Below are 71,833 nucleotides of genomic sequence, written 5' to 3'. Positions count from 1 at the left end.
GCCAAATGAGGAATGAATCGAACGGACAGGGCAAGTGTCTTCCTAAAGCGCGTAGGCAATTTGTTGTAGAGTGTGGACTAGAAAGCTGTCTTTTGATTGGCAGCTCTGAATTCTTCTTCTGCGGATCATTTGCTCTTGCCTGTGGCTCAGAGCTTGGGGGCTGTGAGAAATCACCAACAAAAGTGGGAGAGAGAATCTGGTAAAGGCCAAAGCACTCTCTCCAGCTCCTGTTTGTTCTGGTCAGAAACAGCTACATCTTGAGTCAGCCTAGGGAAGAGACCTCAGCTGAAAAGAGGTAGGCCACACCAGGGGATACCTGGCTTCTGTATCACTCAAACAGAATTTGATGCGTTTCACCTGGGGATTGCTAATCGCATGTATTCTCCATCTAGAAATCATTTGTTAATCAATGAATGCGCTTTTTTTTTGTATGTTGAATCACATCTGGAAATGATCTATCGCCATAAATTGATGTTCAGGAAGATGATTAAAAAATCCTGGGGCTTCCCTGGTGGCGCAGTGGTTGAGAGTACGCCTGCCGATGCAGGGGACACGGGTTCGTGCCCCGGTCCGGGAGGATACCACGTGCCGCGGGGCGGCTAGGCCCGTGAGCCATGGCCGCTGAGCCTGCGCGTCCGGAGCCTGTGCTCCGCAACGGGAGAGGCCACGACAGTGAGAGGCCCGCATACCGCAAAAAAAAAAAAAAAAAAAAAAAAAATTTGGTTGTGCTCAAATGAGTATGGAAATGTCTACTAAGGAGCTGGGGTCTGGGATCACTGTGAGGCACGTTCTTGAATCCTCATGGCCTGGATTTCACTCAAGGCAAAGGGACCAAAGCGAGGGTTAGGGAGGGGCTGGTTTCGTTGGTCTGCCCGTCTAGGGCGGGTGAGCACTCGCCTGCTGCCCTGCTCGCCCGTCACCCTTCTGGAGCCCAAGTTCCCATTGCTTGATTCTCAAACACATGGCCAGCCTTGTATCCCGGGGTGGAGGGAAGGCCAGGAAGAGTGTGGGGTTGTCACAGTGTTGGCCTCTCATGGACAGACCATGAGAATTCTGGGATGTGGGGATTACCATCCATTTTCACTCTCAAAGAGGCAGTGGTGGTCAAAAGTCTTTTTGAGCCTAAAATCCCATATGACTCTCTCAAGCATTAGAATGAGCTGCCTCAGGGCTGGTTGGCCGGCCCTCTGCCTGGTAGAAGCCTGCATTGTCAACCAGTGCCCCTTCCTAAGGAGCACAATGCCCGCGTGCAGCTTGGGTTGCCCTGGGAACTCCGCTGCATGCAGTGACTCGGGAAGCCCGCCGTGCACCCCGGAGTTGGGAGAGAGGGCCCTGAGTGGACCCTCCAACCTCACATCTCCCTGTATCTTCCGTATGAGTCTGAGATCCCGACTGCTTGCTTGGTTCCCGGGGCCCAGGAGAAGGGTTCTGGCCTCACCTGTCAGCCAGCACAGTAGCCTCAGCAATTAGCCCCTAATTGGGCTCCAGCTGCCTCAGCATCTTCTTCCAGGGAGGCAATTCTCCAGGCCCCTCAGGAATTTTCTGCCTTTTGGCCTCCCTCTGAAGAAACAAGGAAACTGAAGACTAGAAGGAGTTTCCCAAGATTTCATGGGAAGTTGGGGGCAGAGCTAGGACTGGAAGTAGAACTCCTGCCCATTTCCCAGTTCCATTATTTTCTGATACCCTTCTATTTGCCAGACAGGCATTTTTCTTAAGCTCCCCAGACATCTGATAAATTTGGTGATGCCGTGACTTTTTCATCCTCCTGAAAGTTATTGCCCAGACACTGAAAGGCATAATTGAATAAAAAGCTAGAAGCTGGCAGAACCTGATATATAGAGAGCCAAGGCCACAGAAATAGCCAGAGCCTACAGCCTCAGAAGAGAAAGGAAGCAACGCTCACGGCTCTTAGGAAATTGTGGAGCCCGGGGCCCTCAGCCCAGGTTTGCCTTTCGTCCTACAGATTTCCTATGGGTCCACGTTCTTACTGGCCCCATGATGCCTGTCTGCATGGCTAAGGCTTTCTTTGTGTGGCACGAACATAACATGGTGAGAGGCTTAAGAGACAAACAGACAAAAACCAAACCAAGCCAAACCGTAACAACGTGGCTCTTGTCACTCATTAGAGAATAAGGAGCCAATGACCACCTTGTTCTGGGCATTGAGATCACAGTACGAAGTTCAGGCCTCAATCTAGCTGTCATTTCAATGGGCACACATGTTTTGCAAACTCTTGATGTTACTGAGTGGGCTGACGTTTTTGATATGGGTTTTCTGGGGTTGGAAGGTCATCTAGGGAATGGGAAATATTATTACCGAGGTGAGTCAAAGCAACATTTTGTTCTTGTCTTTTCTATCCTTGTTCTGCTCCAGAAGCTTGCAGTGAGGCTTCCTCCTGTTGGTCGTGCCTGAGGCGCTCTCGGGCAAGGTTGGGTGGCGAGGCCAGGATAGAAGACCCCCACTCTGGGGAGGGTTTGGGGGGTCTGAGAGTAGTTCCAGGTCTGGTCCACTCCCTTCCTGCATCCAGTGAGGAATATGCACAGTCAGCTTAACACCCGTGGCCCGGGCAACTCTCTGTAAATCCTGATCCTGGGCTGAGCAGTTATGGCACATTTTGAGCTTTAAGTTAATTTTGAAAGTTGGTTTGGAGCCAACAGTGGGACTTACCCTGAACCTCGAGGCTGTGTGTAAAATATCAGTCTCCTTGGGTGAGGGACAGCCGGTGTGCTGCTGTGACCTCCTCTGTCCGGAGGGGCACAGGTACACGGGGAGGGTGGAGGCGAGCAGTGGGGATGATTCAAGTCAACTCCTTGGAGGCAGGAGCTGTGCAGAAACCTGGCCCCCCGACCCCTTCAGCTGGTGTTGACCTGGAGCAAGATGGCACAGGAGGTGACGGTGGTGGGGGAGGACCCATGGGCGTCCAGGAAAGGGTTTGAAACAGAGACCTTGCCTTCGTTGAGCTGATTCTGCGGAAGGCAAACACAAGCAGTGTGTTTAGGGGGTCATTACTCTGTGTCTGGTCTTGTGCTGGTGGTAAAGATGCTATGGGTGTGCTCCTTGCATGCAGGGAGGGGTGCAGGGCTCTTCCAGGCTATAGGCTGGGGGGTGGTCCCAGTGGAGAGTGGCTTGGTCCAGTGGCAGCAGCTCTGGTGAGCGACTCCTCAAGCACAGAAATTCGGCTGAAAGTCCCTTCAAACAGTCCCGTTGGTCTTGGCAGTCAGGCTGTGTGCGTTCTATTCATCAGTGTCACCTCTGAAATTCCCAGGGGCCCCTCTATGTGGAGTGAAACAGAGACAGCACGTGTGCAGCTGGAAGTGTGTTTCCACAGCAGTCAGGGCCCCAGGCGGCCCTCGGATGGCGTTCTTGAGGCAGGAGGGGGTTTATTTCTGGGACATCTTACTCAAATGAGAGACACTCCCCAGAGGAACGCGAGCCTGGGGCCGGTGCTGGGAGGGAGCGCTTTCTCCAGCAGAGATGCCTGCCTGCTCAGACACTCCAGGCCTTTCCTGGGAAGCTCAGATGCTCTCCTGGCCATGAGAGATTAGACGCCTCTGGGAGCTTCCCTGATAAAAGTCCGAGCTGGGAGGTTCTGAGACCCAAACAACTCATAGAACAGAAAGGGAGTTTGTGGCCCCAAGAGAAAGAGTCAGAGGCCAACAAATGACATGTTACCGCAGGATAGGGGACAGCTTTGCAGGCAGAGCTACTCAGGCAGAATGGAGAGATTTGCGTTTGTGTGCTCTCTCCTAGAAAAGCAGCAGGCACACGGCAGGTGCTCAGTAACTGTTGAATGAAAGGGCACAGCCCATCTCCACTTCTGGGCCCATCTCCCCACCCTGCGATACTGGCTGGAGTAGGAGGCAGGGAGGTGAGGGGTCCCAGACGTGTGCTCAGGCATGGGGTGTAGGCTGACCTGCACAGGAGCTCCTTTGAGAGCAAAGTGCTGCGACATGCTCTGGGGATTTCTACAGCTGCTCCAGGAACTGTACCCCATGGGGAGTAACAGCCCAAGCGAGGAACTCCCCTGCCCTGCCCCGAGGCCGGTGCCCCGCTGGGGCTCACCCAGAGCTGGCTGAACCGAAGCCTCTTCACCTACTTTGCGAAAAGAGGCTGAACGTGTGGACTTACCGGGAGCTCGGCGGCTGTGGGCCATCAGGCAATCAAACCTGCCTGCCTGGGATTGGGCTATTTCTCTCCTCGTTGAGCTGATATCTAACAAGCAGAGCACTGGTGTGTGCCGGGGACGCCAGGCTGGGTTGACAGAGACCTGGCTCTCAGCCCCCTTTCTCAAGGACCAGCCATCTGACCGTGGCTGTGGAGCCCCTCTCTGCTTCCAGGTACCAGATGGCATAGCCCTGGCTTTCAGGGGAGCAGCTGAACGTACCGTGGCACAGGAAAGGGAGAATTTCAGAAGCAGAGGTGGGCAGCGGACCTGGGATGGTGCGTCTCTAGCAGCTACAGGGAGGCGCCAAGAGGGAGGATGCACTGGGGGGTACGTAAGTGCGGGTGCATCTGTTCATTTGTGTGTGTAGGGGTACGTGTGTACGGGTACGTGTGTACGGTCATGCAGATGCGTGTAGCCACGTGTGTGTGTGCCTGGTGTCTATATACGGGTGTTAAAAGATAAATTGAGGCATACTAAACATTTTAAGAGTTTACGGGAGCAAAATCGATTGGAACTGGGCAGTGCAAGCGGAGATGGGGCAAGACGTTTGTGGAGGAGGGGCGGAAGCGAGGCGAGGCCATTACTCGATGGGCCACAGCTGAAGGGGTTGCCTCATTTGGGAGAGCCCAGTTGGCTGCTTGTGACGGGTGGTTCTTAGGTTTCGATTTTGGTTTGCTTACATAGGCTACTAAAGCATTAGAACCACCTCAGTATGTTTAATTTTTAACAGGTATTTCTATTTCTGCGTTCCTGTGTCCCACGTGCACAAATGCATACGGCCCTGGTCGACGTAACGTGTGTGCTTACATGCCTGTGTGTGTGCTTAGGTTACTGTCACCAAGGGCCCACACTCAGACTAGCACAGGCACTGACCAATCCGAATGACTCTATCAGTAACAGGGCAGCGGCTGGAGTGGGGGTAGGGTGGCCCAGCGGGTCCCGTAGGAGGGGCTAGGGTGACGGGGGCAGGGCAGGAGGCAGGCATGTGCAGAGGTACTGACTGGTTCAGATATATTTCCGTATTTTAATAGCTGGTATGGCCTTCCTAGTGCATCAGTTCTGCTGTCACCAAAAATAAACTTGGGTGAGTAATTAGGAAAATATATTTCAGCTGTTAGGTTTTCAACAAAGGGAGCCATAGGATCGGATTTACATGTTAGAAAGGGTACTCCGTTAATCCTCCTGTAAAACTGGGATGACCATACCCACCTTTATGGAAGGATGAGGTAAAGATGAAACGAGGGAAACCCATACAGTGTGCATGGGCGGGAAAGTTGTTAAAATTATTGGTGTTATCATTTGTATTACACAAATGGCACAGTATATGCTTCCAGGTGTGGTTTTGGAGATCACACAGGTCTGAATTTTAAGCCCAGTTTTCTGTGTATAAGTTGTAAAATTGAAGCTACTCAACCTCTGTGAGCCTCAGTTTCCCTGTCTGTAAAATAAGGCCACAGCTGCTGCAATGGGTTTGCTGTAATACTGTGAACGCTGTCTCACACACAGGAAGTAATCTATAGATGAGTCCATTAGTATTATTTCTGATGATGATGATGGTAAAAGAAGAGACACAGTCTATCAGAACCTGAAGGCCTTTAGAAATTACCTGGTTCTGCTGTGGTCTGGAGCAATGTGACATGGGACTGACCTCCTGAGGGGCCCACTGAGGCATGAGAAGGCCAATGGGCCTTCAGCTGTGGTGGCTTTCTTCACTTTGCTGAGTCCTGGGACTTAGTGACCTTGTGACCTGTGTGACCGCAGCTGACCTTGGGACTTTGCAAGACGTTGGTGCCACACACGTCTTTCATTACTTTTTTTGTGTGTGTGCGGTACGTGGGCCTCTCACTGTTGCGGCCTCTACCGTTGCGGAGCACAGGCTCCAGATGCGCAGGCTCAGTGGCCATGGCTCACGGGCCCAGCCGCTCCGCGGCACGTGGGATCTTCCTGGACCGGGGCACGAACCCGCATCCCCTGCATCGGCAGGCGGACTCCCAACCACTGCGCCACCAGGGAAGCCCTTTCATTACTTTTGATCAGCTTGTCAATTGTTGCTTATCGCTGATAACTCAGTCCCATTCTTCGTATGTGTGTTGTGTCCACAGCGTCCCTGGAACCTGGGCTCCTAGTAACTTTGGAGCAAGGGGAGGAGTGGGGAGGGCATCATGGAGTCTCTTCTCTGCTGGACACAGCAGTAGCCTGGCTGGCTTACCCAGGTCAGGGCTGCCCTGGCCCCATCACCTGAGAAACATCCTCTCCGTGTTGTGAGGTCTGTGTAGATGCTGCCTTTAAGTTAGAGGCAGAAACTCTGTCAAGACAAGGCCTCCTAGTTCCCCAGGTACCAAGGTTACAGGAACTTATTGCTCCTTTGGGGGCTGGTGAAGGAGGTGGAGGCTGATGGCCTGCAAGGTGTTCAGCTGGTTCTCAGGGAATAGTGGGCTTCAGAAGTCAGATCATCAGATACTAAAGACAGCAAGTGCTTCTATGGCCTTCACGTTGTGTCAGTCACCACTCTAAGCAACTGACACGTATTAATGCCTCTAATTTTCACAAGAACCCTCTGAGGTAGGTACTATTATAATCCCCATTTTACATTTGAGGAAATGCAGATACAGAATAGCCCAGGGATCTCAGAAGCCCACAGCCCGGGCACACGAGGGAACTGGAAGGAGATCCAGGTGGCCAGGCCCTGGAGTCTGCTCTGCGTCCTCTGTTTGAGGATCGGATCGAAGGACAAGCCTCTTTCCTTCCCCAGAGTGAGATCTGGGCCGAATGTTGGGAAACTGAAAGCATGGGCATTTCTTCGGCACAGGAAGCCCTGGAGCTCCGCGCGGGGCTGGGCGGCTTGGGAAGCGGCTTACTCTGCATTCCACGGCGGCCACGCGCGGTTGCCTGGAGAGCCTCTGGGGAGCATCATTAATCACGGTGTGGCCCCTCATGGGGACCCGCCCCACCCGCCCTGACCCTCCTCTCTCACTTGCCAAATTCTCACTGAGAAAGGGAGAGTGGCCTTCCCTTGAAGGGTGGGCTCCTGGCCTCCCACAGGCGTGTAGTTGGAACCAACTCTGCCCTAAAGTTGATCTTTAAGGTTTTTCTGTGTCCCTGCCAGGGGCTTGGGTCCACGAGGCCCAGTCGTGGGCTACGGATGGGATGAGATGTATGAAACCCAGGCCTGGCCCAGGGCACGCACAGGCCACACGGCCAGGAGCCGAGAGGGCAGAGGGCTCACAGGAGCATCGGGGGCCCCGAGGGTTGGGGCACTGGGTCAGAGAAGGCTTCCTAGAAGAGGGGGATTCTGGGAGCTTTGTGGCAAAGAGGTGAGCAGACAGGTGTGGCCTGCTACTGGGAAAAGGGTGGGAGTGACGGGCTGCTGGCAAAGCCCTTGAGGCCACGTTTGTTGAGTACTTTTCCTCCCGGGTCAGGAGGGCTGAGACCCCTCTTGGTGCTGGGCCGCAGGGCCCCACCATGCAGGCTCCGGTATTCACCCCTGTGTACTGGCCTCACGCCTCTGTGCGCCCCACGAGGCAGGGCCCAGAGCACATGGGCAGCACTTAGAGGAACAAAGGACCTAAGGACAAGTAACCGGGTGATTCCCCCCCAGACCTTGGCGCCCCAGCAGAGCCTGCCTGCAGCAGAAGCCCGGGCCAAGACTGGAGGACAGAAGTGTGGTCTTCCTTCACCTTAGCTGTGTGCCTCTCAGGCCCGCCTGAGCTCTGGATTCGTGTATGGGGCAGCTGACCCCGAGGGTGCTGCGTTCTCCTCCAGGGTCCCACCCTCAGCCCAGGCACCTGGTCGAGGGCCCTGGGGAGGCCTCAGCGCCCTTCCCCCTTATACCCTGTCACCAGGCAGGACTGGGGGAGATGCCGGGCAGTGTCAGCAGGGGGCTTCAGCCCTGATCAGTGCCCCTTACTCATTGGTTTCGAGGGGCAGGGAACACCCTTGGCCCTACCTTGGTTTAAACTGACCTCAAAGCAAACACAGGGGTGTTTCCTGGGAGCCAGGCCGCGGAAGTAAGAAGGCTTCTCCCTCATAGCCAAGGGAACACCACAGAAAATTCAGGGCCAGCCTCTCGCCGTCCTCTCTGCATCTCTAGCAGAGGGATCATCAGGACTTACATACCCTGAAGACCTTTAAGTTTGATTTTCTGTCTGTGGGCAGCTGGGAAAGCCTGTGGAGAGTGTGCCCACGGGCGATAGGCTCCTTCCTCCCGGCTCTGACTAGGTCTCAGTCAAGCCCAATGACCCCGCCCCTGCCAGGCTGGTGACATGGGGAGCGGTGGCTTGATTCTCAGGGGTCGGCGGGTCTTGAAACGTAACCTCTCCTGGGGCCGTTTTATATTCTCACCTCCAGCTTTATGTTTTGTTCAGAACTGTTCCCATTATGCTTTAGCACTTAATTCAACAGCCATAGAAACTATGCTCTTTTTACGTTTTTCATCTTTTTGACCTAAGATCATGTTGGTGCCAATTTCCTTTAAAATAATTCATTACCTGTAGGCCGCTAGTGTGAAATCCCAGCGGTAGCACCCACTGACCCTCTCTCCGTAATTCCGTGGCCTCCCCTCGCTCACCCTCTCCTCGGGGAGCCTTGGCCTCTGTGTTTAGACACTAATGTTTTTTCTCACACATTCATTGTGCGGCTTTCCTTAATTTGGTGGCCCGCCGGGCAGCAGCGGGAGGCCACTCAAACATTATGTCAGTGATCTCAGAACTGACCCCCAGGGCTTTCTTCTGCCAGCGGCCCGAGCAGATGTGTGGCACACTTTATTAACTCAAGTACCCACGAGTTGAAAATTTCATTAGTTTGAGGGGAGGGCTAAGTCCCATCCAGAGACCTGGTCTGGACAGATTCTTTGTGTCAACCTGACCCCTAGCAAAACGGATTATTGTTCTAAGTGAGACAAGTGACCTAATGTTCTGCCTGTTACGCACACATGGTCTGTAACCTTTTAAAATATGAGTGTGGGAAAACAGCGTATTCTGCCACATCCCTGACTGCAAATTCCTGACAGGTGGCAGCCGGGCTCTTAGCAACGCCACCAGGAGCCTGGAATTATCCAGGGGCCACGGTGCTTCCCTTAGGGCAGGTAGAGGCCGGATCCGGAGAAGGGAAGGGGGAACCTTGGCCTCCAGTGCTCCTGAGACAGACGAGGGTGCGGCCTTAGCCTGGGGCACAGGACGGACCCCTCCTACGCTCCCTCAGCCTGGGTCCTGCTTTCCAGAAGCACTGGGGGAGCTCTGCCAGGGAGCACGGGAGACTAGCAGGGGAGCGCTGGTTGGTTTGCTGTGTAAGAGAGTTTTCTAAGGCTCCGTGCTGGGCGTTGGGTGCAGCTACGTACCTGCACAAACCCATCTGCTCACCTGGGTCCCCCGCCCCCATCTAAGTGACCTCATGTTCTACCTGTTAGGTGTCCATGGTCTGTACCCTTCCAAAACCCGAGTGTGGGGGGCACAGCGCCTCCTGACTCCTCTCTGCCCACAGATTCCTGCCCAGTGGCAGCCGGGCCCTGGGGGAGAAAGGGCATGGTGAGTTCAGCATCTCCTGAGGTTCCCTAGCAAGGCCATGATCTGGGGCCCACGTGGACGTGGTGACCCCGCTGTGGGCTGGTGTGGTGGAGGCAACGGTCTGTCGGTCTGGAGGAGAGGATGGATGAACAACCAGTTGGGCAGTGGGTACAGTCTCCATTTCATGATGTGGCTGGAGCGGGGAGGCAGATCTGACCACGGGGCCTGCAGAGAAGGAATTGAGCAAGGCTTGAACAGGCAGAGGAGTGGGCCAGGGCAGGGGCCTGGGAAGGAAGGCCACAAGGTGTTGGTCTTGGTTGGAGTTTTGGGGGTGCTAAGCGGTGGCTGTGATCATCTACAGTGTGCTTGCCCTGGACTGTGTTTCCGGCTCAGAGACAGGGCAGTTCATGGGTAGAGAGAGAGATCCATGTGGAGTCCTCGGCAGCCTTTCTGGTGGCACTGAGTTCTCCAGTGGGGCCTGTTGTGGGCGTCCACCTGTTGACAATTTCATCTTTGGTGGCTGCATGCCTGGAGACCTAGGACGCAGCCCCTAGGCCTGGGCTTGTCCCTCCCCAGAGGCTCTGTGACCTGGCCTCCCAGGGAGCTGGGGAGAGGGTGGCCGTGGCCCCTACCTCCTGACAGACACAAAGCAGAGCTGGTTGTAAAAACTTAATTAAATGAAATATTTTAACAAGAAATTCCAAGAACAGAATGCACTGCTCGTAAGCAAACCCTCACAGAAATAAAAGCTGACGGGAAACGTGTGTTCTGTCCGACAAGAGAAAGTTTCTGCAGGAATCAAGATGGTGCAGAGAGGCAGCCTTGCTGGGCGGGCCGGTGAGCCAGGCCAGTTCCTGGGTCAGAGCCGGCAGGGGAGGGCTCAGCCCTCTGGGAAAGCCTGGACCATCCTTCACCCCATCAACACATGTTACTCAGCATCTCCTGTGTGCCAGGCTGAGTGTGCCATGCCTTCAGCGGGCACTGGTGTTTCTGTGCTCCTGTGAGAGGGATTTTTATAAGATGCAGAAATGGAGGCTCAGGGAGGTTACGTGACCTCCCAGGCTTAGGTCAGAGGTGCGAGTGAGGAGGAGGTGGGACCAGAACCCAGAGCACTTGACCCCCAAGTCCAGTCTGCTTTCCACCCAACCTGCCCTTTCCACCACAAGGAAATTGCTGGCTGGCCGGAAGCAGGGCCACTTCCAGGGCTGGGGTGTGCTGTCATTCCTTCTCTTGGGGGAGTACAGCCAAGCTCTGTCCCCACAGTGAGCTGAGGGGAGTGGGGAACCTCGTCCCTGCTCTGAGAAGAGGGCCCCGGACCGGTACTGCTGAGGTGTCACAGCGAGACCAGCCTGTGTCAGGCCCAGAGGGCGCATCATATGATGGAGACAGTGGGGCTGCATTGTGGGCAGACAGGTAGTCAAGACGTACGGAGCTCAGGAGAGGGGGCAGGTGGAGCCCACGCTGGAGGTGAGAGAGGAGCCCGGATCCGCTGACTGACTCCCCAGGGTAACCTTGCCCTCATGTATGTGCCGGTGACGATGACGTGGCAGGAAACATCTGCCTCCATGTCAGACTGGGGCCTCTGTGAGGAAAAGGCACCATATGTACAAACCAAGTGACCGGCCTGATTTCTCGATTGGATTTTTCCTAGAATAGAAGTATTTCTGTAACAGTAGAAACAAATCCTCCCTGATGTAACCTGGTATATTTACTGCACACTGTCTTGCAGTGCCTTCCAGTGGCCTCCGTAGGACGTGGCTGGGTACCACCCTGATTGAAGAAAACTCCATAAAACTCTGAAAACTGCGAAGAACATTCATTTTAGGGAGAATGTTTCATAGGATAAGAGGAAACTGCTTTACGAGAATCTTCCCCATCAGATTCTCTTATATTGTACATTTCAAATATTCTTTGGCAACATCAGCTACTGAAATGCTATTTTAAAGACACTTTACTTTTTTCCCTTTATTTTCCCTTCATTATTTAATTTATTTATTTATTTGGCCACGCCGTGCGGCATGTGGGATCAAACCTGTTCCCCCTGCCACGGAAATGTGGAGTCTTAACCACTGGATCGCCAGGGAAGTCCCTCAAATATTCTTTGATTTATCAAAGTGAACACTCACATTTTCTTGGACCTAGTAAATGTGTAAAGTGAGTCAGGGATGTGATTGGCTTAGAAATCACCTTCCAATGTAAGTGACTTTTTTGCAGCAGAAAAATTGCCTGCAAATTCTATCCTCCACTCTCTCCTGTTTCCTTCCCTTAGACACCAAAAGGGAATGCAGAGAATATTCTTCTCTTTTTTTTTAGAATTTTTAAAAAAATTATTTATTTATTTATTTATTTATTTATTTATTTATTTATTTATTTTTGGCTGCATTGGGTCTTCATTGCTGCACGAGGGTGTTCTCTCGTTGTGGTGAGCGGGGGTTACTCTTCGTTGCGGTGCGTGGACTTCTCACTACAGTGACCTCTCTTGTTGCAGATCACAGGCTCCAGGCACGTGGGCTTCAGTAGTTGTGGCATGCAGGCTCAGTATTTGTGGCACACAGGCTCAGTAGTTGTGGCTCGCGGGCTCTAGAGTGCAGGCTCAGTAGCTGTGGTGCACGGGCTTAGCTGCTCCGCGGCATGTGGGATCTTCCTGGACCAGGGCTCAAACCCGTGTCCCCTGCATTGGCAGGCGGATTCTTACCCACTGCGCCACCAGGGAAACCCCCGCAGAGAATATTCTATCAGGAACCTGCATCCACAGGACCCGCCTCTCACAACAAAACCAAAGCCTTGACTAAGTTTCCCCGTGCAAGGTTCTCATCTCACTCTCTTGGGAGAAGGCAGAAACACATGGGGGCCTCTCGTTACCTATCTACCTTGTCCCAGGAAAACTGCGTGAAGAATTTTCGATAAGCAGATTCTTTTAAAAACATGGTAGGATGAATCACTGCCCCATTTTATTTGTGAAAGGTAGGAAAAAATTATTTTAAAGCTGGCTGCAGTTGGAGCCTGTTGCCCTAAAAGGAAGGCAAAATGTTTCCTGGTAAGAAGACTGCTTGTTTTGTCTTAAAGGAAAATAGGTCGATGGGCGTTTGTTGGAAAACAGGAGGCCCCACTGCCTCCCCAGGAAGAGTCAAATCCTCCTGCACTCCACAGTGACAGGAGTCTTCCTCTGTTGGGTGGGCAGGCAGGGTTTGGGGACCTGGGGAGAGTTGAAGGGGGAGGAGGAGAGAGCCCTAGAGAGATGGGAGCAGCTGGCTCACAGGACAGCTATGTGTTAGGGGACCTCGGGGAGGGGGCATATGTGGGCTGGAGCTCAATGGGTTGATTCCGATATTAAAGAGGAGGGAGACCTTGGAGGCTGCATAATGTGGGCACATCCAGGCAGCCAACACTTGGTTGCGTAGTGAGTTTTAGGTTTGTGTTCTGTGTATATTGGATTTGCTCAAAGTGGGGCATGCTGTGGTCATACTGGACTCACAGGCTGTCAGTCCTGGGAGGACCATAGGAGGCAGGGTGACCTGCGCAGCATCACAGAGCCAGTCAGGTCTGCAGCAGAGATGGAGCCAGGCCTCCTGACTGCCGTGGAGGGCCTCCTCCGAGTAGAGGCCCCGCTTGCAGATGGAGACTGCCCCACTGGCCAGATGGAGGACTCCCGGGAGGCCAGATCTCCAATGGGGTTTCCCAGGACATGGCGGCCCTGTGGGGAGCGTGGAGAAGCTGAGCGGCCGTCAGAGGAGGAGGAGGAGTTGGGGTTGGTGTGTCCCGGGTTTGGATTATTCCCTGCCTGCGGTGTGACTGGGGAGTTGAGGCTTTATGTGCCTTCTGTCTTAGCCCCATGGCTTTGCCCCATACGCAGACCTGAGGGGAGTTTGCACCTGTACCTGTTATAGAATAAGACTCAGTCCTGCATGGCCTAGGAGACCTGTGAATGGGGAGGTGGGGTGCCAGGGCCGGGGAGGATAAAGCTGAAAGGTAAAAACGTAGAATCTGGCATGGGAGCAAGCACCCAGAGGGAAGGGAAGAAGGCAGTCCAAAGTATCAGGCTCCAGTCAGTGAAGGTGGCCTTCTGTTATCCATCACCCGGGGCGTTAAGAGCCCTGACCAGAGGTCAAGGTAATAAAGCAGGCAGATGAAGTGGTCTAAGACATCAGAGAAAGGAGGTACAGTGGGAAAGGCCACTAAAAATGGACCAAATGAACTGGCCTGATTGATTAAAATGCACACCCAGTCATCTTGGAGCAGAGGTAGTGGTGGCTGGGTGGAGGCTGGGAAGGCAGCAGGTAGGTTGGAAGGGGGTTGGAGTTAGGGGGAGGCCACTTCTTACGGGGGGGAGTGGGTGTGTGGAGGGGCAGTTCCAGGGCTAGGAGCAGGCGTGGAGGAAAGAAGAGACACTTGAGCTTCCCACCACCCTGAGCAGCCCCTGGCAGCTCAGCCTCCTTGGAGGACATGGAGAGTCTCTCCCCAAAGAGCCAACATCAGCCTTGTGGGTTTTCAGCCCCCTCCTTCTTCCATTCAAACCCTTTCGTGAGAGAAAAAGTCTACAAGTACCACTTCAGTGCAATGGTCACTCAGGCAGTCAACAAACAGCCCACAGCAGGGCTGAGTGGGTTGTCTCAGAGGAGTTCACAGAAGGGAATCGTTTCACCAAACTCAGGGGACCCTCAAAAGAGGCTGGGCCCTTCAAGTACCCAGCCACAAGGTGGAATGTAGAAGAAAACTGACAAAGTCTTAGTGGAAGCCCATTGCAGTGGCCTTGTTGATTTCAGAATTTGGTCTGGGGCAGCAACATGGGGCAGCAAAGAACATGGGTCAGTGCCAGCATGTGGCCTGGGTGTGCATCACAGGTGACCAGAGAAGGTTTCAAGGACTAAGACCCATTATTTTCATATATATATATATTTTAAATCAAGTATAGTTGATTTACAATGTTGTATTGTATTAGTTTCTGGTGTACAGCAAAGTGATTCAGATATATATCTATATACACACACACATATATATCCTTTTTCATATTCTTTTCCATTGTGGTTTATTACAGGATATGGAACATAGTTCCCTGTTCTATATAACAGGACTTTGTTGTTCATCCATTCTATATATAATAGTTTGCATCTGCTAGTCCCAACCTCCTATTCCATCCTTCCCCAGTCCCCCTTCCCCCTTGACAACCACAGGTCTGTTCTTTACATCTGTGAGTCTGTTTCTGCTTCATGGACAAGTTCATTTGTGTCATATTTTAGACTCCACATAAAGGTGATATCATATGGTATTTGTCTTTCTCTGTCTGACTTACTTTGCTTAGTGTGATAATCTCTAGGTCCATCCATGTTGCTGCAAATGGCAGGCATTATTTCATTCCTTTTTATGGCTGAGTAGTATTCCATTTGTGTGTGTGTGTGTGTGTGTGTGTGTGTGTGTGTATATACACACACACACATTTTCTTTATCTGTTCATCTGTCGATGGACTTTTAAATTGTTTCCATGTCATAGCTATTGTATATAGTGCTGCTGTGAACACAGGAGTGCATGTATCTTTTTGAATTATATTCTGGATATATGCCCAGGAGTGGGATTGCTGGATCATATGGCAACTCTGTTTTTAGTTTTTTGAGGAACCTCCATACTGTTCTCCATAGTGGCTGCACCAATTTACATGGCAAACCAACAGTGTAGGAGGGTTCCCTTTTCTCCACACCCTCTCCAGCATTTGTTATGTGTAGACTTTGTAATGATGGCCATTCTGACTGGTGTGAGGTGTAGCTCGTTGTGGTTTTGCTTTGCTTTTCTCTAATAATTAGCGATGTTGAGCATCTTTTCATGTGCCTACTGGCCACCTGTATGTAAGAGCCATTTTTTGCTGAGGCTTGAAGGATTTTCCTAGAGAGAATTAAAAAGGATCAGTCATGGAGATAAGAAATAAGAAAGTTTAGATAGTGCAGAGGACCAAGACTGATTCAGTTTATCTGGAGTGCATGACTTTTGTGTTCCCATTTCGCAGATGAAGAAACTGAGGGTTGAGAGGCAGAGTGACTCTCCCAGGACCCCACGTCTAGCTTCCTTCCCTCCCTCTCTGCCCCCACTATCCCCTGGGACCCTAGGGTTCCTGTGAGTCCTTCCCGTTTGGGCCTCCCCCAGCCTCCCACTGCAGAGCCTTGTTCATTTCTGTGTCCTGAATGCTTAGGAGAGTGCCTGGCCTAGGGAAGGGGCTTAATGAATAGCTGCTGAAGATATGAAATAATTTTCTTTTGAAAGAGGAGTTTGTCCATCCAAAAATCCCAGGTTGATGCCATAAAGAAAGGAAACCACAAATTAAGTACTTAATATTTGTCAGGCCCTTGCAGGTTTTCTTTTCTCTCTTTAAATTTTTGAATAAAGTAAAAAAAAATAATATATTTAAATTAATTAATAACATAATAAATGCCCCTAAACTCATCATCCAGCATGAGAGTGAAAGCATGACATAACGCACACCTACCTTTGTGTCCTCACCCATCGTGACAGTTAATTTTATGTGTCACCTTGACTGAGCCAAGGAATACCCAGTAGCTGGTAAACATTATTTCTGGGTGTGTCTGTAAGGTCGCTTCCAGAAGAGGTTAGCACTTGAATTGGTAGACTGAGTAAAACAGATAGCAGTCACAATACTGCTGGGCACCAAGCAATCTGTTGAGGCCTGGAGAGAACAGAAGGCAGAGGAAGGGTGCCTTTGCTCTTTCCTGAGCTGGGACGTCCATCTTCTCCTGCTCTTGGACATCAGTGCTCCTGGTTCTTGGGCCTTTGGACTCTGACCAGGGCTTACACAATTGGCCCCCAGATTCTCAGGCCTTCAAACCCAGACACTGCTGGCTTTCCCGGTTCTCCAGGTTGCAGATGGTAGATCATGGGACTTCTTGGCCTCCATTTTCTAGACAATTCCTATAATAAATTTCCTGTTAAATCTGTTTCTGTGTGTGTATATATATATGTATATATATATATATATATACACATACACATATATATATACATATATATGTGTATATATACACAGACACACACACTATTCTGTTTGTCTGGAGAAGTCTGACTAATACACCCATCCTTTCCCCTGTCTCTCTCCACCATATGTAACCTATTTTGAATCTTGAGTCTACCATTCCTTTTCTTTAAAACTATAATTCCAGAAAATAAATTGTTTGGTTTTAGTTGATTTTAACTTTATTAAAAGGGTATCATGCTGTGTTTAGTCTTCTGGGACTTACCTTCTTATTCCATTTATGTTGGTAAAATTCCTCTACATGGTTGTGTGTAATTGTAATTATACTTCATTTGCTTTAACTTCTGTCAATATGATGCATTCAATTAATCCACTTTCTGTGTGCCAGGTACTTCATATACATTATTTCATTTCACCTTCATTACAAGCCTATAATGTAAGAGGGAACCACCCTCTCTTCCTGCTCAGAGTGCTTCAACCTATTCTTTTTTTTTTTTTTTTTTTGTGGTATGCGGGCCTCTCACTGTTGTGGCCTCTCCCGTTGCGGAGCACAGGCTCCGGATGCGCAGGCTCAGCAGCCATGGCTCACGGGCCCAGCCGCTCCGCGGCATATGGGATCCTCCCAGACCGGGGCACGAACCCGTATCCCCTGCATCGGCAGGCGGACTCTCAACCACTGCGCCACCAGGGAGGCCCCCAACCTATTCTTTTATTATTCCCATTTTAAAGATGAAACTAGAAAAATCAAGTAATTTTCCTGAGGTTATATAACTCATGAGTGGTGAAGCCTGAATTTGGCTCTAGAGCTTAGCCTTCTTTTGAGAAGAGGGAAGTAGTGGCTGCCCCAGCTCAGCAGAATTACAGGCAGGACTCTGCCCTCTTTCTACTGTTCTTTCCGTGAACTTCCAAGGCATCATATAATTCCAGGAGTGTCCTAGTGACCTCAGCTCCGATCCATCTAGCCCAGCCCAGGTACAAGGCTCCTGGAGCTGTCCTGGGCCTCACTGCTCTATAGGGGCCTAGGTGCCGGCCTGAGTGGGACCTGCTTGATGGAAGGGAAGAGAAGGAGTGGAGAGTCCACCTGAGGGGCCAGGGAGAACTGGGGAGCTGGGCTGCTGACTGAGCTGCCCTTTCCTCAGGCTACTCTCTAGCTTAGAGTCTGAACTGTGGATGCCTCTGCTCTCTGTGTGGTACTCATGCTGCACAGCTATGGCCCAGACACAGCTTAGAAACAAGGGTGGGGACACAGGTCTACAGCTCACGGACCAGGCTACCTCCAAGGCCTGCGTTGCCTCTCTCACTTAAAACTGGGCCTCGGTGGTGCCAGTGGAGGGGTAAAGTTGATACAAAGGTCAGCGCTTAGTGCCTAGTGCCTGGGTATCACTGACCCAAAGCACTGCTCAGACTCGGAGGAGGCGTGAGCCAGTCTGTACAGGAGGAGAAGGGCAGGGCCCTCTCCTCCTAGAAACATGTGTACCTCCTACTCCACCAGCTCTTACGAGGCCCTGGAATGTTATTTGTTAGTGACCACCCAACCATCGCACCAACAAATGGAGTGCTTGAAGGGAGTGCAGCTGACCTCTTAATGTGAAACAGCAAGACAAGGAGATGAGCTAAGAGGTGGGGTCTGTTTCTGCACATTTATCTCTGGTTATTAGACACTTTTAGAGGGAACATCTGTTTGTCCACTCTGGCTCCCATGTTACAGGCCCCATTTGAGGGCCAGCTTGGCCCCTTCTCTGACTGAATGGGGACTAAGTCATAAATTAGAGCCAGAAGAGGGACCTAGAATAAGAAGTCAGAGGGGGTTTTGCTCATCTCACCAATAAAGTGCAACTGGGTTCCCCAACTGACCAGCCGCCAGGTGAAAAGTAAAGAGAACTGAGGGGGCTCCAAATGCACCTGGTGGTGCCCACTCTCAATGGACCCAACGATCACAAGTTTTATTCTGGGGACAGCACCACTAGTCTAAGGCAGGACCTGGGAGTCAAACCAAAGCACACAGCTTGATCATGCTTCCAGAGTTCCAGGGACCTGGGCTGGGCGCCATTATCTTATTTCTCCTTTGGTTTTAAACTTTGGATATTTGTTTTACGGGAGGAATAGCTGTGTTTATAGTAGTACTTTCCGAGTCATCTCACAGTATGTTCTCAGGACGTGTACATGTTGGCTCACTCTCAGGTCAATAGGCCAATTAATTGTACAAGAGGACAAACTTTGTTTTCTTGTTATGTTTCTAAAGGTACGTATAAAGACATAAAATCAATGCAATTGGTTAAAATTCTCCTTAGTCCCCATTCCTTTGGATGTTGTTTCTCTAGCCCACATTTCCAATTTAATATTGGAGATACTTCTGCTTGGACATACCACTGCAACTTGAAACTTACCATGCAATCCCACACTCCCTTTCCAGCTGTCACTGATCATCTGTGAGTCCGTGCCTTACATTAACAGTCTACCCTCAACACGTTTCTCCTATTTCTAGTGATGCCCCATAGGTCTTCACGTTATGCAGGTTCAAAATGTCCTAACTCTGAAGTCTGCTTTAGTCAGTCTTCCTTGTTCTCCAGGTCACTCCAGCAACCCCTCCAATTTTTGGTTCCAGTGAGTTTCCAAGGTAGCTCAGTTCTAATAGCTTTTGTGCCCATCCCTTCTGTCCTAAACAGTCAGCCCCCTGGCTCTGTCTTATGTCCTCATGATGCTTCTTGTATCCAACCAGTCCTCACCATCTGCAGCATCTATGACTTGGCTGAGATGTTCAGCATCTTTTACTTGGACCTTGGAACAGCCTCATACCCAGATTCATCTCATTACAATTCATCCTGCAAAAGCTGCCATATCAGTTTTCTCAAATCACAACCCATAACACCCTCCTGTTCAAATACTTTCATTGGATGCCCTCTCCAGCCAAGAGAGTACCACCTTTCACTCCAGCTTTCAAGACCTCCGCTGCCTTTCCAATCCTGTCTCCCCTTGACTTTTCCTGTGCTTTGGCCACCTTCAAACACACCCATCTATCTTTATTTGCTATTTTCTTCTTCTAGAATGTCATTTCTCCCTTATCTCTTATTAAAGTCTGTGTAACTTCAAGATCCATTTCAATGGTCTCCATGAAAACTTCTTGATTCTTATCCTTTCCTGTTATAAAACCTTCATAGTACTTTGTTTATACCCATCACGAGACAACGCATTCCACCTTTCATAAACAGATGGACAGACAGACATCCAGGAACTGTGTCTTGCTGATTTTTGTCTCCTCTGTAGAGCTTTTGTGCTTAGCACATAGAAGCATTTAATAAATGTTCACTAAACTGGCCAGTTCTCCTTGTCTCCATTCTCTCTCCTTGCCATAAACTTGTTTAAATAATCATCTAATAATAATAACACTTCGTTTCTACACAACATTAAAGGTTACAAAACTCTTTCACGTTATCATTTCAACTGATTTTCATGGGACAGCCTTTCAAGGCAGGTAGGATAGATATTATCCTCATTTTGTAGATAAGAAAACTGAAGCTCACAGAGGGGAAATAAGATGCTCAAAGCTCCAAACAAGTAAGGAATGTAGCCATTAACTGAACCCAGAAAAGTATCCTGATATGTAGTGGAAGACCAAGGTAGAGGACAAGCAAAGTCCAAGCCCTGCCAAAGATCCCTTCTTCCAACTTTACTGAGCATGATAAAGATATTCTAAGCCAGCCAGGGGCACCTCGTATAAGGGATACCAGTCAGGGAACTGAACAGATGGCACTGTGTGATTCTATGATCATTTTGAATTTCTGTCTATTTTTTCCTCCTCATGCCCCAGACACAGATATGGCCACGTGAGCACCAGGAAGCTTGGACTCCTCCTTTCCCTCCAAATTAAGCCATAATCCCAGGCCTCCTTTCAGTTTGAACACTCAGTAGATCCTTGCTGCTCACAGCTCATCAGTGAAAGTCTCATAGAGTTATGCCTGGAACCACTTACGTGCTGCTGTGGGACCTGGGCCTAATTTCTCCCCTTATCTCGCGCTTGGAACTGACCCCTTATCTACCCTCTCATTCATTCACTCAACTATCTGTCCATCCTTCCACTCATCCACTCATCCATCCATCCATCCATCCATCCATTGATTCATTAGCCAAAAGACTTTCCTTGAGTACCAGATCCATATATATTCCACCTCCCTATGACTCTTTCTGGCTCCTCGGTTCTAGACAGAAGAATCCTGCTAAGGTACCAAGAGGCTAATGTGTTTTCTTTTCCAGGTAATGCTTGTGCATTTTAAGAGTGGCCTTTACCAAGGGAATTTGAAGGCTTTATGAAAGAATGCTGCAGCTTGAATGTATCTGGGGATAAAAAGGGCCTTTTCCAAACATGTAGGACTTGGAGTGGTCTCCAATTTCCTATTCCCCGAAGGTCACACCCTTCCTTTGTCCTCCAGTGCCACTGAAATGCAAGTTATCGCTGACCTTCCCAATGACATTAGTGACAGCTGGGCTGCACAACTTCTCTGCAGCCTTCCCTCACCAGAGCTCATCCTGGATGCTCTCACTAGATGTTGCCAGTGTTTAAAATCAGAGTTTGAGGTGAGTGGATATAGTAGGGGAAACGCTTGGGTTTTGATTACACTTAGGATTACTGGATATTAAGTTTGAAGAAATAAAGAAATTCAAGAGCATTAATGTATGCTTGGTCCCAGAAATGTTAGGAACCCATGTCCCAAGTCTCCTCTCCTACCCTTACTTCCTCTGCCACGAATGGATCCTCGCTGAGCTGCAGGGAGCCTTCTGGGATCCCTACTGCCATGAAGCCCTTGCAGTTAGGACTTCTTTCTTAGCCATTCCTTTTCCACTGCTGGCAGGCGAGTCAAATAAAGGGCCTGATGGTTTATCTCAGAGCCTAGCAGAGAGCCTTGCCTGGCAAAAGCAGACTGGTTGGTGAGGAAGATTGTGTGGCACATAATAAGATGCTCCTGTGGGTCAAATTATGTGAAAGCCTTTGCAAATAGTTTTTCATTCTCACTTGGCAAATACAGTCTCCGAGATCAGTTACTTTCTTCAAGGTGGCAAAGTATTTCCCTCCCTAAATTCTCCTTTTCCCCTATCACTCAAAACAGTGTGTGTTCTAGAGGTTTTGAAATGCCAGACATTTGAATAAATTACCTCATTTCTCTATCTTTCAATATGAATGAGTCACACTGAGTGGTATGATACACAATAAAGAATTTATTTATTTGTTCTCGCTCTCCAAAAGTTTAGCAAAATAACTCAGATCCTGGTTCTCTTTAACTTGCAAAAAGTTCAGAGACCTTCAGAGATCTGATGCCAGCTTCGATGCAGGTCCAGTTCATATGTGTTTCTGCTTGTAGTCAGCTACCTGCTACAAGGCTGGCTTGGTGGATGATTCTATTAATACATGCAGTCTGAATTTTCCCCCTACTATGTAGAAGTTTAATTGGAGCAGAAGAATAAATGAGAATTGCTATAAAAAATTAGAAGGTGATAGTAAACTCTCCTGGAGCAACCTTTATGTAGGGGCTCATGCCATTGACTGTGGCCAATTGTAGCTCTTTCAGTAACTCCATTATATATCTCAGAAACATGTGGTATTTTTGAATGGACAGGTCAATCAATCTTTTGGACTCAGCAATGAATTTTTCATAGTAATCAGAGAGTTGGTCTGCAAAATCCTGTAGTTTATATGTGAACTGCTGGCGGTAATCAGAAATGATTTCCTTCACTGCAACAGCCCAGCTTTTAATTATTTCCTGAGCACTGGTAGAAAGCTCTGAAATCTTCTCTTTCCCTTTTCCATCTGCATCGGCAAGGATGCTCAGATATTCCTGGAAATCTTTCTGCACCAGTTGCTCAACCTGACTTGAGAGTTGGGAAGCAAAGCCAGCAGCACTGACAGTGTATTTGGAATGGAAGTCCTTAAGGACATCTACTAGGTTCTTGATCAGGTTGATGATCTTTTCTTCAAGTTCATAATATTTCACTGTCCAGCCAACCATACTTGGATCAAAATATTCTTTGCGAAGAGCCTGCACATACTGATGGAGCTGCTGTAACTCTTGAGAAGCTTCCTGAAGTTTGTTTTGAACAAGTTCATTAAACTCAACAAAGTTATGACCTAGGTTTTCTTTCAGGAGTCTAAAAACAAATGAAATGAATGTGTCGAAGGTTGTGCTGATGTCGTGTTGGATATCATTAATGAGATCAGTAAATTTCTTCTCCTTTAAGCGTTTAAGGTCTTCTTCTATCTCTTGGAAAATTCTTTGTAGAAACCTCTTAAGATCACTTAGCATCTCTGTAGTCTTGACAGACTGGAGGTCACTAAGTGCCTTTTGGATTTCTTGTGATAAAGATTTCAACAGTTTTCCATACTCTGAGCCTATACCTATTAGTTGATAGTACACTGAATCAAAGGGAAATTTATTCTTTAGGTCCTTGATTAATTCAGATTTCTCCATTAGGTCTTGGAAATAGGAAAAGAGTATTTCTAACCCACTATGGATCTTTGAATGTACCTGGGACAGTAACTTACCTACTTTCTTCAGGACCATAGTGTAAAGTTCGTCTTCAGTGTAGTTCCCGGCTCCTCCTGGGAGCTGGAATCTGGTGGACTTCAGGAAATCAATGAATGAGTCAATCACACGGTTGACTGTCACATTGTATTCCTGAGTAACTCCTATTAAGCTGTCAAACACCTTCTTCTGGAGTCTCTGGAAACCACTGTGGTCCTCCTGAGCCAACAGTTCCTGGTACAGACTCTTGGCCTTGTCCTTCCACTGTTGGTAGGTTCTAGTGGTGCCTCTGGCTATCTTTTGGAGCCCCACGTCCACCTCATCAATCTGCCTCACGGCCCCTTGATACACCTGCTCAGCGCTGTTCTGCAAACCTCTTCTCAGTCTTAAAGAAGCATCTCTCAGATCGAGTCCCGTGTACTCCTGGTGGTACTTGTTGACATAGTCATAAGAGGCCCCCGTGGCCTTGGGCATATTGTCTTTGAGAGAGCTTAGCAATTCAGACACTGCTTCTTCTTCCCAGTTAGCTTTAATCTGAACTTCATCATCCGATTCTGGGACCCTCTCAATTTTGACTATGATGAGTGTTTTATCTGGAGAGGACTAAAACCAGCAAAAAAGGATGAAAAGACCATGTTTTCAATTATCTTGATTACATAATATACTACACTAAAACTTCATTAGCAGTTAAAAGTAAAGATCAGAGGATCTTTCATATTCTGATGGGGATTTATCTTTCATATGTCAGTTCATGTGTTTGTCTTATGGTTAAACAAATACACTCTTGTTAATTCCTCTTTAACACATGCCCCAGAAAGGACAAAATTATGTAAGGCATTTACACAGTAACATTTAACATTTAGGCCTTTCTAGGCCTGAAGATCAGAAGAGGAGGAGGAGGAAGAGAATGGGGAGAAAGAAAACAGGGAAAGACTAATTCAGAGAAAGGAGAAGTAACAAAAAAGAAAGAAGTCCAGGGCCCATCGAGCAGAGACCTAGAAGACCAATATCAGGGGCCATCCATCCTCTAAGCCTATGATAAACTTTAGTGACAGAATCTGATTATTTCCTCTCCTCTACTAGTGGCATCTTTGATTGGGCCCTGGCAGAGCTTGTAAAGTACACGAGAGAAACTTGGCATATCTAACAATCCTACTGTGGGGAAGAATTTTGAAGCCTCAAATACTCCAAGAAGCCCCAGTCTGAAAAATGTACTCAGCATATGGCAGAGTTTTTCCATGATTTAGGTGATGAGGCAAAACTCTCATCTTTCTAGAACTGCCCAAAGGTAATAAAATAATAGTGGTAATATGAGGTCATGTGTGCATCTAATACAATCAGTAGAAGACTCCTAATACTTTCTGGAGAATAGCTCCTCAGAAGAGAAGTTCAGCTTGCTCATTGCTTGTGTTTCACCTAGTTTGGGAAAGCCCCTAGGTAATACTTTGTATTACCTGCCCATATTCTCTGTTTGCTCTTGGGGTGTGTAACCCACTAGTTGGGACTCACCTGAGGGCGGTAGTAGAGGTTCCATCTCCTTAAGGTACCGTTAATGTTCTTCACGTCGATGACCACAGTGCCTATGGCTGGGGAGGCTACTGAGGAGGAGTGGTGGTTCTCGCTTTCTTGGTAGCGCAGACGGACATCAGTTAATGTTGGGCTGGTGATGTTAAGGTCGACCTTTCCATTCCAGTACCTGAAAGCAAAAGAAAGCAGATGGGCTGTCATGAAAGGGACGTGGAGATGGCAAACATCATAATGACTGGAAAAGAGATGAAAATAGAAGTTCCATACCCAAGTCCTTGATATCTGCCATCTTCTTCATACTCTGCACTGAAGTCATGGTGTGCAAATGATCCGTTAATTTTACAAACTAACACGCCACCTTCAATTTTGTGTGTTCCCACAACTGTATGGGAAAGATGTTATGTTTCATTAGATTAGTAACTGCAGGATATAAACATTTTCATTGTGAAAACAGAGAATTCTATCTTAACTGTCTTATATGTTTGAAACATGCGGTCCTCACTTAAAAAAACAGGAGACTGTTTTAGTCCTAAAATGATTACAGAAAAATCTATTTTCTCTGAACCTATTCTTCTGCAATGTCAGTAGGTTTTCAACAGGATGGTTTTCACATGTGGGGTATACATGTGTCTCCTTCCTGCCTCTTTTCAATTTTGCTATAGAGAGCAATTTTGCTTCGAGCCATATCTAAATACATAATTATTTATTCACAACTCGCACTGAAGAAATAAAGCACGTAGGGGAGGCAGGAAATTTCCTTACCGTTTAGGTCATATTCCAGGAACTGAATGGTGGAGCTGCATGTGGAATCCAGGAATGTTTCAATGTGATCTTCTTTATTTTTCAAACCAGCACTCCAAGTGGCATTATACAAGGGAGAGGCCACCTCGAAACGTGCAGTCAGTGTTCCAAAGGAAGGAATGAAAATTCCAGCAGGTACAGAGAACTTCATGGAAGGAATGTCAATAGTCTGCTCAGGCATGGTGATGGTTGGCAACTCGAAGTCTGCAATGTTGCTGGCCACCACATTTAGATCCAAAACAGCACTGCCAACTGAAATACTTTTTGGAAGGGTGAAGTGGGACACAGTTAACTGAGATGCAGGCACAGTTATCTCAAAAAAGGGAACTGAGGAGACTTCTGGTTTAGAATATTGTGCTAACACATCAACTTTGGGGAATTTCACTTTGGGTAGTGTTGGTATGTTGAGGGCAAATGGCAAAGTACTTAGCTTCTTGTAGATTTTTATTTCACTGAAGTCAAGTATGTAGGATGGAACCTGAAGATCTGTAAAGGGGACGTGGAATGTAGGTGTGACGTGAAAGGAATTTAGGTTATATAGTTTCAGTCCAGGAATAATGAATTTATCAGCCAATTCTCGCACGGGGATAGAAACAGGATAGCCATTGGGGTTTTTGGTATACACAAGGGCAGTTGAAGCACGGAGATACTGTTTCCTATCATTGGTGGTGGTTACATCCAGCTTTAGGAGGTCCCATAAGCTCTTGTCATAAACTGGTAGGACAACATCTTTGAGGAACCATAGGTACCCTTCTAAGGAGCCTGCCATGTCGAGGCGTGCCTTTTCTTGGTCATTGGAAAGCTGTATGTTGTTCTGGAGAGACCCAGAATGAACCTGGACCTGACTTTTCCAGCTGATTTTCTGGTTCTCAGTGTTAGCATTCAGGGACACTTCCTGGCCAAGGTAATTGATATTAAGGAAGGAACTGGGCTGACGTGCATGGACCTGAACAAGGGCTGATATTTCCCATAGGGAAAGTTCCAGGGTGGCTTTGCTTGTATGCTCTCCAGATGTTAAAAAGAGGCCCCCTAGCTGTAAATAGTTTTTCGTATCTTGTTCCCAGATGGCATATATGCGTTGGAGAGTGGTTTCTCCGGCAAAATTTTCTTTAACTTCAAGGTTCCAGATACCATCTACTTTGGAAGCTCCTAGCAGCTTCACAGAAGATCGAGTACCCTTGGAATTCAAGTAAGTGCTGGCCTCACTGCCAAGAGTTCCTGAATATTCCTTTGAAAGGATAAAAGCCTTGACACCTCCTTTGGTAGATGACTCAATGGAAAAGTAAGAGGTGAGACATTCTAAGCTGAGCTTGTGGTCAAACGCCCCTGTAGCAGTAGTGTACATGTGGGGCCAACTGAAATCATACTTTAATTCAATGGATGAAGAGACAGTAGGTTTTGACCTGGTATTTCCATTAAGTTCTTGCTTGAAATTCATTCTCAAAAGTGGAATTTGGACTCTTGCGGTTGTTGTCATGGATGCATCCATGTTTTTCTTGGTGAAGCTAATAGTATTGTCATGATTGCCCTCCACGAGTTTGTTACTCAGAGACAAAGCTGTGGCTAACTTCAACCCTCTTTTCCTCGTCAAACTTGAGGTGCCCTCTAATTTGTACTGCAGTGCATCAATGACAGAAGAAGAGGAAGTAAGAAAATGAGCCACAATATCTGATTGGTTATAAAGACCAACATTGGTATTCAGTGTGATGACACTTGACTTAAAGGAAAAATCATAGGTAATATTGCCCATGGCTGGAATTAAAATTTTGTTTGTGGTACTCAATACCTTGAACTCTGGAAGAGAAAGCTCAAGAAGATTCCTAGGGACATGAAGGGTTGGCAGCTCTAGGAATGGCAGGACTAATGTGTATGAGGGCACGTAGGCGCCAGAACCCGGGATGGTGATGCTGGGGGTGCTGATCTCTTTGGGGATCACATACCCGAATGTCAACATCTTCACTGTGAATGGAGGCACTTCAATGTTGGTAACTGGAATAGTGTACCCAGGAATTTTATAGATCCTGGGTTGCTGGTTGAGGGATTTTTCAACCTTGTACTTATCAAATGTAATTTTTGCTTCATTGTAGGATTTGATAAAAAAATCTAATGCCTTGTTTCTGACTGTCTCGAAATGCCTGTTGAAGGAATTGATGTTACGATTGATAAATGCATAAAATACATCCAGAGGAACTGGGATGGAATGCTTGTCTTTGTTTTTCTTATACTGAGCCTTTACACTTAAATCAAACGATTGCTTTGTTGTTTTCAAGAATTCCTTCAAGCCTGTCTTTTCCCATAAGGAGATATCTTTCACCTGGGGCGTTGTGAGCTTTGTATAAGGTAGAGTCATTTCAGGGATTGTTAAAGGAATGTTTAAAAAATCCAGGTTGGCTTCTCCATTTATCCCTATGTGGGCCTCGATGCTTTTCTCATTGTTTCCAGCAGAGAAATTTTGATTGTACTTATACTGATTGAACCTGGCACTCGCTTGCCAACTTGCTTGCTGGGCACTAGGACTCAGAAACAGTGCATAATTATTCAAAAAGTCTATCTTCCCTGTCAATTTTAATGGAAAACTAACTCTCAAGTTCCCTTCATTGTTTGTGGATGTGGTAAGCGCACGTGGCTGTGCTGAAAAGAAAAGAGAATTTTTCAAAGTTCCAATAACCTTTCCATTTAAATGCGCATCATGGTTGCCAGTTATCTCTGCCTTCCCTTCTCTAAGCAGTGCCATACCTTTAGCAGTTAGAACACTTCGGCCCAAGTACTGGCATTCAGCTTGTGACTGGATTTCAAATGTAGAAAAGTTGAGGAAGCGAGATTCATAAACTATATTTTGGTTTACTCTTAGGTGTTTGCTATTGATCTTATTAGACAATCCAAAGGACGTGATGGGTCCTTCCACAGTAAAGTTACTTTGGGATTCATGTGTTCCCTCATCTGAGAATTTGTGGCAGGCCAATTTCCAGGACCCTGTTCCAGAAGAAGTCCATGCTAGGTGTCCAGCTTCCAACAGGGTCTTGATTTCACTGCGCAGGTCAGCCTGGCTGGAGAAGTCCAGTTTGGGGATGTTCAATTTGTGGAAGTACTTTGTGTTGCTGTCCAGGGTAAGCTGATGATTTATCTTGACGAGCACACTGTTACTAAGCTCCAGTGTATTTTTTTCTGTGTGTAAACCTGCCACTGTGTTTGATTTTCCCTCAATAGCATTCCCAACAAATAGCACTTCACTCTCATGCTCTGTTTTCAGGTACTTGCTGGAGAACCTCATAGATTCCTTCAGAACCAGTGGATTAATCTTAGGGTCTGAAAGTTGTGCGTTTGCTTGAAAATCAAAATTGAGAACTTCTAATTTGGATTCTCCTTTGGCAGTGACAGAAGCCTCAATCTCTGCTTGGTTCGCTGAAGCAGTTACATTCTGAATGTCAGCATTTGCATCTAATATGAGAAGGGGAGATTGGATTTTCAAAATGCCATACAGCTTGCCAAAAGTAGGTACTTCAGTTGTGTGTGAGATGTGGGGAAGCTGGAATTCTGGTATGTGAAGGTCAGAAACTTGAAAATCTGTAACATTGAGATGTGGGATGACAAATTCTGGAATTGTGATTTCTGGTAAATGGAAGTCTGGCACAGGGATTCTAGCAAGAACCGTGTCCACCCCGCTCAGATCCCTCAGGTACACTTCCGGGACTGGCCACTGCAGCTCACTGTTCAGCATCTGGTCAATGGTTCTGATGATCTTTGTTTTTATCTCTACCAAGTCAACTGTAAAGGAAGGGATGTGGAAGGTATTGAGGACAGTAAATTCTGGCGTGGAAAACCTGGGTGGGATTTTTATATCTTTCAACTTTTTGAAGTTGATCTGAACGGATGGAATCTTCAGATCTGTCAGGGGGACAATGAAGTCAGGAGTCTGATATGTAGCCTCCTGAAGGGCACGGAGACTGACTTCAAAGGCAGGTATGGTCCCGAAGGTGGTCTGGATTTTGGGAACAGTGAACCCTTGTTCTACTAATGTTTTCAGGTTTTTGGCCCAGTCTTGGAGAGAATACTGTTCTGCAAAGTCAGTAAGGTTCTTAGCAGCAAGAGTCCACCAATCAGAAATGTAGGTGACAAGTGTGCTGTAAACCTGGCCAACTAGGAACAGGTATCGCTGGACTTCCTGCTGCATATCCATTTGATACACTCGGTCTCGTACATCTTCCAGGGTCTCTTGGAATTTGGCTTTCATGTGAACTACAGAAACCTGTAACCAGTCAAAGAATAAGGTTATTTTGGTGGCCTTTAGGTTTTCCAGATGGACTGAGACTGTGGCCTTGACGTCCTCTGTAAACAGTTTTAGTGCTTTAGCTTTCTGTGGAAGTCCCAGAGCCTGAATTTCACCATTGATTCTCTGAGTCACCTCACGAATTTTGTTATTGGTTTCATCTACAAACTGGTGGTAATCAAATGACCTTAATTTCTTTACTAGCATGTCAAGGAATCTGTTTATTTCTTCAATGAATTGCTTAAAAGACAATGCTTCAAGCTGCTTGAGAGCATGGTCAGTAAACCCAATCAATTCCTCAACAAGATCTGCCATCTTGACTTGTTGTAGGACACTACTTAGCTTCTGAACAGTCTCCTGCAGCTTATATTGGTGGGTCAACTGCACTGATTTATCCATTAAAACCTGGATGTGGTGGTCTATTTTATATGTCTCAGTGAACTCATGGACCATGACTCTGAAAGCATTGATTTCCTCAATTACTTCAAAATCTTCAAAAAGATTTGTAACACAGTATTTGACATGCTCAATAATTTCCTTTATTCTTTGAAATGAGATTGTAGTTCTCAACTGATCTAAAAGCACTCTGACATCAATAGCTTCAACCTGTTGTTTGACCTTTTCAGCAAGTTGCTGGATGTCTACATTCTGAATCTGTGCATTGAGCTGCTGCAATTTTTCTTGTATCTGGATTCTGATTTGATACTTAGTATCCATATTTTGAATCCAAGATGCAGTACTACTTCCAAATTTGTTAAAATCAATATTTTCAATAAACAAACACAGATTGCTGATTTCTTTTAGTACAGTTACACGGATATGATAATGTTCATCAAGACTTTTCAATTGTTCAATGATTCGATCAATAATCTTAGCAAGAGCTGCCTTAAAATCATGTAAATCATAATTATCTTTAATATACTGATCAAATTGTATCACATATGTTTGTAGCTGAGATAGTTTTCCATTAAGGTTGATTTTGGCATTGTCTAATGCGATCTGCAGATCATTTTCTGTAATTCTATAATATTCTGTGAAAGCAGTTAGTTTCTCCTTGGCACTCAAAACTTGTTTCTCCCAGTTGAATGCATTCAGATAATCATTAACTTGCTGTGGGAGTTTGTCCAAGGCTGCTATGTATTTCCTCATGCGTTCATCAATATTGATGTGTTTCAATTCTTTCTGTATAGCTTCCAGTGCACCTATAACTACCTCTCGAGTCTTCTCAAAATATTCTGGCAGGATTTTAAAGAATGGGAGGTTGATGGTGTGAACATCTTGGTTCTTATCATATTTTACAGAAGCAACAAGAGTGAATTCTTGGGGCTGGTCAACGGCATCCCTCAGCTCTAAAGCGTCAGTTACACTGATGGGCTCACTGAGTAAAAGTGGCACTGTAATAGGGGAGTCCAGCACAGTGAGGTCAGCCAGGGCTCGTCCACTGAGCTCAACACCAACTTTGTCTTTAGTGTTGTAAGCACTGAAGTCCTGGCTGTATTCATTTTGGTTCAACTGGGTCTTGAGTTTCCAGGTGCCTGTCTGCTCGGCCAGAGTGAGCAGGGCACTGATTTTATGATCAAGAGCAGTACTGATGCTCCTCCTGGACATGAGATGGTGACTTGTGGATCCTCTGTAATCATGAGAGAAAGTAAAGGCCAGAGGTTCTGCTTTCAACAGGAATTTGCTATACAGCTGCCCTGTGTGTTGTCCCCAGAGAACCAGTTTCCCATTGCCATTAGTATGTGTGTCGACGGTCATTGTAAATGGGGCCACTGCAGAGTGGAAAACGTTGTTGAAATGCAGGGAGTCCGAATTGTAGTTTGTACTGATGTCCATGGTTGAAGCAAGCCCAGCGATGTTAGTGTTGAGCCGATGGCTAAACTCTGTCCCCTGCACCTTAGCTACAGTGTCTGCTTTATAACTTGCTGATAAGTCAGCATAAGAAAGAGTGTAGATGTGTTTTAGTTCATTATTTTGGTAGGCTCCTTTTATGGTCCCACCCACATTCAGCTTCAGAGGTTCAAGCCGTAATTTTCCATTGTTGGTCATATCCAGAGCACTGAATTTCAAGTCATTGTTTAAAGTAGTTACCAGGGAATAGGGCTGTAACTGTAGATTAAAATTTTGCTTATAAAACTTGTCAGAGCTATAAATGTTGTCAAGTTTGGAAGAGAAGTCCAGTGATAACCCTGCAATGTTCAGATTGTTTGTGTAGTCAAGTTTCATTTCAGCGTATGAGCCCATCATGTCATTTGAAAGCTTGAGTCCTTCCTGGTTGATTCTGAAGTTGAAAATGTTTTTGCTGTCGGCCCCCAGAATCATGGCCTGATAAGCACTTCCCAGTGACACCTCTGTGAGGGTAGCTCTTCCATCTAGACTGAATTTTGCATGGTGTTCCCGGAAGCGGCCATTTGTTGTTAATTTCAGGGATGCCCCAGAGAGGCCAAGCGCGGCATTGAGTTCATTCTCCAGCATTAGGGGACTATACTTCAAGTTGGTCATTGCACTGGTAGACATTCCATCTTGGGCAATCCTTAGTGTTGCCTTGTGAGCACCACTATTAATTCTGTCAGTGCCCAAGATGTCAGCATTTAACTCAAGACCATGGGAGTTTAGTGATCCAGAAAGCAGGGTGAAGAACTTCAGTGACTTGTAATCAGCCTGATACTCAGAACGTAGCAATGCAGTTTGCTTAGAGAAGGTCAGATCCATCTTGTTCGAAGTGGCAAAGTCCTCATACTTCCCATTGGTGTCAGATTTCAGAGTCAGCTCATAGTTCTCATATTTCAGGGATGCGGTATTTTTCATGAGGCCACCTTGCAGATCCAAGGTGGAGGTAATAGAGACTGTTCCATCTTCATATCTTCCTGTTATCTGGTTGGTGCCCTGGAGGTAGGAAGAGTTAAATCTCAGGTTGGATTCTCCACTTAGCTGGCCAGTGGTAGGATCCCTCTGATAAGACAGGCCATATGCGCCTTTAGCATACAACGAAGAGGCTCTGAACTGCCCATCAATCGTGACTTCTTTGACATACAAATGCTGTTTCTTTTTTGAATCTAAATGGACTGAAGCAGATATCTGTGGTCCCCAGGCACTCGATGCATCGAATGTTAGAAAACCTTTTGAGGCTGGATTGTTTCCAATTTTCTCTACGTGACTGAATTTGACATGTGAATCCAGGAATTTGTGGTGTAGAGACCCATCACCTGAAAACGTGAGTGTATTCCTGTGGTCATACGTTGTTTTTGCAGATCCTAGCATAAAAATCAAAACACATTGGTTAAATGAAGTCATGCACTTCCACAACAATTTCTATGTTGAAAGTCTTTCAATAAGAAAGTCCCATTGGTCCAGGTCAGTTGCGCAACAGTCTCCTCCATTTATAACATGACCACAAAATCTGATAGCAAAAGGCATTCCTCCTGGAAGCCTTCCCTGACCACCACAGACCTTGCTGGGTTCCCTTGTCCTCTACTGTACCTTACACACTATACCCTATCACAGCACCTCTCACACTGAATTCTAATTGCCAGTTTATCTGTTTTCTCTGTTAACTGCCTAGTAGAATACTTGATACATAGGTGTTTAACAAATATTTCTGAAGGAAGAAAGGGAGGGAGGAAGGAAGGTAGGAAGGAAAAAGAATAGGGTTCCAAGTAGCAAGAACAATGTCTGCAAGAAAGCCCAAGTTTTTCCCTTCCTAGAGGAGGCTAGCCCATTGGAACCTGCAGCAAATTCACTCTGTGAACCTCCCCTCGGGCAGGGCTCACCTTGCACGTGGTAGGAGAGCAGGTTGACCACGGCATCTGCCTTCACATGGAACTGAGCCTGGAGGCTCAAGAGGTCTGTGCTGGTGTTGCCACCAGTATAGGAGGCGGACCAGTTGTACAAGTTACTGTAGGTATTTGTGGAGAGGTCTAGAACACCCAAGAGAGGCACCCGCAGTTGATACAACTTGGGGATTCTAAAAATGGGGACTTGGAACTCTTGAGATGGCAGGTGGAATCCCACAGGCTGGAAGTTGAGGGCCGGTGTCCGAATAGTCTCTAACATCTTTAGATCTTTGGAGGATTTGCCACCAAAAGGCAAAGGGATCTCAATGTTCACACTGTTCTTGTTCAGGGTGTATTTGATCCGACCGTCACTGAAATGAAGAGCAAAGACAATGTCCCCACAGTCAGACAGCAAGCCCTCGAAGTTCTCTGCCACCTGAGCTTCTAAGCAATAGTGCATGTGTCTAATTTTCCATCCTGCACTGCACTGTTCCTCCTGCTGCTCCCAGGGCCTGGTGTCCCTTGGCTTTAACCTCTCCCTACAAACACTCACATCCGTTCACATCCCTCCCAAGAGCTGTGTCCTTATTTCTACCATCCCATCTAAGTCACAATTTCTCTTGTTCTTGTAGTGACACAGTCGCTTCCACCTATCTCAAAGAGCTTTTCATAATCTGCTTATATGACTAGCACCTATTTGTTCATTTGTCAGCGTCTACACAGTGTCTTCCTGTGGGGGGAAGGATTACACCTTACCCAGCTTTTATTTTCTCACTGCACCTAATCTAATCTAGTACTGCACACAGGGGATACTTGATACGTAGTTGCTCAACTGAATTGAGGCATCTTGACACGTGGAAAAAGCACAGGCAGGGGCATCAGTAATCTTGAGTTATAATGTCAGCGTCAATCAGTGGGAGCTATGCTAGTGAATTCGCCTTTCTGAGTCTCAGTGATGTTATCTGTGAGGTGAGGATAATAGTACCGTTTCTGCTGATCTCACAGAGCTGGTCTTGGATATGAAATGAGAAAAAATACCCAAAAGCACTTTGCAATCTTTTCAGTACTATGCACATACAATGGACTATTTTGACAACTCACAAGAAGAAAGTAGGATGGCAGAGTGTAAGTGTAGTAAACAAATAACTATTCATTGCATCACTCCATCGAGGACTGGATGCTGCCTATCCAGATCCCAACATTCATGATAAGATCCCGTGCTTGATAAGGCCCCATCCATTTCTAAGGTCCTGTGGTCCTGCCTTTTCAGCACAGCACAGACAAGACTGTTGGTTGGAAACACTAGGAGGGAAGGAAGAGGTTCCTGGGTCCTCTGAAGCTGCCACTTTTTTTGTCTTATCTTCATATTTTGTCCATATGAGTGCTTTGGTGGATTTTAGCCCTTTCACACAGTTATCTGGTCTATTAAACTTTGCTGCCCAGACACAGACTATGGAAAGGCCCATGTGACACAGGTCACTTGTTTTCTAAACCCTGAAGATAACACAGAGAACAGTCAATCCAGAACAGACTGTAGTCTTTTCAGCTCATGCTCTGAGCTTTAAATTTTCATGACAGAAATCAAAGCATCACATGTATGTCTGTAAGTACAGAAGGGGACCGAGCATTTTACAATCTGACTTCCCCATAAGGATGATGCTATTTTGCTAAAGTGACATATGCTCTCAGAATGTGCCTTCATTCCATGCCCAATGGCTGTTCTGACCCTGTGAGCTCAACAGCAAGCCTGTAGCCAACAAGTCTGCCAGCCACTCTTGAATTCTTCACGATTATGAGTATATCCTGTTCCTGAGCATAAGGCGAGTTCACTTATAGTAGAGGAAAAGTGAATGGCTTTCAAATTCAGTTTTAAAACTAAGTGAATAAAACATCTTAGGGTGAAAGTACCAGAATCTTCTAATTACTTTCTTAGGTTTTTTGTTTTTTTTTGACTGGGTTGGCATTCACATTCTGACCTCATATTTAATAATGCAAAAATGCCACAATGTTTATGGGACAGTTACTAATCTCCTTAAAATGCTTACCTTGTTTCCCTTAAAAATGTAAATTAAAAAAAGTCTAAATCATGCTAAGTAAAATCTTCCATTTACTTTTCATGGTTCAAGAAATTTTTCTGGTTCCTCTTTTTACCTTTTTAAGAAGAGGTTTTCTGGGATGTGGAAGTCTGGCAATTCCATTTTCTGGAGGTACAACTTTTGTAGGCCACTGAGATGATTTTGTAAATTCTGAGCATAAGGAAGGTTCCTCGATGCCTCCTGAAGCCATGTACTTGTTGCCTACAAAATAACAGAAGTTTTCAAAGCAATGGGCATGGATGGGCATCAAACACAATTAACATCAGGTGATAATCCATATGTGACAGCTCGATCATTAAGCAGGACGGTCTACTCAAAGTTAAAAAATAAATCATAAAAATTATGAATTTTGGTTGTCAGTAATTAATCTCTTCCTGTATTTTATAAAAGGAATGCGTAGCATAGTCAAACCCCTAGTCAGTGTCCTGAAGCTCCCTGTGATATCTTAGGCACAGGCAGCTCTTCTGCTTAGTAGTATTCATTTGGTATTTAAAAATATAGCCTTGTGTAACTGGGTAACTATGCATATGTGAGTGCTTCTTTTTCTCCCCAGGAATTCCCTGGGGGTAGGCAGCATGCCTTATCCATCTTTGGATACTCTTTCACCTAACTCAGAGTTGACTATGTAATTAGCACTTATAACCATGTATTTATTGACTGGCTGATGTGTACTTACAACTACTAATTTGGAACCCACGTGCCGGAAAGTCATGTTTGTTTGAGGAACTCTGTGATCCAGGAGACTACTGGCATACATATTCAAACTTTTAGGATAATCAGAGAGATCCACAGGGAAACTGGAAGCTGCTTTTTTGGTATCCACGTTGGTGCCTGTGTTCCATTCAAATTCAATCTTCTCTTCATCTGAAAACACACGCGTGAAATAGTTGTCAGTAGCGCCAGGTCAGCTCCTACCCGTGGTTGTCAACACTGCCATCGAGTACACCGTGCTCTGGGAAGTGCTCATGTTGGGAAGACGTGCTTACCATAACGCCATGCCACTTTCTTGGAAACTGTTGAGCCATAAGCTGTAGCAGATGAGTCCATCTGCAGGAGCAGTTTTGAGGGAGACCACTGGGTGAGGATCTCACTTCTGGCTTCTGCTTGCAAACGGGGTATGGAGATAACACCTTTGATTTTGCCTTCTTCCTTCCTGTCATAACTATTGAAAAAGAAAAAGTTGACATCAGTGACTCCATTCATTCCAAGGAGATAGGCAGGGTTCAATGCAAGTTCCATTTGTGGCAATGAAAACAAGATACATGAATGGCTCAGAGAATGACCAGAGACTGAACTTCTTAACTTCTAAAGCTAACTCACTACAAATTCAGGACACTCCAGGGAGGTATGGGAGAGAAGGTTTTCGAAAACTGTTTGAATCCTGCTCTACCATTTACTAGCTCTACTGCCTTGGCCAAATTATTTAACCCCTCCGAGCTACCATTTCCCTATCTATAAAACAGGGAAACTCATACCTATCTGCAGTTTATTATGAGGGCTGAGATAATTTCTTTAAAGTACCCAGTATAGTGCCTGATGAATAGTAAGTACCCAATGAACGGTAGGCAGATCCAACTGGACACGTGCAGAGGGTCACAGTGTTGAGGGCTCTGTCTGCCCCTTGAAGTGCAGACCCCTCGGTCAGCTTTAAAGCTGAAAAGGAAGAAAGGAAAGAGCCACAAAGGCCCACAGCTCAGGTCAGACCCTGCCTTGAGCCTTCCTTACCTCACATGGCCGGTGAGGGTGACCTCAGTGATTTTCTTATTCTGGATGTCCAGGGTGAGCTTGTAAGACTTTTCTTCCTTAGAAGATTCATCACGAGCTCTGAGGACTGTCCCAAGGTCAACGTCAAAATCTGGAATCTGGATTTCACTGGACAAAGTCTTACTCTGCCGGTTATATGTGAACATCATAGTAGCCTCACTCTGCTTCACACCTGGAAGAGTGTACAAGAGAATCAAGATGTCTATTCAGAAGATATGTTTAGGAAGGAAAGAGAGAGAAAAAGGCAGAGAAACCTCAAGTACTTAATGTGCTCAAATGAGGACACAGTTCAGGATTTTACCTTAAATTTTTAACTCAGTGGTACTTGCACATTTGTTCAATCTGTAAGTATTTACTGATTGCTTACCACGTGCTAGGCACTGCTCTTGGCACTGGAAGCCCCTGCCCTCATGGAACTGACATTCTAATGGGAGGGGTACAGACAATAAGCAAGTACATTATTTATGTCTGGTGGCAATACATGTTTGTTAAGAAGAAAAGTAAAACCGGATAAGGTGATAAAGGAGAGAAAGGGATAGAAGAGGTGCTATTTCACGTGTGGTGGTCAGAGAAGTTCTGACAAGAGGATATGTGGGCAGAGACCTGAATGAAGGGAGAGGCTGAGCCACGCTGCATCCTGCAGGGAGAGCCTTCCAGGCAGAGGGAATCGGAAAGGCAAACGTTCGGATATGAGAAAAACTCGGCGTGTTCAGGGACCAGTAAGGGCTCAGAGTCCTTCTGTGTCAGGCACACGTGACACCTCTGTATGATCATCTGCCTACGACACCCTTCCTGGTTCGCTGCCACCCTGCCCTGCCGTCCCCTCTCCCCGGCTCCTCCTTTCTTTGTCACAAGATTTCCAGGTTTCCTTAAATTCACAGGTCAATACCCATTTTATATCTCTTGTAAAATCGTTACTTGACACTTTTTTTCAGTACGTGCCCCCTCTTTCCTGTGGGTTTTGTTTTCTTTGTTGAATTTTGTGACATATTATTCCTACATAAAAAATCTTCCAAAGTGAACATTTAAAACCTGCGCCTCCATCTCAGGATGTGGCAGCCCTGTTCTTCAGCTGCTCAGGCCAAAAACTTCGAGTCGTCCTGATTGCCTTTTTTCTCTCACCCTGAACATCTACTGTATCAGCAGATTGTTGTCTGCCCAGTCTTCAAAACATGGCCAAATCCAACCGCCTTTGCCATCACCACTCCAACCCAAAGCACCACCGTCTCTAGCCTGGATTACTGGGACGGCCTACATACTAGTTTCTCTGCTCTTGTCCCCCTCAAGTCTTTCTTCAACATAAACATAAATCAAACAGTAGCTTCTTCAAAAATAAACAAATAGGACATAATCAAACTTATAACCACAGCAAAGGGAACCATAAACAAAACGGAAAGACAACCTACAGACTGGGAGAAAGTATTTGCAAACGATGCGGCCAACAATGGCTTAATTTCCAAACACACAGCTTATACAGCTCAATATCATAAAAAACAACCCAATCAAAATATGGGCAGAAGAATTAAACAGACATACAGATGGCAAACAAGCACGTGAAAAGATGCTCAGCACCACTAATTATTAGAGAAACACGAATCAAAACTACAATGAGGTATCACCTCACACCAGTCAGAATGGCCGTGATCAAAAAGTCTAAAAGTAACAAATGCTGGAGAGGGTGTGGAGAAAAGGGAACCCTCCTGCACTGTTGGTAGGAATGTAAATTGGTGCAGCCACTATGGAGAACAGTATGGAGGTTTCCTAAAAAACTAAAAAGAGGGCTTCCCTGGTGGCGCAGTGGTTGAGAGTCCGCCTGCTGATGGAGGGGACATGGGTTCGTGCCCCGGTCCGGGAAGATCCCACATGCCGCAGAGCGGCTGGGCCCGTGAGCCATGGCTGCTCTGAGCCTGCGCGTCCGGAGCCTGTGCTCCGCAACGGGAGAGGCCAGAACAGTGAGAGGCCCGCATACCGCAAAAACAAACAAACAAACAAACAAACAAAAAAAACTAAAAAGAGACTTACCATACGATGTAGCAATCCCGCTCCTGGGCATATACCCAAATTAGACAAAAGCTCTAATTTGAAAAGATACATGAACCCTAATGTTCACAGCAACACTATCTGTAATAGTCAAGACATGGAAGAAATGTTGTGTCCATCAACAGATGAATGGATAAAGAAGATCTGGTATATACATACAACGAAATACTACTCAGCCATAAAAAAGAATGAAACACTGCTATTTGTAGCAACATGGATGGACCTAGAGATTACTGTACTAAGTGAAGTAAGTCAGAGAAAGACAAATATCATATGCTATCGCTTACGTGTGGAATCTAAAAAAAATGATACAAATTAACTTATTTACAAAACAGACTCACAGACATAGAAAACAAACTTATGGTTACTAAAGGTGAAAGGGGGTGGATGGGTAAATTAGAAGTTTGAGATGAACAGATACACAGCACTATATATAAAAGATAAGGATCTACTGTATAGCACAGGAAACTATAGTCAATATCTTGTAATAATCTATAATGGAAAAGAGTCTGAAAAAGAATATGTGTATATGTACAACTGAATCACTTTGCTGTACACCTGAAAGTAACACAACATTTTAAATCAAGCATACTTCAATTAAAAAAAATAGTAGCTTCTTACTTCACTCATCGTGAAAACTAACATCCTTACACAGCCTAGAAGACTATCCTTCCCTCACAACCCCCTACCTCTCTGACTTCATCTACCATTTTCCTCCCTGATCTCCCTGCTTCAGCCACACTGGCTTCCTTCCTTTTCCTCAAACACAGTAGCCATGCACCTGCCTCAGGGCCTCCGCACCAGCTCGCCCCTCAGCCTGTAACGCTCTTTCCACATGGCTTATCCCCTTCCCTCCTTCAGGTCTCTTTTTTATGCTCCCTTTACCTGTGAGGGTCTCCCTTATCATTCCAAATGGCACTGGCTTCCCCCAGCCTTCCTCCTTGCTGCCACTCCTGACATTCCCTAGACCCCTTTGTGCTCTATTCTTCTCCCCAGCACTAATCTGACTTTCTGAATATTTACTTGTTTGGTTGTTTACTATAAACTCCACAAGGATGGGGACTTTATCTCCATTGTTTACTATTCTAGCCTCAGCTCTCAGAACAGGCCTGACACTTATCTGGCACTCAGTAAATATTTGTTAAATACATTAAATTAAATATATTCTGCTTGTGAGTCCTAGACCTGAGACCGAGGGCAGAGACAGAGGGACCCTTTTCTGGGCACTTGCCTTTTGCCTGAGTTACAAACGTCAGCATGTCCACCAAAGCTTCACCATCTCTCTGGAGTTCGTAGAATGCCCTGGCAGAGTATTGCTCTACTTCTCCTGTTGGCTTCAGTTCCAGTTCAAATCTAAAGATGTTACAATGCGTGTGATGCATAATGTTAGAGCTTTCATGAGGATGAGGCGACAACATCCCCAAAACAAGTCAGCCTCAGTTGCAACAAAAATCTGGTCCTTATTTAACATTGTCTCTTGTCCTTAACTAATGATCCCTTTCAGTCCCTGTGAAAGCCCAAGGCAAGGGCAGATCCCAGGGTGCCTGGGGTTTTTGGACAAGCAGGAGTTGGTTGGTTGTGTCAGCAAAGCTGAGAACAAGGATAAGACTTGTCCTATAACCCTTATTTTATTTTTTGGCTGCACTGTGCCGCATGTGGGATCTTAGTTCCCCGACCAGGGATCGAACCTGTGCCCCCTGCAGTGGAAGCGTGGAGTCTTAACCACTGGACCACCAGGGAAGTCCCTTGTTTATTTTTTGAGCAAAGACCTCCCTTAGGGGTCATGACGCCTCACCTTCCAGCACCACCCCACTCCTACCCACCTATGAAGATGCCCAGCCCTAGACTCAAAGGTTAGGTAGGTACCCTTCAGGTGTGTTGGGCAAAGGACAACTGTTCTAAATAACCAAAGGACAGTGCAAATTCCTGAGGCTGGTGACGCGACATCTACAACACACAGCATTTTTTCTTGGCCCTGCTCGGTTGCCATAAGGTAGGAGGTAAGCACATGCTGGGTGGGGACACTGAGCATCTCTGACCTGGTGTCCCCAGTCAGCGGGTAGTAGGAAGAAGAGTCTGTGGAGCTGGCGTTGGAATAAGCGACCGTGGTGCAGTAGTTCAGGCCAATAAAGAAAGGCTTGCAAGTGGACCAGGACTGCCTGTTCTCAACGAGAGGTGGGATCACTTCCGTTTTGGTGGTAGACACCAGATGCAACGTGTTACTGGTGAAGGAAGGAAAAACCTGAGTTACCTTCAAGTCATGGACCGAAATGAACATCACTGATTCTCCCAGCACAAACGCTCCCTTATCCTGCCCTCTGCCACCCCTTGTCCACACCCACCTCACATTCTCTGATTTACTCAGAAACACAGAATAGTAAGAAGAACACCAACAAGGCTAACAATCACGGCGACTCTTCTGTTTCCCGAAACAACTGGCACTAAGACATTGCGCTAAGACATTGCACTAAGTTCATCACGTTTGTTATCTGTAATTTCCACAACGGCGGGCATTAAGAGTCTCCTTTTACAGAGGAAAGAGGCTCAGAGGGGTCAGTAATGATCACTGGGACCTAACCTCAGGGCTGCTCCTTCCTTCCTAAAGTGTGGATGAGAGGTGTCCTGCTTCTCTTTCATCTGAAATCTCTACTAGCTTCTTTCCACCAGCATTAAACATGCTCAAGTCTCTTCTCCCACTGTGTGTGTACACACACACACATACACACACACACACACCTTTCCTTCCCTTCTAGCCCCCTCTTATCTCCCTCACAATCAAGAAGTGTGTCTGCCTTTGCAGTCTCCACTTTCTTTCAACACCCACATCTCACTGAACAGGGATCTGACTTTCACCCCCACGGTGCTTCTGGAACTGCTTTCATCAGCAGCTCCAATCAGCTCCAAAGGACATTTTGAGGCTTTGTCTTCCTCGATCTCTTGGAAGCATTCAGTAGAGTTGCTCACTTATGGCCAGATTAAGACTTTTGAGTCCGAAAGCCCTGAAAAGATGATGGTATCCTCTCCCCAAGTATGTACTTAAAAAATTAGTAAGTGCCAGAAAGTTCAACAATGTCCTGATTTCATCCAAGGATGAAAGGATCTTGGATATATCATGTTCTTTTCTCAGTATTGTTTCCTCACCTTAGGGGGTGCCCTAAGACCAACGTTTGCTGGTGGGCTGGAACCCTAAGTGCCAGCGTCGGCCTGTCTGTGGGGTGATCCACCCCGTGGCCGCTGCTGGGCTTCTGTGCCCCTTTACGGCTTTGGTCGCCCCTCCTCACTCGTTGCTGCTTATCCCTCTCCCCTTCACACGTGTCTGTTCTGCCTGTTTCTGTCCCTAGTCCCTCAGGCCTTACTCTATACTCATCACTGTTGGACTTCAACAACCGCTATGTGCCAGTGATGCCCAGATCTGTATTTATAGCTCAAACCTTGTCGCTGAGCTCAGACCCACTGGTCCGTTGACAGCTGGATGTTCTCATCGGCTGTCTCACAGGACTTCCAGTGCAGCGTGTTGAAAATAGAATTTGTCACTGTCCCCCACACCAGCTGCTCTTCCTCTTTAGTCCTTATTTCAATGAAGGGCACCCCTGACGCCTCTTTCTCCGCCCCACCCCACGCCCACCATATTCAGTCAGTCAATCACCAAGTACTTGTGTTTCTACCTCCTAAGGATTTCTGGGGTTGGCTCACTCGTCTGTCAACCTGGCCCTTATCGGGTGTGGCCACTAGCATCTCCCTCCTGTACGTGACTGTAACAGGCTCCTGACTGGTCTCCCTGTTGCCAGTCATGCCTCCTTTCCACCCATTTCCCGCTCTGGAGTCGGAGTTTTCTAAAGCACCGACCTTATTTTACTTATGCTCCCACTTTAAACCCTTTTGCCTTCAGAAGAGCCCAATCTCCCTAAGACGGCTCACAAGGCTGACCCTTGCCAGCCTCTCACTTCCTCTCTCACCGTGTTCCCCGTGTACTTGACCTCATGGAATTTCTTGTAGTTCCCAAACCGTATCATTTTTCCTTCAGGCCATTGCATGTGCTTTTCTCTTTGCCTGGGAACACTCATTCCTTTCTCTTTTGTCCGCATAACTCCCACACAGCTTCCAGGGATCAGCTCAAGTGTGGCTTTCTTCAGGTTTTCCCTAACTGCCACAGGCTCCGTGATACGTAATTTCATGGTCCTCTCCTGCTTCCTCTAACCGAGCCCCCACTTGATAGTCACTGCTTGCCTCACTATATTTGAATGGACAAAATTAATGTGTCCAAAATATGGAAACTAAGGTAAATCAACGTTTGAAGATTTCATTGAAAATGGCGCTCTCAATAGGAGGCTGCATCCCATAATCAGGAGAGCAGGACTTCCATGCTTTATGCACTGAACTAGCCCCTGCAAATCAGTATGTCCTTTGGTGGTTCTCCTGGGAAAAATACCCATTTCCCAAAGATGACTTCTCTATAGCTAGTGCTTCTTCATTCTCAAAACAAACAACAAGAAAACACAACCTAACAGCAACTAATTAATCAGTAGGTCTTAAGTCTCATCTTAGTAAAATGTGAAAAGTCGAGGAAACTGTAATTATATACTGAGTCTAGGCCAGGTTAAAAATAGGTAATCCAGTACCTTCTCTCTCTCCAGCACACCCCCCAGATCCACTGGGGCCTGAACTATCTCAATCAGCTGTCTAGCCTGGCCAAACCCTGTAGTCATAATTCCTTCTTTCAAACTGGCTCATCAGATCTAACTGAAAGAATCACCTGCCACTGAACAGCCTGACTGGCCTCTTAGGAGAAGGAACGATGAACTCCAGCTGCCCAGCTTTCAGGGCTACTCTCGCCTCCAGGCCTGTCTCATGGAAGAAGTTGGTGTTCATCTGGACCCCACTCCTAGCAAAGTCCGGAATGATGATGGCCATACTTGTCACAAACTCCACAGACACAGACGGCTTTGTCACCAGTTCTGCCTGTATCTGTAAGTCACAAAACAACCTATTCAGCTTTGTTAAATAACCTCAGTCCCCTGCAGTCAGATCAACCATCCTTCCCACCCCTGGGCAAATATCTCTGGATGGCTCACACCAGAGAAAACATTACTGAGATTCATTTGTAGGAGGAAAAGCCAAGTTCTTAGTCTTCCAGGGCCAGACTGATACCCAGGACTAGGAAGTGCCCAAGTTAACTTGAAGCATAACAAGACACAAGGACGACAGAAACAGCTGAGTTCTCGTGCTACTGCTGTGCCCGAGCAGAACTAGCAAGGTGGTGCATCCTAGTGGAAGCCTAACGTTTTCATAAAAGTTAATGAGGTGATTCCAATGGTGATGCACTTCGTCTTGAACTGGAAACATTTTTTAAATTGCACAAGACACCCACCCTGGAGGAAAAGAACAACCTCAGGAAGGAAAAAGTGGACAGAGTCTTACACTGGCTACTTCCAGTTTCACTCCAGCCTTGATTCCAGGAGTGATGACTCCAGAGGAGGACACCTGCAGTTGTAATCCAAGTCCAGTGGGGAGTTCAAAGGCATTGTCCATGAAGATGTAGTGAAGAAACAAGTCACCCTTTGAACCTTTCCTTACGAGCTCTTTAATCTGTAGATCCGACAGGGGAGACGAAAAGTACGCCTCATCAAAGTGGGCTTTGTGAAATGCGACCCCCCCATTAGACAATGGTTATTCTTCTTTATCCAGAAAGGAAGGGACCAGCATATTTTAATTAGCTGAATAGTTTAATAAGTAAAGATGAATGATTATTGATTTCAACAAATTGGGATACAAAAAATTGCCCTGTGTAAATATCATGTTGTTTTCAACTGGTGATTTAGAAGGCATTTCAGAATATTTCTGGGCCTCTGAGATTTAAGAACTTTAAATATCACTGCATAGCACGGCTTAATTCTGATTTTCTGGAGTCTAAATGTAAATGAGGGTTTACTTGCAGCACAATATATTATGGTAAAACCGATTTTTAAAAATTGATGAGCTGGGACTTCCCTGGTGGTCCAGTGGCTAAGACTCTGCACTCCCGATGCAGGGGGCCTGGGTTTGATCCCTGGTCAGGGAACTAGATCCACATGCTGCAACAAACAGTGCGCATGCTGCAACTAAAAGATCCTGCACGCCTCAATGAAGATCCTGCAGGCCACAACTAAGACCCAGCACAGCCAAATAATTAATTAATTAATTAATTAATTTAAAAAATAATTTAAAAAATAATAAAAAAACAAAACTGATGAGCTATTTAGATGATGTACATATAAGTATGCATTGTTCTTTATTCTTTATAACACATCTGCAAAATAACTTGAGATCTCTTTTATTAAAGCCACATTATTATTCATTATATCCTAGGGAGTATACTTGGATATTTTCTCCCTTTTTAATAAATTAATAATTATAAAAAACTATAGGGACTTCCCTGGTGGTCCAGTGGTAGAGAATCTGCCTTACAATGCAGGGGACGTGGGTTCAATCCCTGGTCAGGGAACTAAGATCCCATATGCTGTGGGGCAACTAAGCCCGCGCACCGCAACTACTGAGCTCACGCACCTCAACTAGAGAGCCTGCATGCCACAAACTACAGAGCCCACGCGCTCTGGGACCCACATGCCACAACTACAGAGCCCATGTGCTCTGGAGCCTACACGCCACAACTAGAGAGAAGCCCGCGCGCCACAATGAAGAGCCCACATGCCACAACTAAGACCCGATGCAGCCAAAAATTTAAAAAAAAAAATCTTTAAAAGAAAAAAACCTATAGTTCATATTTAGATAGTGGATTACAGTTTTCCACATATGTTGTTTCATAATCAGTGCATCATTTCAATATTAAAAGGAACCTGTAGCATAGGTAGAGGGAGACACACTTAACATTGCTTTCCAGATGAACAAATGAACGCTGTTAAGAGATACATCTAACATGATGAATAGCTTAATTTCTAAATGTTATCAATTCCTTAGGATCCAAGAATCTTCTTCACTGAAATTCAAGACAAACCTGCCTCTCTGAAGGAAGTAAGCACTTTCTCTGGTTTGTGTGGCTGGGATCTTAAGGGAGCCTGGGAGATCTAAAAGGAGCCCAGGCTAATCCCGTCACCCTATGACGGGGCCTGGCCCACTTACCATCTGAGGGACCCCCTGCAGGGTACGGACACCGCTCAGCAGCAGCCTCCCCAGCAGCTGGAGGTCCTGGAGCTTGACAAAGCCAAGCTCTTCGCCCAAGATGTGGAGGTAGGCTCTGGCTTCTGGGAAGTCTTTGGATTTCAAATCTTTGATCAGCTTCTCAGCGTTGAGCATAATTCCGTTGACCATGTCCTGGGACTTTAACAACAAAATGTCTAGTGAGGTGCGAGTGTTGTCAAACACACACCCATAGATTTAGATGTGGGACCTACCTGCTGCAGCCGTGATGGGCCTAAACGCAAATGCTCAAGGCGGGGGCGCAGGGCAGACACTGAAGTCAGGCCCCCACCTTTTATCAAAAGGTAGATAGCTCCTCCAGACTGAGACGAAGAACGCTCAGGGACAGCGGCGCTTCCACTCTGTTCTTAACTTGAATGATGTAGGCGTAGTAAGGGCGATCTCTGCTCTCCAGGACGCCAGGATCCCAACGGCTCCCCAAGATTAGAAGACCCTCTGTCTGCCAACCCCTCCCCTGCTTACTCCCTCTCTCCGTTGATGAGGCAAAAACACTAGGGGTTTCTTGGGAAAGCATGGCTGCTATATACATTGGCCAAAAGCTTGAAAAACACCTGGTCTAGGTATGTTCTTATCTAGGTAAGTTCTTAGAGATAAGGATTCCATGGACTGATGCTTAGGCATTGAGGAAGAAAAGAGTGATTGATTGAAAGGCTCCAAACAGATCAAAGACCCTCAGCCTCAAGTGGAGGTAAGGAAATTAGAAGACAGAGGTGGGACCATTTGCAAGCACGGAGGAGTAAATTATGGCCCTGCTTCTCAAATTGAAATGTGCACACCAGTTCCTTGGGGGTTTTGTGATAATGCAGGTTCTGATTCAGCAGAGCCCAGTAGGGCCTGAGAACCTGCATTTCTAACAAGCTCTGATGTGATGCCAGTGATGACCACACTTTGGGTAGCAAAAAGCTAAAGCATACGAAGCTCCAGATCATACAATCTATTTTCTACTCCTTAAGTGGAGGCTTATGCTAGCTTCAAAGAGGATTTTGCTCCCATAAGCTAGTGCACTGGTGTGGGTGAGAGCCAAAGAAAGTAGCTATTAATAATGAAAATATGAAATTAAAGAGTATAATACTATCTGCTTCTTGAGTAATCAATATAAGAGTCAGGCACTTTGCTTCGCTGTTTACATACTTCAGTTCATTTAGTCTTTAAATATCCTCGTGAAGGGTATGGATTATTAGCAATCTGGGGATGTGGAAACAGACATAACATCAAGCAACTTGCCCAGGTATGCAGAGCTTGAAGAGAGTGAGGTTAGATTGCAAACCCATGCCCCAGAGTTCACACTATTATGAAGTCTATGTTAGAGAGCCTCTGATTATGTTAGAGAGGCCTCTAATGAGTCTGGATGTGGGTAGACTGAATCTCCAGGAGGCCCATACCTACAGAGGATACTGGCTCTTATCCTCACTGGACTGGTTAATAATAGCCATAGTTGTCACTTCAGTTAGATAGTACCTTGGTGACTTCCAGGCTTAGACAAGAATGTTTTCGCATTGAAACCCAAAGCTTTCATGGAGAGGATACTTAACAGAAACATACCTGCTCACGTTTGTCATCTTTGTTGTAGCCAAAGTGATCCACCAAGACCTTGGAGACATGCTCAGGAACTTGACCATCAACCCAGTACAAAGCCTTGTTGACACTGTCTGGGAAAAATCCTTGCTTCCCAAAAAGAGCTTCCAATGTTGGCTCGAAGCCTTTTCCTTGCAAACCAATCTGAGAAAGAAAATCAGGCAAGAAAATGCCATCATGTTTCTCTGTTGTCTGTCAGCCTTCCATTCCCCTCTTTATGTCCAATTCATTAAACAAGTATTTGGTGACTACTACAGGGCAGGAGCTGAGCTTAGCACTCCACGTGAGCTCTCTTATTTAAATCTCACCAGAATCTTGACAGGCAGAACTTATCACATGCCTGTTTTCTGGAAGAGGCAGCTAAGGTTCAGAGAGCATAAATAGTTAAACCAAAGATTCAGAGTTGGGAGTGGACTTGGGGTGTGAACCAGAGCCGTCTGACTGCACAGCCCATGCTCTTCCTTGGATTTGGGGTCTAAGGGCTTCTCTGAGACATCTGCATTTCCATTCATATAAGGAGATGATCCCTTCAGATGATCCCTAGTGGGGAGGCAGAAAGGTGAGGGAGGAGGGAAAGAAGTGATGGTACCACTGCCTGATAATTCTTGTTCCTCTGTAGCTGGCTCACAGCTCCCTTGACTTGACTTTATGTTTACGATGTAGAACAGAATGGCCTAGAAAACATAAGACTCTGCTTCAATCTCACACATACCTCAAAGAGGTCAGCTGGAGCAAATCCAAAGACTGAGAGGGTCATTTTCAGCATGCTTTCTTTAGGAAGGTAATTACTTGGATCAAATATAAGATTCCCTTCGATTTTGCCTGAGACTGGGTCAAACGATGGAAGGGAAATAGATTTGGAAAGGTGATAGTTCCTGGAAAACTTTTTGAAGTCCATGACAGTTGGAAGTTGAGATTTTTTCAGAGCTTCTTCTACTAACTTTTTCAACCTAGATGAAGAGGAGGGGGATATCGTGAGCCGACACACATCACGTTACTCTTCCACCCCCAAGTAAATATGGATTTCCAATCGCTACCAAACTATTTGGGTTTCATTTGCCCCAAGAGCTTGGCTCAGGTCTGCCACCCTTTCACCCAGATGTTTGTTCCAGAAGAAAGAACAATGTATGAAGGGAAGGCAGCGGCTAAATCAGAATCGAGGTTTGGAATTTCAGGCCCCTGTGGCAGAGGGGGACGACTTCACTCACTCCTGGACATACGGCTCTTCTGAGTTTAAGATGTTGGCGATGTGGGAAGCCACAAAGTTCTTCACTTGCTCGTTCTGTTCCCGTGTGAGGACTTGGGTGATTTTGTTAATATCTGACTGGGAAGGGCCACCCATCAGCATGAGATAGGCAGCCAGTCGCTTATCCCCCGGAGAGGTGTCATCGAGGAAAGTCTGAAGTAGGACTTCCCGGACCTGTAGCCAAAAGAGGAGACTGTTATCCCTGTCAGAACACAGAACATGCCTGGCAAACGTGCCTGGTCTTACTATGCGCAAGTTGAATTTCTCTCTAAGAATCCTTCAAACGCTGGTACTGAACCTTCTTGCCTGTGTTCCCTCCAGAGCAACCAGCTCAAGGAAGGGTTCTCAGAAGACACCTATCAAATGCATGTTGAATTCAACTGCATTAAAATACACAAGTTATGGCCAAGTTACAACTTGTCGGAGATCTGCCACTAACTGAAGATACAGTTGTCTTAACATAAATTATCTCAATATGAGGATAAAGGTGGGAAGGGACAGTGAGAATTTGGTGCTAATAAGTAAGTCAGGTTGTCTGCAAAGCTCTGGAGCCACTGCCACTTTCTGGGGCCAGTTTGACTATCCTAGGCTAGGGAAACTGGGGAAAAATCAGACATGTTTTCCCAAGATGGGAACATTGGTCAATCTGGCGGGAGGACAGCATATGGTGAACAGCTCACACTCCGCCTGCTGGAGTAGCATCAAATATTTCTCTCACGCCCACATTACTGCCAGGCAGTCACCAGGTGTGCTGAAAGTCGCAATTAAAAAGCAGTAGAATAGGGCCTCCCTGGTGGCGCAGTGGTTGAGAGTCCGCCTGCCGATGCAGGGGATACGGGTTCGTGCCCCTGTCTGGGAGGATCCCACATGCCGCGGAGCGGCTGGGCCCGTGAGCCGTGGCCGCTGAGCCTGCGCGTCCGGAGCCTGTGCTCCGCAACGGGAGAGGCCGCAACAGTGAGAGGCCCGCGTACCGCAAAAAAAAAAAAAAAAAAAAAAAAAAAAAAGCAGTAGAATAAAGTTGCTAGAATGATGAGATTTGGAATCTCATTCCAAATCCTTGTCCGTCTGAATAAACTTTTCACTTTCGGTCCTCTTCTGTGGACTTTACCTCGTCTCTAAGCTCCATTTTCCGCAGGGCCTGGATGGCAGCCTTCTGAATCAGCAGTGATGGCTGTCTGCTTTTGATGCATTTTAGGACTGAAGATGAGAGTTTGGGGGTTAGTTGCTCCATGGTTCTACCAATATTTCCAATGACCTGCATTGAAAAGAAACAAGAGGGAATCAGGGCACAGAAGAAGTGAGGGGTGTACAGGAAAACTGCACATCATACAGAAAACTGAAAATACCCTCAGAATCAAGTAGGTGTGATCTTCGTTCCCAGTGCAGTCATTGCGAATCTGTTCCGACAGGTAATCAGCAATTTCCAGCAGGTCCTGTGTCCCCGTAGGGTTTGTCTTATGATAGCTACAGAGTAAGAGGTAGGATTCAGCGAGCATAGCCAGATTTATCTTAAAATATACACTTATATTTGCTGATTTCTTATTTCAAATCATTACTCTCAAAATGAGCAGTAGAAAACAAAAGAGTAAACATCATAATTTGAAAGTGAAGGGAGGGTACAAACTTAATACAGAGAAGCGGGGTCTTCCTTAGCTCCTATGAGGAGTGCCAGTGTAAAACTCACTTGTTGATCACGTGACTCAGAGCATAAAAGGTGGCCCGGCTCTGCTGCTCCTTTGCCATGTTAAAGACTGTTCGCAGCCTCTCGGCAGAGGGCTTTGGGATCAAGGCCACCAGGTAGGTCACAACATCTATCAGAAGGGGGTTGGCTTTCTCACTTTTCAGCCACTGGAGGATGTGAGTGTAACACTGGGGCTGTCCGCACTGAATCAAGGCTTGTAAAGTGATGGGGCTGAGAAGAAAAGGGCAGAGAAAGTTATAAACATCACATTCTAGGCAGCTAAAATATCCTTGGCCCATGGTGTTCCCTCTGTCAGGAATGCCCTTATTCCCCTTATTCACAATCCAAATCCAACCATCTTCCAAAATCTAACTCAGATCCCTAGAACCAGAAAGCCTTCCCTATAAACATTATCCACCGGAGAAGCACCATGGAGCAAAGTCTGAAGAAGGACCCCCTGGACTCAACATCCAGAAAGGTCTGTCATCCTTTGGTCAGAACACAACATGCCAGGCAAACACTTGTCCAGTCCTCAGTCCCTTCTCTGATCCTCACAGCACTAACAGTGAGTGCGTTGGAGTAAAGAGAAGGCACGGTATTATTTTGTTTGCCTGAGTTCTCTCTCCTCTAGCCTATAGGCTTCCAGAAGGCACAGACTTCTTTTTCTCTCAAACACTCCAGGGTACCCATTATAGAACTAGGAATTAGAAGATACACATCAAAATGTGGGAAATATTTCCCTCCTGTCTTAATACACAAATATATATCTACCTTGGATGCAATGTGTGTATGTGTGTATTGCCCATGGAACTCTAGACACCTTAGCTGATATCTCTCTATCCAGTAAATGTTAACTGACTGACTAATTGATTAACTGGGTTGAAATTTCAATGGTCCCTGAGATTCTCTGTTTGGCCGAGGTCTCAGCCACCTACCACAGGTGTATAATCTATGAAAGATTGAGCTGTGACCATTCAAGAAATACCTGGACACCTCGATCAGCTTTGGCAAGAGGGATGTGACTGCCTCATTGCTGAGGGCTCGCAGCTCAGTCACCAGTTTATGGAAGAGGTTAGCTCTCTGGGCATTCTGCTCGGAGACATGCAGTTTCTGCAGCTCCTGGAGGGTCTTCACGATGGCCTCGGCCTGCTTTGGAGGCGATGTGGACTTGGTGCTCTCAAAGGCAAGACCCACCGCCTCGGCACCTGGAAGGAGGAATGTGTCAGAGGGATTCTGGCTTTACCTCTGCTTCTCACCCTCATCTTTCTACTGGAAACTGGAGACCAAGGAGGGGTCAGCAAAGGGGACAAGAAAAGAAAACTATCCAGTACTGTACTTGATGCCCATTACGTATCTATCTGGCTCTGTGCTAGGGGTCTGACTTCAGTGTTTTCATTGACTCCTCACACTTTCCCTGAGGGTAGTATTATTCTTCAGTTTAAAGATAACGGGGGACTTCCCTGGTGGCGCAGTGGTTAAGAATCCACCCGCCAATGCAGGGGACAGGGGTTCGAGCCCTGGTCTGGGAAGATCCCACGTGCCGCGGAGCAACTAAGCCCGTGGGCCACAACTACTGAAGCCCGTGCGCCTAGAGCCCGCGAGCCACAACTACTGAGCCCGCGTGCTGCAACTACTGAAGCCCGTGCGCCTAGAGCCCGAGCTCCACAACAAGAGAAGCAGCCACCTCAATGAGAAGCCCGCGCACCGCAACGAAGACCCAATGCAGCCAAAAATAAATAAATAGAATAAATAAACTTATAAAAAATAAAAAAATAAAGATAAGGGAACTACGACCCAGAAGCGAGCCTCTCACCTTGCCCAAGACCTCTCTGGGTGTGAGGGGCAGAGCTGGAACTGAACCCAGGCTTTTGTGACTCTGGTGTCGGGTAACCTTTCTGCCTAAAAGACCTGGTGAGGAGGCACTGCTGCTGATGTGGCAACAGCGGAAGCTGACTCACGGCTGCTCACCCACCCTTTCTTCCAGTGGGATCTGATGGCAGCGTGTGGGGGAGGGGAATGTTTTTGTGTCCCCTCCATTACCCTGCTCTCACCTGTGCCAGGGAGGCAGGTGAATCAGCACGGAAACATGGTGCAGTGGAAGGAGTCCACTTAGATTAGAGTAGACCTGGAGGCCTATTTTTCACCACCTCTAGTAGTCTGTGACTGTGAACACATGACTAAGCCTCTCTCTGGGTCCCTTTCCCCTCTGATGGGTATAAAAGCACACGTTGCTACCACCTGACATCACAGGTTGCTGAGAACAACGAGGTAAGACATAGGACAGCTTCACATACAAGACACATGCAGGGCTGGGGTTGGACTAGAGGTCTCTATAGTTCCTTTCAGCTCTAAAGACCGATCCCTGACCCTGAGGGTCTCTCTCACTTGCCCCACCCGGTCCAGGCCCCAGGCCTTATCATGGGGTGTATGACGTTGTCAGATCTACCAAAGGTTGACTTAGGAAACCAGTTTCCTACTTACAAAAACCCAGGTAGCTTTGGGGAACTCCCTTTCCTTTAATCCCATTGCCAGCTGACATTCTGAAGTGAATGTGCTTTCTCAGTAGAATGGCCCACAGCCAGAACACTAGAGCCCATGACCTCATCACCAGCAGACATTTCATCGGGCCCAGCAAGGAGCTAAGCCATGGTTGGTACATCATGGGCAGATTTCCCAGCCCTGGCAACCAGGTGCACATAAAGTCTTACCTTCATCAAAGAAGCGGCTGTTGATCTTAGGTGTGTCTTCAAGCTTCAAAGTCTGTGTAACCTGTGCCATCATCCCATACTTATTCCTGGTAACAAAGGAGGCACATCATGTCATCAATGGCCAGCTCCCCAGACCATTCTGTTCTTTTCATGTTGAATGTTTCCCCCACCTCTGCTTCTACCCAAATTCTGCTCACCTTTCAACCCATAGTTATAGCCAACTGTCCTTCACAGGTGTAGAGAACAAACAGATAGATACCAAGGGGGGAGGAGGGGTGGGAGGAATTGGGAGATTGGGATTGACATATATACACTATTGATACTATGTATAAAACAGATAACTAACGAGAACCTACTGTAGAGCACAGGGAACTCTACTCAGTGCCCTGTGGTGACCTAAATGGAAAGGAAATCCAAAAAAGAGGGGCTATATGTGTATGCATAGCTGATTCACTTTGCTGTTCAGCAGAAACTAACACAACATTGTAAAGCAACTCTAGTCCAATTAAAAAAAAAAGCCAACAGTACCACCTCCTGGTCATGTTGGCTGTCCTTCCACCAGAAGGACACATGTACCTTACACCCTCCACCATTCAGGAGCGCCCAGAGGGAATGGACTAACATTGTGCTTTGAAATTCCTTTGCACCTCCCACAGCACAGTGCCAGGACTATAGCGGTTACTCAATATACATTAGTTGACTGATCAGTTTTCAGAATGGATTTGGATACATAAGTCTCTATGCCAATTCCCAAATCTTCTGCAAAGCCTTTATAACCAGGGCAGGCTGTAATGATCCCCAGTTTTTCCTGATCTACAGCCCTTAAAGTCTGGGTCTCAGATATCTTTTGTTGGTTCCAAATTATTCTGCACGCCTAAGATGTTCCTACCAAATTGCCTGTTAGCTTGAGACAGGAGGACGGGGATGGGCTCTGCTTTGTACCTCTTCACAGCCCCCTCCCAGGCACAGCCTAGCTTGCAAGAGGGCACCTGAGAAGCATTCAGCTCCTACTGGCTCCATAAATAATGAATCAAGGCTGCAGAGGGTGACCTACTTATAGGAGAAAGGCAGGAACAGGTGTTGCTCCTTGCAGATGGCTTCTGACACGTGCTTCCTCTTAGGGTCCAGGGTGTACTGGCAGGACTGGCTGCTGCCAATCAGCATTGACAAGGGGCGGGTCTGTGAATGAGATCAGGGGAGAAGCATTTTCATCAGTCCCTGGGGCTCGAACCTGAGTCTTCTGCCATAGGTATTTACCTTCAGGGAAGAAGGTGGGGGAATGGGGGTTCTGTACCCCTAGATAAATTCAGTTAGAGAAGAGAGCTTGGTGCTTGACATTTTGACAAGGGGATGCAACAACTCGGCAGATCCAAAGCTGAGTCAAGCTGTAGACTCTTCTTATTCTACCACAGTGGACCTATGATCCTGCACAAAGTATATATAACCTGGTATCCTACACACGCCTGTCCATCCCGCCAAACATAAACACTTCACAGCTGCTACTGCTCCTTATGTTTTCTTTGCCTAGAAGTTTTTCTCTGAGATCCCTTATAGCTCTAACATTCCATCATTTTAATAATAAAGAGGCTGCTGACAGTGTGAATAGCAATGCTGATGTGCAACTTACCATGCCTTTGATCAAAGCAAGGGGGCTAACTCCCATGCTAATGGGCTGGAAGTGATCACAGTGCTCCAGGTTTCTTTCAATGGATATTTCTGTTGCCACATTTCCCTTCCTTGTTTTAACGGTAACGTCACTGGAGCAGTTTCCATACACGGTGTCCTATGGGAGCAAAAGATACAATTGGTGTATTCAACATGGGGAAACATCTTTAGGTTCTTGGGGTGGGGCTGGGAAAGGAGCCAGGGAGAAAAGGCGGATGCAACGTGGCTTTGGGAGAAAGCTTCATCCTCTTTGACAGAGCGTGGGCATTGCTGGTTCCAAGGGCGGCCAGAGCTGGAGTGAGAAAACCACTTACAGGTGATCCTGGTTCTGAGGCATACCTGCCTGCCCTCCTAGGACCTGGCCAATGCTGGTTTTTATATTCTGTGCTCACAGGGCATTTTCTCTACTGTTCATTTATGGCTTGTATTCCAATCTGCCTTGTGTTATATGTGTCTTGGTTCTCACCCCAGGTCCTGAGAACTCCCTGAGGAGAGGCCTCTGCAGGAGGCAGCAGTGAGTTCTCCGAGAGTAGCGCAGTATGGAACTGAGAACATAGTAAGGGCTCAAAAGTGTTCGTGGGACTGAAGTAAATTGAATTCTCTCTCCGATCAAAACCTGAAATTCTTAAAAGAGGCTGGCAAGTAGATTCAGTTATTTTCTGTGTTTAAAACACACAGAGGCTATACCTTGTGGAAACAGAACAAAATCAAACAAAGGAGTAGGGTGGTTGGGACTCCCCAGAAACTGCTATAAAATTAGACACAACCTGCTCAGGCTGTGTGGGCTGAGCCCTCAGTGAGCCCAGAGGCTGGGGCGAGCCCTGGGCACTGTGCTTCACACCAATATCGGGCCTCCTGTGTAACTAGCCATGCAGCTGAGTCAACGATCCACCTGATGTATAAGTGGGAACCGGCTCCAATATGTGAAGATGCGTTCAAAGGGCCACTGTTATCAGCTTTCTAAATTCTCACCAGAAATAACACTTGTTTAGCCTCTTCTGTATCCGGGGGAAGCAGGAGGGCAGAAAGGATGCCCCTCTTGATGTTCAGGATGTGTTTAGGCTCTTCTTTCTCTGGGTAAAGTAAAACTTGCTTCCCTTCAGGAACAGCCAGCCTGAGATCGTACCTGTCCCGGAGAGAGTGTGGTCACTGAGTGTCCTTTCTCCACCATGAGCCTGATGGACATAAGCTGGGTGGCTTTGTAGCCTCCTTTTTACTGATTTTCTTTTTACATTTTTTCTTTATACATATCAACATATATACATATTTTTTCAAGAGCATACAAGTATGTGTATGCTTTTGGTATTCTTTCATTTTCCTTTTTTGCTTGGCTCACTCATCCTCTCTCTCTTTTCTACCCACATTGGGTCTCTGCGGCCACACTCCCCTACAGAACAAACTACTGGGCATCCCATTTGTATCTCCACACTCAGACAATCCTGTATAGAAGCGTGGGAGTGAAAACACCTGCATAGAAAGAGTCTGTCGTTCCTTGTTTTATCCAAATGGGATGGTATTATGCATACTTGTCTTTTTCTTGTTTTTCTCATTTAATTATACTCCATGAAAATCCTTCTGAGTCATTTGGTAGTGCTCTAACAGATTCTTTTTAAAAAGTTGTATAACATTCCATTCTATGGTTATATAGACTTTATTCATAGTCCCCTGTTGGATGGCATTCACTTTCTCTTCCTGGATTTTTTAGTCTTTTTTTTTTTTTTTTTTGCCACATGAACAACACTGAAATAAACATTTTCATGCATCTATTGTCACACATTACTACTTTTCTTTTCATGGGCTAGAGTCCCAGCATTTGAAATTGCTGTGTCAAATGCTACAAGTATTTTTAATTATAGTAGATATTGACTCATGGCACTCATTCTCAGCAGCAGTGCACGAGGGTACACTTTTCCTCACAGGCTTGTTAGCAACAAGTGCTATAGCTGTTTTCAATTTCTGTAGTCTTATGGGATTAAGGTGATAAATATCTCGTTGTTACATTAATTGCATTTCCTGACCACTGGTGAATTGGAGCTTCTTTCCATACATTTGTTGGACATTCATTCACTCTTTTATATGATCTCAGGCTATGTCTAAAGCCTGGGTCAACTCTGATTTAAGGGACCTTTCTTTGGGAACTTCCTTAGGGGGTTTCACACGGCCTGGCAGCACCTGCTCTAGTTAAGTCAGAATAAAGAAAAGAAGACCAGGCATGTTTCCCACAGCTGTCCATCCTCTCAGAAAATTCCAGACACTGATGCAGGCTCACAGGAAAGCCTTGAGGTGGCCAAAAGCAGGAGTCCTTTTTTGCAGGAGAGTAAGGACCAAAAAGGAACCATGACTCCCTTCTGTCACTGCACCCCACTCCCTCAGATGCATCTAAGTCTTGGATAAAATAAGAGGTATTGGTAAGAGACAGAAGCATCAAGGCCTATTCTGACTTCCGAGTCTAATGTTTAACAAACTGAAAGAAGGGCATGGGGTGGGGGGAGTTTCCGATGTTACCAAATCAACAAATCCATGACTGTCCATATTTGCACACACTCAGGACACTACAAACTGTGATCTGGAGATGAGGCAGGGATGATCAAAATATCTAACAGGGCTTCCCTGGTGGCGCAGTGGTTGAGAGTCTGCCTGCCGATGCAGGGGACACGGGTTCATGCCCCGGTCTGGGAGGATCCCACATGCCGTGGAGCGGCTGGGCCCGTAAGCCATGGCCGCTGAGCCTGCGCGTCCGGAGCCTGTGCTCCGCAACAGGAGAGGCCACAACAGTGAGAGGCCTGCGTACCGCAAAAAAAAAAAAAAATCTAACAACCAGTACAACGTGAACACTGATCAGTCAGAAGTGATGCCAGTCATAAACAACAGGAATGGCCTGGTCAGTGTGCACTGGCAAAATGCCAGCCCTGGAGGGCGATCAGCTCAGGCCTCAGCTCTCCCTGGACCCCTTGAAGCTGGTGTCCTCCGCTGAGCAGGCCCTGCACTGCCATGTTTGGCCACAGCAAGTCCTGTCGGGACCCTGTCTGAAGACTGCGAGGCGTAGTCTTGTTTCATTCTTTACACGTGAATTCACTTGTTGAAACAAACCATCTCAGCTTTACCGTCTCAAGGAGTTTTAAAACGTGAGATCTTTTAGAACCACATTTAAATGATAATTAGGGGAACTTCAGTAGGGGAGGGTAAATACTGCTTCCCTCTTTTGAATTGTGAAAACTCAGCAATTCCCTGATCCACGGTGAATAGAGAATACCAATACTTATACTCACATACATGCCCAACATAAACACACACATTCATGGCTCAGTGGACACACACACACACGCTCATGCACAACATGTGCAGTGGTACTCAGAGCTCAGAAACGTAAATGCACAGGCCCACGTCTTACTTGGACATGGCAGCAGCAAACTCCTCAGAGTTCTTGGCCTTCTTCAGCAAGGCCTTGCCCTCAGGGTTGAAGCCATACACCTCTTTCAGGGTGCAGTGGCTCGTCTTCAGGATGAAGTTGCAGAGTTGGGGGACCTCCAGCTCAACCTGACAACAGAGGGTAACAGCACATTAAGACTCTCCATCAAGAACACAAGATCCCCCCTCAGCCCAGGGCTTTCTGGCTTTTTCCATGTCCTAGGGTACCATGCTTCTGAAGTTTTCCCCTATGCGTGCAAAGGATGATATCTTTTTATTGGTTCTAAATGTGCTCCCTTTAAAGACGTACAACTGGCTAGAAGAAAGGCAGCCTAGGAGTGAGGGTTTGGAAGAAAACCAGGAGGCAGGAGGAGGGCTATCATTGCTTTCAACAGCGAATGTTTCCTTAATGTAAATAGAAGAACCAAAACTCCAAGACCACTGTACCTATCAGGGCCTATTCAGAGCTTTGCATGCAGCTGTAGTTTAAACAGATCCCTAGTTGTTATCCAGCACTGTTTAAAGAACTTTCTGCAGTGCTGGAAGTGTTCTATATTCTCACTATCCAGTATGAGAGCTGCTAGGTATGGGTACCTATTGGGCATGTGAAATGTGGCTAGTGTGACTAAGAATCTGAATTTTTACTTTCATTCAATTTAAATAGCCACACGTGGCTAACGGCTACCTTATCTGACAGCACAGACCCTGGGACCCTAGAAAGAAGAGGGTGGCCCAGCCTGAATTCTCTTTCCCACACGAACCCCAATAGTGGCCCTTAGATCTGTTCTACAGGAACATGGATAGGAGTACAATCAGTCTCAACAATAAGTAAAGTTTTATTTGAGAACAAATTGCACTTAAACTTTTTTCTTTTTTTCCATTTTGCCTTTAGCAGCAGATACTATCTGACTTAGATGATAAAAACCGCACTCCAGAATGCTTTCCTGGGATGCCCACCTCCCTCGACTCTCCTGCTGGACATCCCTCAACATATTAAATCTTCTGGTCTGCAATCCTGATATTCTAGATCACACATTCTAATGACATCTTGGAAGATAATGGGAAAATAAACCTGGTGGGTAAAATATTTTTTCTGTGGCAGACAACTTCTCAGCAAAGTGGCTGACTTTCAAACTGAGGGCCAGTCCAGCACTTGGAGATTACGACAGTCCTGGCACAAGCTGGTTTGCTCAGCCCTGGGCTCCAGGGCCCTCCAGTGGCCCTCCATCTCCCCTCATACCTTGCAGCTGATCTTGGTGGAACTTCTTGAATCAGCAGTCCCGGGGACTCCACTGGAACTCTCAGCCTCATAGTTGTATACATATTTCCTGAGGTGCTTGAATCGCGTTGCATCTTCTGCAATGAGGAGAAATAAGTCAGCTACATAGCAGAAATAACTTGCCTGAGGACAGTCAATCCTGGGCAGAGAGGGATAGTGGCAAAGATAATAAAAAATGGTAATTAAACTCAAATTATTTTTAATTGATTTTGCCTTATACTTAATTTTCCTTTATAGATTTAGCTTCTGCATTATGATTTTGCTGAGGTTAATATTTAAATTAGCTGGTAATCCTTGAATATATAATCTGAGACACAAGGCAGGGAGTGTCAAGTAATGAGGCTCAGAAAGTCTATAGGAAAGACTCCCTGGAAAATTAAGAGTCAATAGCATAAAAGCAAATATCTCTCATTGCCTTTTCAGCTTGAAAATACCATAATTCTGTGGCTCTTTTTTGATTCTACCAAACATCTGAGGCTAAGTTCACTAAGCGCTAAGGGTATCCGGCTGATTTAAGAAACCCCCAAGAAGGAATTTCCGGAGGTTTCCACAGGGCATGAGAGGCATTTTCTGAACAATTGGAGAAAAAGAACATTTGGGTCATGAGCCCAGATGCAGTGATGCCAGACGCCCACGAGATGGCAGTGCTGCTCCATCAGAGGGCAGCCTCCGGCTTTTGTGAGAACACAGGGTACCATTGCAAGGCCAGCTCCTTTGACCCCTAGGGGTCAGGTAAATACAAAGGGGTGGGCATCTGGATTTCTGCACAAAGGTTAAAGTCAGCATTTCCTCACCTTCCTGCGCTTCAAATTAATGATTAGCCCCTGACAAACAGGACAGATGTCTCTTTAAAGTGTCTATGGACCAACAGTTGACGGTCCCTTCCCCACCCTACTCCCAGGCTGAACTTTTAGGACAGATGGGAAGGGTGGGTAGAAGAGAGCGGAGACCCCTTGGAGGGGGTCAGAGGCTCAAGGAACTGGCTTCTCGGGCTCAGAGCAGGGTAGGCCAATCACAGCATCACAGCACTTAAGTGGCCTGAGGTGCAGGGGGATGGGTGGGGGACGGGTGGGGCATGGGGGGTGCCCTTCTTTGCCCCAGCGGGAAATGCCTTACTTGGACAGCTCGGGCTGACATTTTCCAGCACGGTGTCTCCTGTAAGAAATGGAGAACGACAACTGTGGGTTTTCCCGAAGGGTCCTAGCGTCTGACAGGGAGGACAACTGCAGAGGACTTTTAGTGTCTTGGAGGGAAGCAGGTTTTGAAGAACCCAATCCCCAGCCCCTCCCACTACCTGAGTCTGGAGGAGCCACCCAGCTGGTCCTGTGCCCCTGTTCCCCGACCCTGTGGCCGTCCTCGCTCTGACCCAGGCCCAAGCTGCCCCAGCCCCCGCCCGTGCCCTGGCTTCCGCCCCCCACCCCCGGCCTGGCACCCCAGCGGCCGGGGGGGTCCTCACTCACTGGCCCGGGCGCTGGCGGCGAGCAGCAGCAGCAGCAGCGGCAGCAGCGCAGGCCTCGGGGGGCCCATGGCCGACCTGAGCGGCGGCTCCCTCCCGTCCGCTGGCTGGGCCTGGCCTCCTCGCTGCTCGCTGGCTCCTTAGGGACCGGCGCCCACAGGCAGCAGCTCCGCGCCCGCGCCCGCACCCGCTCCGCACTCGCACCCGCCCCGCACTCGCACCCGCCCCGCACTCGCACCCGCCGTGGGAATGCGGGGCCGGCGCCCGGGCCTGATTTATACGAGGCCGCCCGCGCAGGGCTGCAGCTGAAAGAGGGCCGGGCAAATTGCAAAAGGTCCAAAGGGCAGCGTCCCGGGCCTGTTTGCTTTTCCGCCCCAGGCCCGGCTCTGAGCCCCGAGGAGGGTCAGGCGAGGGGGCTCAGCCCGGACTCAACCAGGGCCACTGGGGCCTTGCCTCTCGCCTGTCCTGTCCCCCGGGTCTCAGGGCCCCGGGCCAGTGGGCTCAGCACCCGAAGCGCCTGCCCTGAGCTAGGGGTGCCTCCGGGAGATGACCAAGCACAGGAGCCCATCTCGCCCCTGCTCCCCGAGCTGTATAACCACTGGGGAGCCAGTCCTTCACAGCGTCTCGGGGGAGACATTTTCCTACCCCTTCCTTCCCCCTTTAGTGGACTCTGAGTTTGCATGGGGGCCTGTAACCCAGGTCAGTACCTGTGGCTCTGGGTCACCGGCCCTGGATTCAGCCCATCCGGAGGGAGCAGACAGCAAGGGGAAGGAGGGAGGTCTGGTGAGGGACTGACCCCCCCCGCCTCGACCTGAGGGACCACGTCTCGGTCAAAGCAGAAATCCAGCAGCCCAAATCTTCTAGAAACCCCAGTAAGGTGGGGCCTTTGGAAAAGACCAGCCTCCCCCTGTCTTCCCCCCAGCGGCCCAATTTCTTCTTCAGAAATTGAGGAGAGGAGGCTTTTCCCCACGTGAACTGCTTCTGGGTTTCCTCACGGATGCGGGAGGCCAGCGAGGAGAAGCAGAGTAGTGGGTGGATGCATAACGTTCCTCCTAAACATCCCGGAAACGTCTCCATGAATCCTTCCCTTCTTTTCTAGGTACTGTCCGTTTCCCACAGGAAACTTTTGCCAAGGCACAGTATAGCTATTTCGGCAACACTGACTTACTGACCCAGAAGCGATTATAAAGGGTGAATGATGGGATGGTGCTGTGATGGGATGGACAAATGTCTGGGACTGGCCATGTCCACAAGGCACCTCCAATCTGGTTGGGGAGACAAAGTGTGTAGACAGGAAACTGCTGGTGAGCAATGAAGGTCGGCTGAAAGCCATGCTAAACTGTGTGGGGTGTAACTGCTGGAAGAGAGCAAAGGGAGGCGTGGGAGGCAGGGGCCCTGGAGCAATGAGGAGGGGCTGTGGGCTGATGGGGACATGAAGCCCCGGAGGCAGAAGGCAGTATTTGTTGTTACAATTTGTTATTTATGAGATGTATCCAAATGCAACAAACTACTTGTGAAGTCATTTACATCTTCTGGTGCCAGGAATGCTGGTCAGAAGGGTCAGTTCTGAGATAGTAACAGTGTATAAGGACCCCCATTACCTTAGCGAGACTCGCAGGAGGATGTTTGTCTTGCTCCTGGCACTTGGGTCGCCACACTTCTCCTCAACTCATGTATTTTCCTTAGCCAGGAACTCCCTGTGGGCAGCTAAACTCCCTTCAGTGATCAGCTGCTTTGCATCCAAGGTATATTAATATTGTTAAAAGTGGATATTACAGAGGTTTCAACCCAAGGCTGCTCATACCTACACCACTGAATTCAGAGAGGTCTGGAAAAAGTAACTGCCCCCAAACCCCATTTCTCTGAACACTTTATTTGAACTATTTTATGTGGATTGTCTTTCCACGGGAGGAGCTGCTGTTAGTATATCAGGAAATGGTCATGCTCCCATGCATGTGGGTAAAAATATTTAGGTATAAAGAAACTGAAACGAGATGGTTAACTTCAATTTATAAGCACAAGGCCAGGATTTCTCTGTTGGATGACAAATGAAGCCACTGTCCTATAGTCAGTGTCAGTACAGAACATTAAATAAGACGGGGATGTAATGTACAGCATGATGAACATAGTTCATATCACCATTTTGTATTTGCAAGTTGCTAAGAGAGTAGATCTTAAAAGTCTTTATCACAAGAAAAGAAAAAATTGTGCGGGGGGATGTACAGTGTCAGATCTTGGCATTGTGATCATTTCACAACGTACACAAATATTGAATTATTATGATGAAAAAAATAGAGAACATCATTTTTATGATTTGGGAATCATAAAATGAATCTGCTAACTTGGATGCCGGGAAAACTTGTGGGTTGCTTAGATGCCCCTGAGCTGACTGTCACCATCTCTAATGGAGACTTGGAAGCATCGGGCTCAGCTTCTCTTTCTTCCCCTGATTTCCTCTGAAAGGTCACCCCAGTGCTGGGTAGCAGCCAGCAGTACTCATCCTCTGACAAGCTCAGGGACAGAAGCACCGCAGAGGAAGTGTTGGATCATTGAGTTGACTTGGGGACACTTACAGAAATACTGTAAGGATTAGTGCGTAGACTTTTCTTACATGACTAAATCCACTTAGATCTTTTGTCAAAAGCTATTTTAAAATACAGCATTATTTGTGAACACAGATATCACCCTTCATCTCTTTGCCTTTAAGAAGACCATTTCTCAGTTCCCTCTCCTAAACACATTCAAAGTTTCAAAGGACAGTGACCTGTCTTCACAGAGACATCAAATGGTGTCAGGAGTCAGGAAATCTTCTAGTATAAGGTATTCATTGAACAGAGAAAACCCAGGTCGAGGGAGGTCAGCTGATGTAAAGGAAAGCAGTATGAGTGTTAGACTCAAGAAGACCTGGGATTGTGTCCTAGCTGGGTTTCTTGTGGGGCTTGTAACCTTGGGTGACTTCACTTTCCTAAGCCTCTGTTTAGCCATCCCTAAAACCGGATTAAAAATAGCAGACTTCCTCATAGGAATTTTTGTGAGAATTAAGTGAAACAATTATGTAAATAATTGCATTGATAGCATGATGCCTGGCAAAAAAGACAATGAATGATAAATTATCATTTATTATGTGTGTGTTGGAGTGGAAGTATATTTAGAGGGTAGCTATTGAGCTAGCTAAGCACAATGGATATAGGGACAGAGATTAACAGAACAAAAACAGGAAATCGCATTGGGGAAAGAGAGCAGAAACACGACAGGGCATCCTTGAGGGTTGCACATAGGGGAGATAGAACATCCATTTGTCTGTGATGATTCCTAACTTTTCTGGGGATTTGAAATCACTGTCCTTTCTGGGGGTGAATGGAGGCCTTCCTACAGCAAGCAGGCTAGTGACTCTAGCAGAGACACATTCTGATAGCACAAAGATTAATCTCAGCTAGTGGCTATGACTTGACAGTCTGTGAATGCAAAGTCCCATAAGGTGAACCATCAGTCTGAGTAATCACAAAGCTCTGCGTACCCATTAGAAAGTCACCTGATTAGTGGAATTTCAAGGAATTAGGTAATGCCAAGGATTCCAGTTAATAGCCTCTAGAAGTGAAAACTATGCATTCTGTTTATCTGACCAGAAGGGTCCTGGTCAGGTTCAGGGACCTATGGAGACTATTAAAAGCTCCTCAGCAGCCCAATATCCTGAGTTAGTGTAGTTCATATCCTGAAATAGGTGTTCAATATGTATTTGCCGAATACAAACGAATCTATGCCATTCAGTTATACCCCACTGCTTCCAGGATATATATGTACAGTGACCAGGATGCTAAATAAATCTTTACAGTGACATAAAACAAGGAAATACAATCTGATGCAAATTATTCCCAGCTATACTGTTCAAATAACACATCTGGCAAATAGGGACCAGTACTGACAATGACTAATTAGCGTATCTCTTTTCTGCCTATGACAGCATTATAATTGCAAATGATGCCCAGAAGCTGGAAAGTAAACTTCAAGAATTGTAGACGGAGCCATGCCCAGTGTGGTCTGTGCATGCTAATAACAAGTGCACACACACATATATACAAACACATACACAAATGATAAATGTCAAGGAAAAAATAGTGCATTGAGGTGAGTGGTACAAGTGGAAGATGGTGGGATGGGCCCAGTGTCAACCAGATGAAGACATTACTGGTGGATGATTAACCTCCAGTGAGGAAGCAGAAAGAAACTTTCCTACTTGGTTATTCTGCTATCCAGGAGATAAGGTCAGAATGCTGGGCAGCGGTTCTTACCGGGGAGAAAAGTCCGAAGTCAGCACCGTTCGGCATGCAGTCACGTTCTGTGTGTGCGCAGCTATCACTTCCTTGACCAGGAAGGTCTCACCCCTCCACCCTGCCAAGGCCTGCTCCAGCCCCACCTCCTTCGAGGAGCCTTCCTCTGGCTCTAGTCCAGTAAGACCTCATGGCGTCTGACCCTGGTCTCTTATCAGTCAGTTTCTTCACAGGGCAAGTGATCCTGAAGGGCCTTCAATACAGACCTGCTGTTGCCCTGAACTTACATTTGTTTCTGGTGATATTATCTAACTTTTCATGTGTTTACATGTTATCTTGCCAACCAGAGAGAGAAGCTTGGAGGATGAGAACTGTGCATCGTTTTCACCTTTGTATTCCTCTTCCCTCTCCCTCACCAGCACCTCGCACTAGGCAAGGCAGATGGTAGCAAAGGAGTAAACGCTGTGATTATAATGTGAGACGGTCCTTGTGAGACAGGTGTTTTTCATACCTGCAACTCCGTTTTACTCTCAGGTGCCGCTGCATATGCTTATTTGTTAATTTAGACTGCACGGTGAATCTGAATCAGCACGAGAGAGGCAGGATCTCAGAGCCGGGATCACGGGACAGTCTCGGACTCTGAGTATGGCTCCTCACCTGTGTGATGAGTGGACAGGACTAGGTGACCTTTTAAACCCACTGCAGCTCTGACTACTTTGATTCTGTGAAGACTTTGGAACTTAAAGAAAACAGCACATCAATTATCCTGTGCTCGGACCTCACTATGATGAGGAGCTGTGGCTAAGGATTTGGAATCACTGAGCAGGATGGATTTCTAGAAGGCCACCTACCTCAAAGACCTGCACCCATAATACTGTGCAAGGAATATAACCCTTCACCCATTTTAAACAGATTTCCAAATAAAGAGAGGCCATGCCCTCCAGGGGACACTGGGGACTCTCAGGAAGTTCCTCCTCATGTCTAACTTTAGGCTTCATCCTTGCCTTGCCTTCCTTAGGTAGACCTTAGCTTTTCCTTTGAAAGACTTTTTGCTGGTTTTGGTCGGCTGCTCTTCGCTGATTTTTTTTTTTTCTCTAAGTTTTCTTTGTCTTCTCATGGACTAAAGCTCAGAATGCACTAGCCTCGAAGGGCTGACTGGCGCTGATGATAAACAGATGGCTGGCTAGCTAGACGAGCCTCGCCATCCCCACGCGACTGCTGATTCTCTTCAGGTATTTAGGGAGCCTCTGAGCACTTTGTCTTCTGAGAGCTTACAGGTGAGGAGAAGGGCCTGAATACACATCACAGCTAATAAAAAAATGAAAAGATAAAGCGTCCAGAGTGGGGTCTGCACAGCCAGACTTCAGTGGTCTGATGTAGATCTCAGAGGTCCTGGAGGAGGTGGGACTTGAGTGGATCTTGGGTGGGTGATGGGCAGGATTTGGGTAACTGGACTGGGTGGCACCACTGAAAGGGCAACGGCAGGGAGCTGCCACTGTTTGACACGCCTGACAGTCTGTAACCCAGCCAGCCAGCTGAGTCCGTGGAGAAGGCTGGGGAAAACCAGGATGGGGATCAGCAGGGAGCACACTTTGCTGTGCTCCGGACAGAGAGCTTGCTGGCTAATTCAGTCTTTAACTGTGAGTTACTGTGTAAACTGCACATTAGACATTTGGCATTAAATATGGAACATATGGCATTGAAACTCTAGCTAGTATAGAAGGCTATGATTATTGGGCTGGATTCTCCTTGTCCAGAGCTGTGAAGGGAAATGGAGGAACAGGGATTCCCAGAGTGTCAGACAAACAGAAGGTCTTTTAAAAAATAATTAATTAGGGCTTACCTGGTGGCACAGTGGTTGAGAGTCCGCCTGCCGATGCAGGGGACATGGGTTCGTGCCCCGGTCCGGGAAGATCCCATATGCCGCGGAGCAGCTGGGCCCGTGAGCCATGGCCGCTGAGCCTGCGCGTCCGGAGCCTTGCTCTGCAACGGGAGAGGCCACAACAGTGAGAGGCCCGCGTAGCACAAAAAAAAAAAAAAAAAAAAATTAATTAATTGGCTGCGTTGGGTCTTTGTTGCTGCACATGGGCTTTCTCGGTAGCTTTTCTTGTTGCGGAGCACAAGCTCTAGAGTGCAGCTTCAGTAGTTGTGGTGCACGGGCTTAGTTGCTCCGCAGCATGTGGGACCTTCCTGGACTAGGGATTGAACCCATATTCCCTGCAAGGCAGGCAGATTCTCAACCACTGCGCCACCAGGGAAGTCCCATACTGAAGGTCTTAAAGGCAGACTCTAGACAATATTCTTACTTTATAGACAGAGAAACTGAGGTCTCAACAGCCTGAGGTTCTTTCTTGTTCTTGTTGTTTTTCCCAAACAAGGGCAAATGTAGGGCAAGAACTTGGGTCCCCTAGTTTATAATTTAGAATATTCATTATACTCCAATTGCACTAAATCTATGTTGACTACATAAAATTGCTTGGAGATTGCTTTACTGAAAATGAATCTTTGATATCAGTGTATTTCCTTATAATCTATTGCTCATTAAAAGTGAAAAACTTAATTGATTTTTTTGTGGGTTTGTATTCAGAATAAACATTGTTATGCTACTGATTACATAGAATCACAGAGATTCAGGGTTTCAAAGGGCCATTAAAGTCAGGGTTTCAAAGGGCCATTAAAGTCACTGCATCCAACTCATCTCCTAATAAGGGGATCTCATCAGACTGAGAATAGCTGGGCACCCATTAGCAAGCTGCCTAAGTGGTGGAATTTTGTGAAATTACACGATGCTCTAGTCAGCATAGCAATTAAAAGTCCCTAAAAGGGACATTCCTCCAGCCTGTTTATCTGCAGAGGACCAGATGGATCCTGTGTATGGACAGCAATGCCCTGTGGTCATATCTCAGGTTTATTCTATTTCTGTCCTCTGTCCAGGTCAGACCATCCATCACAGTGAAAGCTGAGGAAGGTGCCAGTTTGGGGATGGAGGTTTCTGATACTGTCTTTATCTGTATTTTGAAGTCAAGAGCAAATAACTGCCAGACTGGCTGATGTTATTTTCATCTGTACATCCTTTCTTTCCTATTAGCATGGGGGGAGGAGTCAGGCCATCCCCAGAACCCAATCTGGTTTGGTGTCTTGGTATTCGAAGCAGAAAGTGGGTAGAAACGTGCTGTTCAGTATCTCTGTCTTCTTTTTAATAGTGGCACTTACCTTTTAATAGTTATTTTAAAAAATAATGGCCACTTTCAGCTGTTTTGAGATCTACCTTGGAAAAGGACTTCTTTTTTATCAGCTTTATTGAGATAAAATTCATACCATAAAATACACCCATTTCAAGTATATAATTCAATGTTTTTTCGTGTATTCAGAGAATTGTACAATTACTACAACCGATTTTTAGAAAAATTTTAACACCTCAAAAAGAAATCCTGTGCCAATTAGCCAGCACCCCCTAAATTCCCCATTCCCTCATCCCTAGGCAGCCACAAATTGCCTATTCTAGACATTTCATATAATGGGATCATACAATGTGTGGTCTTTTGTGACAGGCTTTTTTTTTTTTTTTACCTAGCATAACATTTTCAAGGGTCACCCAGGCTGTAGCATTTCATTCTTTTTTATTGCCAAATAATATTCTATTGTTTGGATTTACCAGTTTACTTTATTTATCTGTTCATCGACTGATGGACATTTGTGTTGCTTCCACTTATTGGCTATTATAAATAATGCTGCTATGAACATTTGTGTACAAGTTTTTGTGAGGACGTATGTTTTCATTTCTCCTAAGTATATGCCCTAAGAGTGATATTGCTGGGTCATATGGTCATTCTATGTTTAATCATTTGAGGAACAGCCAGACTTTTCCAAAGTGCCTGCACCATTTTATGTTCCCATCAGTAGTGCAATCTCTCTGTATCCTGGCCAACACTTGTTATTGTATGTTTTTTTTGATTACAGCCATCCTAGTGGGTGTGAAGCAGTATCTCCCTGTGGTTTTGATCGGCACTTCCATGATGGCTAGGATATCGAGCATATTTTTGTGATCTTACTGGAAATTTGTGTATCTCCTTCGGAGAAATGTCTATTCAAATCCTTTGGGTTTTAAACTTTTTAATTGAGTTATTTTGACTTTTATTATTAAGTTCTAAGAGTTCTTTACATATTCTAGATATGTAAAGCCTTTTATTAGATACAGGATTTGCAAATATTTTCTCTCATTCTGTGGGTTGTCTTTTCACTTTTTTGATGATGTCCTTTGAAGTACATTTTTAATTTTTTCCTCATTATTTATTTATTTTTAACATCTTTATTGGAGTATAATTGCCTTACAATGGTGTGTTAGTTTCTGCTGTATAACAAAGTGAATCAGCTATACATATACATAAATCCCCACATCTCCTTTGATAAAGTCCGCTTTGTTTATATTTTTGTTACGTTCTTTTGGTGTCATATCTAAGAAACACTGCCTAAAACAAGGTCAAGAAAATTTACTTCTATATTTTCTTCAAGGAGGTTTATAGTATTAGGTGCTATATTTATGTCTCTGATCTATTTAGAGTTAAATTTTGTATACAGAAGTTACCTTCTAAGCCTTGCTTTTGGAAATTTCTAGGTTCTGTGAGCCTGTACCTGACTCTGAGTAACCTCTCCCACCTCTCTGCTAATAGGGCGTGACCTGTTCCTGACAAGGATGATATCAGTCCTCTTGCTCAATGAGCGGATCAGTCCCTTGTTGGGTGCTGCTCCTCCCTGGTGCTTTCCAGGCAGTGACCAGTCACCAGTGACCGAGAGCCACAGTCACCGAGGGGACAGGCCCTGAGCCCTTGTCTTCTCAGAAGGAAAAATGATATTTTTGGTCTCTGAAGCTAAAATCCCAAGCTCCTTTTCAAGTCCATGATCCTCTGATAACCATGCTTCCTTTTTCCTTCAGAAAGTAGCCAGTGGTTAGAGAAATGAGGCTTTCCTGCACCCAAAACAGCTCACATGTTTTACAAGGAAATATACAGAACTAGAAACAAACAAACAAATAAATAAAATAAAGTGACATCAAACACATTGGAATGGTTGCTTTGGGGAGGAAGAGGAGAAGATCAGGAGCTGGAGGGTGGGGATGGGGAGTTAGGATGGAAAATAAACAAATAAACCAACAGACTGAGACAGGGGCCCTTGCAGACCTGTAACAGCGTGCCAGGTGCTGAGGAGGGGGGATAGTCATGTCTCCTGAGTGGTCACAGAACAAAAGTCCTATCATTATAAATGTTAAAAAAAATTAACATTTATCAAGAACTCAAAATGTACAAATCATTGTTACAATTAACTTTCATAAATTATCTGATTTAATATTCAAAAGATAAAACCTGCAAATTAGGTATTTTTAACCCTCGTTCCTACAAATAAGGAAGCAAGGGCTAAAGTCTACATAAGTTATGCAATGTCTTCCTTGTGATCCCTAGAAGAGGCAACTATGAATGTATAAGAGGATCAAATAAGCAACCTAAGGTTCATCTCAGTGACCCCAGGCACATATACTTAAGTTGCCCTTTATCTGGGGAAATAAGCTAGTGTCTTATTAACAAGAGCTGCAATTGCATGTTGCTTTAAGGTTTGTTAAAGGCTTTGCTATCCATTTTCTCTTTTTATCTTTCTAATAACCCTGTGAGTTTTATATTAGATATCACAGGTGAGGAACCTGAGGCTCCCTGGAGTTAAATGACTTTCTGGGATCACCTGGAATGTAACTAGCTGAGCTAGAACGCAAAATCAGGTGTTCTGATTTCATATCCCAAGGAGTTCATACTCCACCATCCTGAAACTTAATGAGAGGATTAGGGAACCCAGGACTTTTTATGGAATTCGGTAGAGAGATAAGGCATGGGGGTTCTGAGCCTTAGCTGGCTCCCAGAGAGGACACTCAGAGAGGCAACATAGAA

General features: G+C 46.4%; 1 protein-coding gene across 1 annotated transcript; it reads right to left on the bottom strand.

The window, feature by feature from the left end:
- Positions 1 to 22,117: 22,117 nt before the first annotated feature.
- APOB (apolipoprotein B) lies at positions 22,118 to 61,703 on the bottom strand (the record flags this gene model as incomplete). The annotated part of the gene is made up of 29 exons (XM_079720882.1): positions 22,118 to 23,755; positions 24,662 to 24,848; positions 24,947 to 25,061; positions 25,442 to 33,001; positions 33,518 to 33,891; positions 35,672 to 35,817; positions 36,293 to 36,480; positions 36,603 to 36,778; positions 37,342 to 37,552; positions 40,652 to 40,773; positions 41,460 to 41,642; positions 44,174 to 44,385; positions 44,839 to 45,006; positions 46,537 to 46,728; positions 48,157 to 48,333; positions 48,902 to 49,139; positions 49,398 to 49,609; positions 50,544 to 50,690; positions 50,782 to 50,899; positions 51,120 to 51,347; positions 52,102 to 52,321; positions 53,825 to 53,910; positions 54,879 to 55,003; positions 55,452 to 55,607; positions 56,462 to 56,615; positions 58,881 to 59,026; positions 60,138 to 60,253; positions 61,293 to 61,331; positions 61,637 to 61,703. The coding sequence occupies 29 exons, from the start codon at positions 61,701 to 61,703 to the stop codon at positions 22,118 to 22,120; spliced, it is 13,701 nt and encodes a 4,566-aa protein (XP_079577008.1).
- Positions 61,704 to 71,833: the final 10,130 nt, after the last annotated feature.

The sequence above is a fragment of the Hyperoodon ampullatus genome, assembly GCF_949752795.1.
Source record: "Hyperoodon ampullatus genome assembly, chromosome: 15".
Lineage (NCBI taxonomy): Eukaryota > Metazoa > Chordata > Mammalia > Artiodactyla > Ziphiidae > Hyperoodon > Hyperoodon ampullatus.
The sequence above is the reverse complement of the archived record's forward strand: the minus strand, read 5'-3'. Positions and strand labels throughout refer to the sequence as shown.